The sequence below is a fragment of the Armigeres subalbatus genome, chromosome 2, assembly GCF_024139115.2.
Source record: "Armigeres subalbatus isolate Guangzhou_Male chromosome 2, GZ_Asu_2, whole genome shotgun sequence".
Classification (NCBI taxonomy): domain Eukaryota; kingdom Metazoa; phylum Arthropoda; class Insecta; order Diptera; family Culicidae; genus Armigeres; species Armigeres subalbatus.
In genome coordinates, this window is record NC_085140.1 from 447,156,860 (window position 1) to 447,228,948 (window position 72,089).

Here is a 72,089-nt window from a genome sequence, read left to right on the forward strand (position 1 = left end):
AAAAAAGTTTATTCAAAAATCTTATTAGACCAGATTTGTCGGCAGCGAATGAAAAATGAGAGAGAAAATTACACTTGCACCTGCTGCAAAAAAAATAGCCGCGCAATTGTCTGTAACCATTCAGCAGTATGAAGAGAAATCTTTTCGCAAATTCAAGCATCAATTTCAAACACGGCAAATGAAACCCTTCTCTTTGTATAGTAATGGTCCTGACAAAGGACCGATTTTTTAAATTGTGCGTCTTTGCCATTACTAACAGCATGCGAGTGACTTGAGTGATGTTTCTACTGACGACGAGTTTTCTGCAGCAACCACTTCCGATGGATGAATTTTCACTTTGCTGGACATTTTCGGTAAAACAAATTCTCTTCTGTGTATAATGGTGGTCCTAACAAAGGACCGAATGAATTTAATTGTACCACAACCGCTGTCCGATGATTCGTTGCTACGGCCGCTGGACCGAGTCGTTGTTTATAGACGGTCCACGCTCCAGCGAAGCGGTTCACTCGCCGTGAAATCTCAAACGAAAATGACGCGCGCGCGTAAGACACGACTCTTTTCATGCACAGGGAAAATGAGGCAGTGGGCTAGAAGGGACGTACGTTACAGCAATCTGATGTCCGTGTTGGGGGTGCATGAACGGAATTGGTTAGTTCTAAATTTTTTACCAGACGTGAATGAACTAAAAGTTTCAATAGTTTCACGTTGATAATCAATAGTTTTAAAACAATTGACGAGTTGGTGGAAAGTTGCCGAATCTATTGATCTATTGAAAATCTCGAAAATCCAGCGAAAGATAAAGTCGCTATTAACGTTTGAAATCTTACATGATTTGGTGGCGATCCCCAATTTGGAAATTTTCATTTGGCACCCTGTATCCGAGACTTCCACTTAAACGTAGTTTACGTCAAAATTCCTTTCAAAATTCTTCCAAGAATTCCTTCGGACCTTCTTTTTGTAATACTTTCGAAAATTCCTTCAACAAATTTTTCCAGGAATTTCATAAGAAATTTATCCAAATGTTGCTTATGAATTTCGCTCAGGAATTACCTCAAAAATTTCTTTAGAAATTTCTTCAGAAATTCTTTCGAAAATGCTTCCAGAAATTTTGGGAAATTCCAGGAATTCCAAAAAAAGTTCTTCTGGAGTTAATTAAAAAATATCATTATGAATTCCTTGGAAAATCCTCCCTAAATTCCTTTTGAATTTCTTATAGGAATTGAATCAAGAACTGTCCCAGGAATTGTTGCGGAAGGTCTGCAGGCTTCGTGGAAGGCCGCGTACACGATAGCTTTTTGCAGTTAAAGAGGACCTGGGGGCGCTCATTGTTTAGGGCAACTGGAAGCGATTGGCCCAGGATCGAGTCCAGTGGAGAAGGATACTCCATTCGACGTAGGTTCATCGAAGAGCTGTAGTCCATCAAGTATGCGGGGGAACTTCTATATAAATTTCTGGAATTTTCTTTTGAAGAAACTTTTTGAGGAACTTCCGAAAGAATTACTGCAGATATTTCTTAAGGTATATCTGGTTTAATTTCTCATGGAATTCGTGGAGGTATTTGCAAAGGAAATTGTGGAGGAATTCCTACGTCAATTCCTGTGGGAAGTTCATAGGCGACGACTGGGGCAAGACCCTTATGAACTTTTGGAGGAAGTCACGATAGTGTTTGAAAACGAAATCCTCAAAAAGCTCCAAGAGGAATTTACAAAGTATTTTTGGAGAAATTTCCAAAGCAGTTTCTGGAAGAATTTACGGAGTAACTCACTGAGGAACTTTCGAAATGATTCCTGGAGGAGTTTCTTAGGCAATTCCCGGGGAAAGTTCATAAGCAACACCTGGACGATTTTCGAAAGAATTTCTGGAGAAATTTCAGAAGGAGTTTTTGAGGCAACACCTGAAGGAAGTTCAAAAGCATCATCTGAAACAATTTTTCATGGAGATATTTTCAAAGGAATTTTTGGAGAAATATCTGAGACAATTCCTGAGGAAAGTTTGTAAGCAACCTCTGAAATGTCCATCTTTAAATGGAAATCCTGGAGAAATTTTCGAAGGAATTCCGGGAAGACTTCCCAATGGAGTTCTTGGAGGAACTTCCTATTCCGATTCCGATATTTTCAATATAATGTCTCAAAGAATTGTATAAGGAGTGCTGAGAAAAATTTCTGAAGGAACTACTTTGGGAAGTTCCCAAAGGAATTTTTGAAAGAATTTGCAAAGGAATTTTCTGAGGTGTTTCTGGATAAATATCCAAGGTAACTACCTGAGTAACTACCGAAAAGATTCATAGACAACCTGTGCGCCGATGCGCTTAGAACCGGCGGCGGCGCGAACGCATTTTTTTAACGGCGACGGCGGCTTAGCCGGCGCCACGCCGCGTTTGCTTTTAAAGGCGGCGGCAGCGGCTCGGACCGGCGTAACTGAAAATTATTATTTCATCGATCAGAAACTTGTTTGAATATTATTTGCATGCCTCGTGCATTAATGGCAATACGCATAATTTATATTGTACGCTGTGGAGTAATCCTCCAGGAATACAATTAAAAAAAACAAGATTCCTTGAAAAATTTCATCAGAAATTTCTTTACAATTTCATCCCATGATTTCTCCTGAACTTTTCTTGAAATCTTTCATGCATTTCTTTAACAGTTCGTCCGGGAGGGTTAGTAATTCCTAGTGAAAATACTATCAAAAATCCTGACTTACGCCTTTCTTAACCTGGTGACCACACAGCAAGGCCATGCAGAAGGTGACTGGATCCATTTCCTGGTAGGGTGTAAGTTTATTTTGGTACTTCCCTATGCCTATGAGCATCATCGTGTTAGTGACACAGGAATGAAAAAATAGTGAATCTACTTAGAAACCTCGCAGATAAAACTGTAGAAATGCTTGATGAACACCAAGCTGCGAGATACTTCAATTTTTAAATAGGGATATAATGTCAACAAATAAGATCAGATAAGAGAATTCCTGCAGGACATATGTGAAAATCATGCATAAATTTACAGGAACTGATGAAGGAAATTTTTCAGGAGTTTCCCATCCAGAAATTCATCCGAATTTCGGAAAGAGGGATTCCATAAAATCTGTGCGAGAGGAATTGCCCTGGAGGGGAAATTCCTCAAAATTCCTGAATGTGTATTCTGGAGAATTTCTATAGAAGGAATTCATGTATGAGAAATACTTATTTATTTTTATTTATTTGATTATAATCGTCATCTGACATCTGAAGTCTCAATGACTATAAGTATATAAATGTCCCCTAAATCTAATTATTATAAAAACATGGCTTAAATATACTCATAACACAACAATCAGAATATATAAGAAATAAATCAATGCAATAAAGCAGGGCTTAGCCATTTTCAGTTTTTATGTTAATTGGTGCCTCTGAAGTATTCTGCGAAAAGACGTTGTAGAACATTTGGCGATGGATCAAAATCGAAGAGATGGAACACTTTGTTGAAATTGGAATATCCCAGAGCATCTGAAGGAGAAAGAGATGTCAATAAATTAAAGGGGGTTTGAGGGAATTGATTTATGAATCATTTATCTTATCCTGATCTTATACTTGACAGTAAGCTTTCAGGCCATTGAAATGGAAAGTAGGCTCTGAAATTAAAATAACATAGGGTTTTTTTTCACAAATTACGTTACGCTAAATTTGATGATTTTGGACCCCTACCCTCCCCTTCGTAACACTTTTTATATGGAAGGTTTTTTTATGGATCGTTACGCTCGGCCTGACCCCTATCCTTCCCTTCAGCGTTACACAATTTGTGAAAGGTCCCATAATTAAAAAAAACAAATCGTCACTCTGAAAACGCGAGGTTTCAGGTTCCATTTTATTCGTGTGTTTGACTTATTTGTGTTGAAAGTGGCGGTGTTTAAATTGAACATCGCAAATAATAGAGTAATATCAGCAGTATAAATAACATAGGGATCGCTTCTCAAGGTGCGTATTGCACTATTTAAAGTGGTAGTCTGATCATTTGGTCTGTAATAAAATAAATATTCTGTTACAAAATTGCTGTTCGAAACTAAGGTCCTATGATTCAGGAGGTGTTGATTTAGTTTGTAAATTTATCACATGTGGGGGTTTCCATTCACCACCGTAAATCCTAAAGAAAAATTTGTCCAAAATATCAGGGAGAAATTTCCAGAGAATTTTAGAAAAAGGAATATCTGGGTTGAGGGGGGTGAGTGTGATGCAGTTTTTATTTTATTTATTTTTTGTAGAATAATTCCCCAGAACCCTCGAATAGGCAATTTCTCAGAACTTCTGAGGAAGGAAATCCTCTAGATGGAAGAACCCGGAATTTTTGGAAAATCACTTTCCCAGAATTCATAGAACAGGAATTTCCTAGAATCCTAGAGAATTTGTTCAGAATTTCAGAATTCAAGAAAAATGACCAAATTTTCCTGAAATCCTTGAACGAAGAATTCCCCATAAGTTCTGCAGGGATAATTGATTAGAATTCATGGGTAGAAATTTTCAAGAAATTTCAAAGAAAATATAATCATGTATTCTTGAAATACCTAAATACCCTTCCAGAATTCCTAAAGATGGAATTTCGCAGTATTTCTTGGAGGGAATTTTCTCAGAATTAAAGAATTCAAAATTCTTAACGGAGCCCTCAAAATTCTTAGTGTGGGAATCCTCCCGAATTCTTGGAGGAATCTTGAATCACCAGAAAAAATGTGCACCCCAGCTCATACAACAATTGCCTGGAGTATAGGCCTTGAGCTCCTTGAGAGCTGTTTGCTTTTTTATTCGTTTATGCTGATTGTGGTCCATAATTGGATGAGCGTTCAACAATTTTTCCATAACAGTTCATCAAAAAATTCCCTGGAGTTTCGGCCTGAAGGTCTGCATGCGTATCCAAGAGGCCGTATACATATTACATAAGCACTTATAGGGAAGGGAGGGATCTGTCTTTTTTTACGCACCATATAAATAAAAAATAATTTCTTTCCTAATGGGCGAACGACCGCCAAACGGCTGTTATCTCTTTTTCAAAATGGATAATGCGCTTTGTAATCCATAGAACCAAATTGGCGATGCCCTCAAAAATTATTTTGTTCCAGGTCTTCCGAGAATTTCCTTGAGTATACACCCTATAGGCTGTTAGATCTTTCCAAAAATGGATCATGCTCTATGTGACCTATATAACCAAATTGGATAAGCTTTCAACAAGAAGTCAAATGCTATTTGATCCAAGTGATCACTGAAAGCATATTCAGCATGAACACCCAAAACTACCCCCTTCTACGGCACTGGAATTGTTTAATCGGCGCGACCAAAATTCCCCGGTGGCGCGGACAAAAAATTGCAGCGGCGCGCCGGTCAAAAATAGTGGCGGCGGCGGCTCATAAAAATCGTCGGCGGCCGCGACGCGGCGCGGTGGTGCACAGCTCTATCAGCTTCTGAGGAAATTCCTGAGGAATATTCTATTGAACTTTATGAAGAATTTTCTTATGAATTTTGGGACAAATTCCTGATGAAATTCATGGAAGAGCTATTTAATTTTCGTGGCAATTCCTGATGGAAGTTTAAATGCAACATGCCGTTTTGGATGTGTAGAATAGAATGAGACAACGGCAGAGCTTCTCGTTCATCCAAGAAAACCCCGAAGTTATGCCTTAAAATATACACGCGTAACCAAAGATCAATAGAACTGTTTACAATATGGTATGTATATGTAGAATTTAGAATGGAATGTGTCAATGTCAGAATTTCTTGGTCATCCAAAATATCCCTGGAGTAAGGCCTACACGATTATTCAAAAATCAATTGGGTGGTTTTAAACATGGTATATGTACATGGGGACAGGCACTCATGTCTACACGAGCAACCATGGACTGTAATCTTAAGGACTTTTAGGACGTGTACTATATTTGAAACAATCCAATCGATCCTTGGTTCCGCATGTAGATCTAAAGGAATTTTTGAGACAACCAAAAATCTGTGTATTGAAGTCATTCTATTCTAAGCATCAAAAAGGGCATGTACTATATTTGAAAAAATTCAATCGATCTGGGGATGGGCCGTTAGGCCGAATACTGTTCGGCCGAATGCCATTTTGTCGAAGGCCACTAGGCCGAAAGTTGTTTGGCAGAATAGTACATTCGGAGGAATAGGACATTTGGCCGAATTGGACAATTGGCTGAATAGGACATTTCGTAGAATAGATCATTTCTCACTTCTCACTGTGAAAAGTTAGAAGCGCGAAGTGAGTAGTGAGACGCCTCACACCTCATTCCTCACTTCTCACTGTTAAAAGTGAGAAGCACGAAGTGAATACTGAGACGTCTGAACCGGCAATCACATGAAGAAATTCTTATAGGGTAACTACCGTTTTCACCAATGGCTCTTTCTTTTGTATTAGGTCCAATTTCCCTTATAGCTTATTGAAATTACGCTATTTATTATAATAATTATCATTTTAAATTGAAGAAAGAAAATTGGATGTATGGGGATTGGCATCAAGTTATTCTTTATCATGCCATTTATTTTCATATATGGCGCAATCTGAATAGGCTATTAGGCTCCTACGTTGTTGGAATATATTTATTATCAAGCATTTTACGAGCGCTAATGGTCACACAATTTAGCACACGGATAATAATGATTAGAGGCGAAATCAATATCCTAAGGAAAGTACTAGTTAGTTAAATAACTTTTTTTTTTGTGAATATTCTAATCTTATTTCAACCAGCTAGATCGAACTTTTGCCTATCTGTGTGCCCAGACGCGGTGGTGTTGTACGGATTATGAGCAGGGCCGTGTGGCATTTGCCGAGTAGAGAAACAGCACTCCGTGCATGAGTCAAAGATCGAAACTAGATGTACACCTTTCGAATCCATCGCACAAAGACCGGGGCCAAGGTGCGAGCGCATTTTCGCCGTATGATAAATTAACCCTCTCCGGCCCCGTCTGTCCCAGCGTCATTCATCGTTCGTCGTTCGTCATCTCGTCAGCCCCATCGCGGGTTCCCTATTGTTTATCGGCACTGAAATTGATGATGCTGTTGATGACTGCCATAATAGCGGTACCCACACTGCTGGAGGCTGGCGAAAACGCTCCGCCGGAGCCGGACCGGTCGGAGTCTCACGGTACGATGGAGTGCGAGCGCTCCGGCCAAATCTTCGTCTGCTGCTGATGACTGCCAGAGATTCATCATTAGCAAAGTGTTGTTTTCTGCAATGCCGCGACGCACGCGGTCCCAGTCTGACAACTCTATGAAAAATGGATTAGACACAACGGCATCCAGTCCGGATGAATTGCTCGGAGCTCGTACCCGACGCCGCCGTCGTCGACGTACCAACTCATATGCCAATTCCATAAACCCCTCGGAAGCAGAAGACGAAACATATGAAGTGTTGCCTCGGTCACACGCAATCAGTCCGGATCTACTCCAACTGTGTGTAGCAACTCGGAGGAACAACTCTGGGTCTGGTTGGATCGTAAGATTTGATTTGCAGGAAAAATAAATTAATCATCTGGTGGTGTGTAATTGTTCTGCTTCGGCCACCACCGTGCCACCGGTTATTCAGGTTTTAAATCTTTAAAGCTAGTTGAAAAATTCCAGATATAAATTTGTTTATTGTTTGTATATTTGAACTTTTATTTGGATCTCAATAGTAATGTATATCATATAATTGACTCGACTTAGACTGATTCCAATGACATGAAACTTATACCTTTCAAACGAGACTCATTGAGGTAAAGTACATGATTGTTAATTACAACTGCAACAGATACCCGTTTGCAACAGTTGTGCAAAACTTTTTGGTCGTTTTAATCATCCTAAAAGTTACCAGAAGCTTTGTGAAACCTTAAATCTGAAAAGCTGTTCTACCTAATACACAAAGAACAAAAATTGATAAATTTGCATGAATGTAACTAAATGCGTTGCTCCTAAAAAAAACGAATCCAAAATTCACACAGCAAGAGGATAATCTAGTGATTGAGGCGATTAAACGGACCTAACAACAGGAGCAACAGTAGCAGGGGCAAACATCCCTAAATGTTGAAAATCGAGTTCATTTTTCTTCACAACCTGCACAGAGAAAAGCTGGGAAGTCGTGTCTTATTCATCTCCGTCTCCAACGGAAAAAGCCTTCAAAAGACGATAAATCTGGAGCATCATTACTCATGCACATGAACACATCTGCTGCTGTTGCTGCTGCCTGTTCGTCGCTTCTTGGATCTGGGTGGGGTTTGCCACTCGAAGCTTGTTTTGGACCGTCTGTTTTTCGTTGATACATGTGTAAGATAGATTTCAATTTCTTTTGTCTTGAGAAACCGCCCAATCAACCGACAACCACGACGATGACGACAACGAGGAGGACCACTATAGGAGCACAGCAACAACAACGGTACGTTTGTGGCAGGCGGCCCACAAAAGCCAAAGTAACGGCACTGAAATGACGAGATAAGAGGATTACAATATGTAGAGAACGAGGTACTTGTGCGACCGTATCCATAAAACCCAAAGGGACCATATGCAGCGGCAGTCGAACGGAGCAGATCGGTATATCGATGGACTACATCTCAGCGCCAATCTTCTTACATGATTGGTTGATGTTTCCGATTGGTTGGGCACACACATATCGACCGGCTCAACTGGGCGACACGCGTAAGATGTTCCTTTCATTTGGTTACGACCATCATCCGAGAGATCCGTGGGCTATTGAAGCTGAACGCTTATCAGCAATCGGACAGTTGGGCGACATCTCAGTGAATGCATTCTCCTCGTTCGGTGAAGGTAGATTATTGATACATGAGCGAGCATGTAGATGGAAAGGTTTATGGGAGGAGATAAAATATTTTAGTAATAAAATGTTCGCATGGGTAATGTTTAAGTTAAATTTCCGGGAGTTATTTATATGGGTGATAATACAATTCTTCAAACGGCTATAAATGTTGTCCATCAATGGAGTAGTAAGGGGAGTGGGATGAGATTATTTTAAATCATCCAAAAAGCAACTTTTTTATCCAATTGATAATACGCATTTCCAACAGGTATACTATCTGTACAATATGCATAAATTTGACCATATATGGATAGACGCCGACGACTTCGTGGAAGGCTACGAACAATCTGGCTGCACGCGATGAAATCGGACCTGGGGACCCTAAACGTTCGGGAAAACTAGAGGAACATTACCCAAGGCCAACGATTATGGAGCTCTACAATATGCCAGACATAGGTGTATTGATGCTGTAGCCCACCAGGTACAAAACAGGTATATGAAGTTTCCTGATTCTTATTCAAAAATATTGTATCCAGTTTTTCGCGAGCGGTAATGGCCGCCAGTTTTCCTGTGGGTTAGTCTCTGATTTGACGTTTGTGGCGGTCAACTGCAACCACCGTTCCGAGCAATTTGATCAATATGGTCAATTAATCTCGGCCATGCGGTAAGACGCGTGGCTACATAGCAAGACCATGCTGAGGGTGGCTGGGTTCGATTCCCGGTGCTCGATTTTCCTAGGCATAAAAGTATCATCGTGTTACCCTCATAATATACGAATGCGAAAATGGTAACCTGACTTAAACACTATGCTACGAGGCGGCTCCGTCCCTGTGTGGGATGTAATGCAAATAAGAAGAAGGTCAATCAATCTTAGCTTAGCTTTAGCTTAGCTTTAGCTTAGCTTTAGCTTAGCTTTAGCTTAGCTTTAGCTTAGCTTTAGCTTAGCTTTAGCTTAGCTTTAGCTTAGCTTTAGCTTAGCTTTAGCTTAGCTTTAGCTTAGCTTTAGCTTAGCTTTAGCTAGTTTTAGCTTAAGCCAGCTTAAGCGAAGCTTAGCTTGAAGCTTAGTTTTGTTTAGCGAAGCTTTAGTTTAGCTCTGTAGCGAAGAGCTAGCCCCAGCAAGTTAGCTTTAGCTAGCGAAGTTAGCGAAGTTTAGCCCTAGCTTTTAGCCCCAGCTTAGCGTTTAGCAGCTCAGTTCCCAGCTCCCACCAGCTGTTACTCCCACCCCAGCCCCAGCTCCCACCTGTTAGCCTGTTCCTGTTGCCCCTGTTCCCAGCCTCACTCAGCCCCAGCTCAGCCCACCAGTTCCCACCTGTCAGCTCTGTTCCTGCTCCCAGCCCCTGCCCAGCTCCTGTTCCCACCCCAGCCCATCCCTGTTCCCAGCCCCTGTTCCAGCCTCACCACCCCTGTTCCCACCCCACCCCACCCCAGCTCCCAGCTCCCCAGCCCCTGTTCCAGCCCAGCCCCACCCACTGTTCCTGTTCCCCACCCCTGTTCCACCCCTGTTCCCAGCCCCACTGCCCAGCCTGTCTGTTCCCAGCTCCCAGCCCACCTCAGCCCACCCCACCCCACTCCCACCTGTTCCCCAGCCCAGCTCCTGTTCCTGTTCCCACCCACTCCCAGCCTGTCCACTCCACCAGCCCCACCCCTGTTCCCAGCTCCCCAGCCCCTGTTCACCAGCCCAGCCCAGCCCCAGCTCCACCCTGTTCCTCACCCACCCTGTTCCCCAGCCCTGCACTCCAGCTCCTGTTCCCACCCCCCCAGCCCCACCCCACCCCACCTGTTCCCAGCCCCAGCCCAGCTCCCAGCCCAGCTCCCCACTCAGCCCCCAGCCCACCCAGCCCAGCCCCAGCCTCACCCCAGCTCCCAGCTCAGCTCCCTCAGCTCCCAGCTCCCAGCCCCCACTGTTCCCACCCCAGGCTCACTCAGCCCAGCCCCACCTGTTCCCAGCCTCCCAGCCCCACTCACCCCAGGCCTCACCCCAGCCCTGTCTCCCCAGCTCCCACCTCAGCCCCTGTTCCCAGCCTCCAGCTCAGCCCCAGCCCAGCCTCACCTCAGCCTGTTCCCACTCCAGCCCCCACCCCCAGCTCCCCACCTTCAGCCTGTTCAGCCTCACCAGCCTCCCACCAGCCTCAGCTCAGCTCCCACTCAGCTCCTGTTCCCAGCTCAGTTTAGCAGCTAGCTAGCCTTTTTAGCACCCCTCTTTAGCTCAGCTCCCAGCTTAGCTTTAGCTTAGCTTTAGTTTAGCTTTAGCTTAGTTTTTAGCTTATTTAGCTAGCCAGCTTAGCTTTAGCTTTAGCCTTAGCTTAGTTTAGCTAGCTTTAGCCAGCTTTAGCTTAGCTTTAGCCTAGCTTTTAGCTTAGCTTAGCTTCAGCTTTAGCTTAGCTTTAGCTTAGCTTTAGCTTAGCTTTAGCTTAGCTTTAGCTTAGCTTTAGCTTAGCTTTAGCTTAGCTTTAGCTTAGCTTTAGCTTAGCTTTAGCTTAGCTTTAGCTTAGCTTTAGCTTAGCTTTAGCTTAGCTGGTTAACTGGTTAAAGCACCAGTCTAGCGTACTGAGCATCGTGGGTTCGAGTCAAATTGAAAGAAAGTGGTTTCAATACATTTTTCAAATCATAATCTTCCACATAATGTACACATTCACATCTGAGTTTTCAGAACATTGAAAATTAGCCAGTTATATTTAAATCTCCGTCGAATCGAAATTAATTTATTGGCTTTTTTCGGTGATAATTATACTACTCAAAGCGAAAGGGAGTCGATGAAAGTAATGAAGATACAGATTCGATTGACACCGTAAGCGAGCGGCAAGTGTGAAATTAATAGAAACTGAACTTATATATTTTTCTAAGAAACTGAAGATTAGCAGAGGGCCATATTAGAGAACAAGAATTGTTGAAATCGCTGTTATTCTGTCGAATCTATATCTTCATTACTTTCATCGACTCCCATTCGCTTTGAGTAGTATAATTATCACCGAAAAAGGCCAATAAATTAATTTCTATAAAGTCACGCGGTGATCAAAGCTTTCGTAATATTTAAATCTTGTTCTACAATCTATTTGATATTTAGTGCAATAATTCGTTACGCACTCTGTAGATGATCAAGTATCGAGGACGAACTCGTTAGCTTCATGAATGTCCCGAAACAAGTAAGGGACCTTCACAAATTACTTAACGCTGTAGGATGAGGGAGGAGGTCAGACCAAGCGTTACAATCCATACAAAATAAATAAATATATATAAAAATTAACCTTCCATACTACAAGTGTTACGTTGGGGAGGGGTCATCAAATTTAGCGTTACACAATTTGTGAAAGAACCCTAAAATGGTTTACTCGCCTCTCCCGAAGAAGACGTTTGTGGGTTGCCCGACGTGTGAGTCCCTTATGGGAATGGTTCAGGCTTACCAAAATGATAGAAAGAGAAGCAGTTGACCTAGCAGAGAGCCTAGGGGCTTCACGACGAAAGGTCATGTAAATAAAGGATCGGTATTTGGAATGCTGATTTCCGTAGTCAGCGTCACTATTGGCTTCGGGGCTGTTATTAGCACCGAATGTTTGACCCCTAAATACTTCGAACGATCTCATTCAAGTAGAAAACGTAGATAGTAGAAAAAAAACTCCCCCCTAAAAATTGGAAATTTTCCATAAAAAATATGAAATTACCGATACAGAAAGTGGGGTATGAGCAATAAATAAATATAAATTTTCCACAAACAATAAAGAATTTTCCACAAAACAAAAAATATTAGCACTTTTAAAAGCAATAATTGGAATTATAAAAGAAGAATTTTCCATAAAGAAATCAAAATATTCCACTGAAAAAATACAAAATTTTCATAAGTAAACAATACACTAGGTGAAATAAAATTGGTTCCATCATGTTTGTTTGCTAATATTTTTTTAATTACGATTTTTTAAATATTTTTTTGACGAATCGTTTACCTTTTCTATAAAAGTAGCGAGTGATTGCAACACAAAGGTTTTCTTAGGAATAAGGGTCTAGATAACACGCTAATCTCTCAAAACTCTTTATATTTTTCCCAAAAATCTGGTTGTAGTCAACTCAGAGTTGTGAGTCGCTGCAGTATCAAGCTGGAAAGTTAGTTATAGGTCCATGAATGATTCGCCGTGCTTGATTATGCTTATCTCTAGCATTCCGAAGTTATTCTCCGACTTAATCCTCGTCAATACTCATAGCCATAAAAGACTTACTCGAAATTGAAAAACTTTCAATTTCTCGGTTTTTTACGTAATTGGTCTACATTAATATTGATGTAATGCACTGAAAAATTGTGAAATGAATGTGTCATTTGTGTCGCGCACTTGTATCGTGGATGCAGACAATCATGGAACACTTGTTGGATTCGACGTGCGAAAAGATTGCACTTTTCACTTTCGATACTTGCTGCGCTTCCTTCAAGAAACATGGGACAGGGCAATCCAGATTCCTTTCGCTCCGAGTTCACAAATGACCAGAAACTTTTTGGATTCGTTCGCAGTCTTGTTTCCGTGCGTTTGACGTGGCGATTGTAGAGAAAAAGATTGTAGTTCCGATAGCGATTACTTGCAAAGCTGAATTGCCGTTTGTAGTACGGCAGTCGACAGTTGCTGTATCATCAAAAGGCAGCTGATAACAGGTGCACCGTCAACGGGAAAACCCCGCCCAGTGTAAATCAGCTTGATACAGAGTGCTGGTGAGCTCAGATAAAATCGAGCCCAGTTACTGCACATGCTCACTGATTACTGCGCTGTTATTCGAGCAGGTGGCAGGTAAACGACTCCAAGACTGAGTGTGTTGTGTGGAATTTCTACGATAACCCACAGCTGCTCAAGTAGATTGGAAACGGGTGCGGGATCCAAATAGTACGTAAAATTGGTTGATACAGCAATCAGGACTCCCCTGCCTCGTGCTTTTTGACTGTTGAGGGGGGATCGATCAGTCCTAAATACGGTATATAGCGATCCGAAAAGCAGAGTTGAGTATGAGCGATCGTCCAACCAAGTTTCTGTCACCACAATTAAGTCGTACTCAGCCTCAGACACAGCCAGAAAAAATGAATCGATGTTTGTTCTCAGTCCTCGAATGTTCTGGTAGTAAATTCGGAGACCATTCGAAAGTCATTTCCTGGAGCTAGAAACCGAAGCGATTTCATGCACTACGTGTTCTGAATTGACAATGCACTCGCCTGAGGTTGCAGGCCGTTAGACCCCTTATCCATCACCGATTACAGGACCAGGGAGATGACGATGGCGGGTGGCAGCATGGAGCGCGACTGGGTCGGGTGTTTCGGGGGCTTCCTCAGTGCCTGTAGTAGGTGGCCCCAGAACCGACAAGTAGGCAGCAGCTGAGATGACAGATACACACCGACGGCTAGAAGGTGAGGGTTGGTCAGGAGTCGGAAGTTCAGGAATACAACTATACATGCCTGGAGTTGCAGGCCGGAAGCCTCAGTTGCCATCACCAACTGCAGGACCGGGACGATGACGAAGGTGGATGTTAGTGGAGAGCGGGACTGAGTTGGGATGCGGGGAGGCTTCCTCAATACCTGTTGCATGGTGTCCCGGGTCCGAGGATGTAGAAGAGGGTAGAGCTGTCCTAGTATAATTCGTTAGTTTTTTGCCAGATCAACGAATTCTCGAAATTGTATTCCGGAGGGCCAAAAAGCAGGATCAAGCGCCAATTTTTTTTATACCAGGATCCAGACCGATCTTGAATGAAACAAACGTCATGTTGGATGTGTATTTTCCCTTTGGAACCAAACGTATGATGTCGATCAAATCTGGAGAGCACAAACATTGCAATACAATATTTTTCACATCGTCATCAGTAATGAGCGGGCTTAATCGCGACATCCCTTAACCCCTCATTTTACTGAGGAGATTCAAGTAGGCGATAAGGTCGACCCTTTAGCCCGACGAAGTGGGCTTTATCGGTCGCACCCCCGATCGTCAGATAGAATGTGGCAAGGTAGAGGAAGTGCCCATCGAAATCAAGATGGCTGGGGTACCCTTGCTAAGGTCGTTAATGCAGTTAAGACTGGCCACAAGGAGAGCGGAGGCCAGAAAACCGAGGTGATTACGGACATCCTGAACGTAGTCATGTCCTCTCTGGACAATCATGGGAAATACAGCAAAGACATGAAGAAGTTGTCCGTGCTAATCCTCTGAAACATCGTCGTAGAGGCAAAGCAGGAATGGAGGTCTATGCTGGAGGCTAATGAGGAGGCGGAAGGAAAGATCCGTCAACTTACCGAGGAAAAGGAGTTCGCAGAGAGTCCAGATGGAGAGGCCAGAAAGGAGACGGAATTGAAGATTCAATTACTTACTGAAAAAAGCAGCTGCCAGAATGTTATACTGCGAAACGCATGGTTGTCACTGGGGAGACTCCAAAGCTATGTAAGGCGGGAATGGCAACCGACTCGTAGGGAGCTAGTGCCAAGCTGGTATCACAGGTGAGGACAGTTACTGAGATCCACCGGGAGAAGGTTGAGCAGGTTGCCGACCCTACGAAACAGCAGAAACTATTACCTGCATCAGCACGAAATGCAGAAGTTCGCTGGGATGAAGGCCTGCCATAGGTGGAGGTTGTGAATCCTAAAAAGGCGAAGAAGGAGCGAAAAGCTGCAGTGCCCTTTCCAACGGTCACGGCAGGAACGACAGAGCCGAAGCAATTATCGTCAAGGCTGACGGTAAGAGCTACGCTGAAGCCCTGAAGGCCATGAAGAGCGATGAGATTTGATTTCCGTTTACCCTTGCTCACGAAAAAAAAAACAATGGTGAACATTGGAGGTATGGAAATTTATCATTGCCGACTACTGACAAATGGAAAGATCGGTAATGATCAGCAGCCGCATATGCACAATTCAGGCTAAATGAAAACAGTTCGGGTTACCGGCTCGAATATGGTTTCGGGTAATACGGTAAAGGGCACGGAAAAATGGCGTAGGCAGCTCTCTCCGGCCAGCCACGTGCATCGCTGGGATATTCGTCGAAGCTGGAGAGTGAGGTCGTATGCGGGGACTGTGGTATGAAGGGCCTCACAATACTCGCTAAAAATTAAAAAAAACGTTTTATTGCATAACAGTCGTGATGCCTGCCTAACTGATTGAGGAAAATGGAAGAAAATATAAATTAATAAAATAGAAAATCCCTTAGTTCTCTTTACAGGGTTCATACCTGTACTTCACACCACGGTGTCGTGGGGATAAACGCTTTCGCCTCTTCCATAGATCGAGGTGAAAGTGTCCAGTTCAAGGATCTCTGCTCATGGTGCGAGATTTCAGATCTCTGTCGCCGGATATTACACAGCACGGCAGTAAAATAAAAATGGCTTACGTAATAAGTGTATGTGTACCCCTATCAGGGTATGAATTTCCACAAAATAGTAGGGTTTTTCCACTAAACAAAAATAAATTAGTATGTAATCTTAATGTCCCACCGAAAAAAAAAATCCACAAGACAATTGTTTTTTTCTCAAAAAAAAATGTATTCTTCCAAAAAATAATCAATAAAAAAATATAAACAATTTCCATAAAAAAATACAAAAAGCAATAAACTTGATAAAATTTCCCATGAACTTTAAAAGCTTTTGAAGAAATGGTCTAGTCATCTATGAAAAAATGCTCAGTTATAATACTTTTTTGCAATTCCTGATCATAATACCTGGTTTACAGTTCTTCTTTGAGTGATAAAACGGCCTACTTTTCCATACCAACGAAATGGGTGCTTTAATGAACATTATGCAACTCAAATTAGTTGCATAAAGTTCATTATAGCACTCATTTGGGTGCTATAATGGAAAACCAAAATCAGAACAGTAATTACATGACTACATTTTGCTGAATTAGCTTGGGTAAGTGCTCAAATAGTGTATTTTCGGCGCTTCTTAATAAATGAAATAGTTTGATGAACATGACATCAAAATTTTTCAAAAGCAAGTTCAACTTTGCTTCTTGCCTTGTCGAACTATGCAATGTGGCACGATAACATGAAATCTGATTGCTCTCTGCAGCAACATGATTTGTTGGTAAGAATGATCATGAGGATTGAACTAAACTATACAATTTTGGTACAGATTTATCATATTAAAGCCCATTTTTCGTCATTGCAAAAAATAGCGTGTGCAACTCGTTGCAAAACTCGATTTTTTCAGCACTCGTAGTATTTATCCAACGTACAACTCGTGCTGAAAAAATCATCTTTTTGCAACTAGTTGCACAAACTACTATTTATATTTCTTTATGAGAATTTTCATATTTTTTATTGTTCTTTATTGATTTTTTCGTGGAAAGTTTTCAATATTCAGTAGAAAAAAAAATTATTGGAAAATTTTGTAATTGTTTAATGCTAATATTGATTTATTTATAGAAATTTTGTATTTTTTTTCCTTGGAACATTTTGATTTCTTTATAGAAAATTCTTCTTTTATAATTGCATTTTTTGCTTTTAAAAGTGCTAGTGTATTTTTGTTTTGTGGAAAATAAAAAAAACTGTTTGTGGAAATTTTGCATTATTTGTGGAGGTTTTATATTTACTTTTTGCTCATACCCTGATTTCTTTATTGGCAATTTAGAAAAAAAAATATGAGAAGTTTCTATTTTTATTGATTACGCGAAAATCAACGAAATTGACAATTCGTCAAAAGTCAAAGAATCTCAATCCCGAACACCGAACTTTTTATTTGTTGGAAATGGAAATTTAATTATTCGCCAACATTTGGAGCCTAACTTACACCTCGCTACGCAACCCGAACACAATTTTGAAACAACTGGGTCGATGACCGATCGCATGGCTGCTCCTAGCGAATCAATGAACTTATGAATTATGATACTCAACGTGAGCAGATGAACGATTTTAAAAATGATTGTCCACGTGAAGGTATTCATGCCTATCTGCAATGAACTTCAAAGATCGTTGTACCACCACAACTGTCCGTCAAAGGCGGCCTTTATCCCAAACACCAAGTTTGCGGTATCATACGCGCAAACGCATATTGAAGCAGAAATGCAAACAATTTTTCACATGATATCATATCATTTTCACATAATTTATATGTATGGCCGAAGATATACAGAAATGTGAGATAATTTAGCTCATATTGTATGGAACTGTGTTTATTTGATGTATGTCTGATTTTTGAAATAATATTGTTAGTTGAAACAGATTCATTTACTATTGTAAACTGAATTCGCCACGGAAGTCTGTTACTTATACCTACTATATATAATAGCCCTGTTTGTCTGTTCGGTGACAGACGCGGGGAAATTCTCACAAAAAATAAAATATTTGACACTTCAATTCTTTTTTACTACCAGATGAGGAAAACAAAACCAGTGACAACCTTAAATAACCAGACGCAACATTTAATGAAAAAAATCACATACAACCAGAGCCTAAAATATTCATCTTCATGAAACAACTTCGTTCCGAATTTTGACAAACATCGCATGAATATTCAAAACATAGAATGACATAGTCAGACGACTACTGCACCAATTCATTCATTCGACTGTCACTGATTGTGCTTACTATGTGTAGAAAAAAACATAATTAGCATTGTTTATGTTGATGTTTACCGTTGAAAGTGCCTCACGGACGAAAATCAGATTTAATTTTATGTGATAAATTACTTTACTCATTTGAAACGTGTTCAGATTTCAGATAATTTATCAATTTGTGAAATGTGCATAAATATCCAATGACTAATATGCAACCGAATATTGACAGTCCAGAGCCGACTATGAATGTGTCTGGAAGTGAGCTGACAAGTGAAGAAAGATAGACTTCACCAAAAATTTTCGATTATTTTACACTCTGCATTCAACAGGCGTTGAAAATTAAGATTTTTTTAATGCATGAGTTAATGAACCGTTTATACTAAAAAAATATAAATTAGTTATAATATTTTTATATATAATATAAAAAAACTTGCCACGGGCGCTACTGCGTCCACAAATAAACTAGTTATTAATAATTAACCAACTTCAAACAGGAAGTAAGTTATATTTTATTCATTCACATTATCAAGAACTCATCCCACGAGTCAAAGACATCGCGTGCATGTAAGTTTTTCATATGGTGCTTCTCATGCGATTAATTTTTATGTGTATCTTGCGTAATCTTTTGTACTGTATTTTCTGAAAAACTAAAAAACGTTCATAGCTATTAAGCTAAGTTAACTCACATGGCACTTAATACATGAGATTGTATTCTGTACTTTCTGTATTCATTAGATGGATATAAAAATACCGACGTAACATCTCTACCAAAATCGAGGATTTTCAGCTCCATAATGCAGGCTATTGAGATGAGTATCAATTAATATCACCGCACTTTAAAATAAGCTAGAAATTAAAAGATGTAAACAAAGAGCAAGCTCAATGTTAAAGTGCTCGAGAACGTGAATGTGTAATAAAAATCAACAACATTCTTCTAGTCTATCTTCAATTGTGTCAGCTAGAAAAACGTAACAAATTTGAATTAATCTTGTTTCATATTCCGTTTCGCTTGTAATTTATAGCATATGGCATGAATGACCAGAAAAAAATGTTTCCATACCCGAACCTACACCATCGTCACGCATGTTGTTATAAATAATAAATGAGATTTCAGTTTCCCCTTCTGTTGCCTCGAGAGCCGCATGCCAATAAGCAAAACTGTTATAAAAAGCGTTAAATCAATCCGTCAAAATTTAACCTTTCACCTTGCTTCAATTTTTATTTTTATTATCCCTAACTTTGGGAGCCGTGTAGGTAACCATCGTTCCCTGAGGTCTAGGCGCTCGTCCACGGAAAGGGGCATCTTTGGACCGGCCATCAACATCAGCACACATATATAGGTATATGCCCACACTTTAGAAGAGTGTTGTTCTTTGTCAGCAGTTCCACTTCACAGCCGTAGCATCCTTTTCCTCCCTAAGGTAAGGGCATGCGATAATCGAATGGGAATCACAATGTTCTTCAAAGCGAAAGAATTAATTCAACGATCCATTTTGTTATCGAAGCAAAGAAATCGCCACGTATCTACAATTGAATTTTTGAGCATATGCATTATCGATTCGGAAGGTGTTTAAATGAGTAACAATCTTATGGTGCGCGATTATTTGTCACTGCAAAAGTTCTTCAAATCGCCAGTGTGTTTCATTTTCATATTTCTCATCGCGTCCAGTTTCATTCTTAATGGCAGAATCCCTATATCGCATATCCTTCACCACACAGTGGTCACAAAAGGGGCCAATCTACACACCACCGGTACCGCGGGAAGAGACCTTCTGCAGCAACGATGTTCGGCCCGGCTTGGTGGTGTGGTTATAAATTTACGACAGCAGAAACACTAAAATTAAGTACATTTTTATTATTCTTACTTTGTTACTTTCCTGAGCTATTTTTCTTACGGCGCGCCGGTAGGGTTTCTGCTTCTTCATTGTTGCCCCGCGAAATCTTTCCACTTTTGGATGACGGTGGCTGGTGGGCTTCTCGCGTTGAGTCGCGCGCGCCTTTATTGCATCCTACCTACTTCAATTTACTATTCCTGACACATTGGCCAACCAGGTCCGGGTTCGGAGGAGAAACCGTAGCCGGGAGGGAATTTGCTTCTGGTACAAACGATGCTACGGCAAATCGATCCGGATGGGTGCCGTCGTCGTTGTCACCTGGTGGGCGTCGCTCGTAACTGGATGTGACGGTTGATGAACGGTTGCCTTTTAATAGGGTACTAACATATTAGCGGGAATGGCCGTAAACAGTTTTACTTGTGAATTATGTCGTAGGACTGGTTGGAAGATCCTTCTCGTGAGATGCTAATTGGCATATCATTTGCATTCATGCTTGTAAAACACATGATCAAATAAACATTATTGCGGAACTGTTCGCAATATGCTTGGTGCCAGAGATTGTACGGCTGTACCTCTTATTTCACAGCTTATTTTAATCATCAAACACCAACTATTATAGCAAATGATTTCACGGAAATATGAAAAGTCGAAACATAGAGAGTAACGGACAGTGTAATTCTGTTTAGAATAAAAAGAGTAAAAGAGTGAAAAGAGCAAGGGTAAGTCTCATTAGACAGATTAGCAAAATAGCTTGCTACTACCGGATATGACATAAGTCCAGACTACTCAAATGCCGTTTGTGCTGAGTGATAGCCCAAGAGTTAATCAAAAGCTTCATCCAACACTTGGATATTGGAATAGCTGGCTCAGGACCAATGAAGTCATGTGATGCTCCATTACGAGCTAACTCATCAGCCAATTCGTTTCCAGCTATGGAAGAATGGCCAGGTACCCATATAAGGTGTAAAGTATTAACTGAATTCAGTCCCTCAATTTGAGTTCGACATGCGATTACTAACTTCGACCTTGACCTGGCCTAAGCGAGAGCTTTAACAGTTGCTTGACTATCTGAACAGAAGTATATTACTTTGCCTATAATTCGGTGCTGCAATGCGGATTGCACTCCACACATAATGGAAAATATTTCCGCTTGAAAAACAGTGCACCATCTGCCCAGTGAGTGGGACTGTTCCAATCTCAACTCACATGAATAGACGCCTGCACCAGCTCTATCTTCGAGGAGTCCTGTGATAAAAACTACCAACGTGTGTGAGATACACACCAAAAAATTATGAATATTACAGGTGATGTATTTCAATAAAATGACACAAAACCACATGACATAAGCAGAATCGTATATTTTTCAATGACAGATGATTTAAAATTACATGTCACGGAACCTAAACACAGCACCCGTTGCAACGCACCTAACGCACAAGCAGTCAATGACTTGATGCAGTGAAATACTTGTTCAGTGCAAATCGTGGAACCAGTTTTACTTCGATCATCCCTCTTTCAAGAAACGGAGATAGCTGAGTGGTAGCGTGCTGGGCTCTCACTCAGCGGACTTATGTTCGATTCTCGTTCTGATCAATCAATTTTTTTGTCAATAAAGTTGTGATGTAAAATTAAAATACCACCTAATTTTACGTCAAAAATGACGCTCGTATATGTCGGTGTCACAGCACCTAAAATTACATGATTATTTTTAGGTGTGTAACTTTAAGCAAGAACAGTTTTGTCCCAATAAACCTTAAGAATTACAGGATTCTCTTCTATAAAACCGAATACCGATAATCGGTATGTACAAGAAAATGCAACACAAACAATTATCAAGAGTGTGCCTAATACGTTCTAAGCATCTCAGAAGAAATAAGGTCAGACTGATATGGAGATATATCTAGTAGCAAAACTGCATACTAAAAGTTTTTTCGAAACATGCTTGATATAATCAAAACCTCTCTGAAGTAGAACGGGATAAATCCCATCCTGGAGATTTTTAAGGGAGCAAAACTGTTAAGTGCCCATTGAATCGATTCAGTAGTTATGATTCTAAACATTCGAAGATGCTAAATCGACACTACAGGGGAGTGCGTATCAAACAAGTTCTTTAACGTTTTTTCATCACAAGAAGTGTATGTATTCTTCGTAAATTCTATTGGAAATTCCAGGGAGTTCCTTCGGAAATAACTTTAGTAATTCCTTTGGAAATTTCTTCGAAACATCTTACCCAAATCTTTAAGGGTTTGCTTTGAAAATTTGTTTGAGAATTTATTCCGAAATTTCTCCAGGAACTTCTTCGATAAATTCTTTTGAAAATGCTTCAGAAATTCTTTCCACTCCAGGGATTTCCTCTTTTGTAAATTCACCCGGATATTCCTTCGGAACTTCATCTTGCTTTTAGTAAAACCATACAAAATTTCTTTCTGTTGAAAGATTTTTTGGAGGTTTGTTTTCGGAAAAGTATGAAATTGAAAATCCTAGAGAAATCTTCGGAAGCGTTTCTAACGGAAATGTCAATGGAATTTCCTGATTAGATCTCCGGCGGAGTTCTGGTGAATAAAAGAAGGTCTATATGAACTTCTGATTTCCAAAAGGATTTGTAAAAGAATATTCAGAAGCCATACAGAAACTTCCAGAGAAATTTTTAATTAAATAAAAGAAGAACTCTTTAGTGAAATTATGAAGACATCCCTAACAGGAATTTTGAAGAAATTCCAAAAACTTCTTCCTAGAGTTTCTGAATGGACTTCCTCAGGAATTACTGGAAGAATTTGCTTGTGAAAATCCTGGATTATTGCTGATGAAAATCATTTAAAAATTGCAGGAGTTCTTCATTCAATTTTGACCAGAATTCCTAAAGCAATTTCCTAATTAAAAAAAATCTACTGAAGAAATTTCAAAAGGTTTTCCTGAAACAATTTTCGTAGGTACTCTGGTAAGTAGGTAGAAATTTCTGAAGAGGTTTCCGTAGGAATTCCAAACAAATTTCCAGTGGAATTTACTAATTTCAGAAAGAATTATCAAAGGAATTTCTAACAGAGTTTCTGTAGAAATTCTTGTTAGAATTTGCAAAGAAATTTTCAGTATCTACAACACCTACGGGTAAAGGTAAATGGGTAAGGTAATTGCTTTAGGAATTTCTTCGAAATAAATTTTCAGAGCTCTGCCAGTACTTTATCAAGAAATCTCTTTGGAAACTCTGGAGATTTCCATAAAGAATTTCTGAAGAACTTTCTTCATAATTTTTTTTCGAGAATTCTTTTAGGTATTCCTTCGGTTATTCCTTCAAATTTATTTAGCGATTCTTACAGAAATTTTTTTTTTCAGGATCTTCCTACAAGGGTTCATTCGTCAAATTCTCAAGGTAAAGATTCAGATTGTTTTGGAAATACATCAAGATATTCCTTCGAAAATTACTTTAGAGAAACCTTGAGGAATACTTCACACTATTATTTTAAGAATTTCTTCGGAAATTGTTTTAGAAATTCAACCGGATCTTGACAATTTTGACAGAATTCCTACGAAAAAATCTTCGAAAATATCTACGGAAATTTCTTCAGGAAAACTTTCGAAATTTCCTTAGAAAAATTCCTTTGGAAATTTTTTAAGGATTTCTTTTTAAAATGGCTTATGAACATCTAAGTCCTAAGCGGATCAGAAATTCCTTGGACCTTTTTTTTCAGAAATTGCTTTAGAAAGTATTTCAGGAATTCCTTAAATAAATTTTTCCAGTGTACCTTTTATTATTATTATTGGAGCTCTTACAAAATTTCTTCCAAACTTCATCCAGGAATTCTTTCGATTTTTATAATTCCTTTGGAAAATCCTTCGGAAATTTAATTAGAAATTCCATGTGACTTTCGGATATTCCTATAAGGATTTTTTTAGGATTTCTTTGAGATTTCTGGACTTTTTTTTTATCTCCTTTAGAAACTCTTCTAAAAATAAGTATTTCTTATTCAATTCATTAATAAGTTTCCGAAATTAAATCTTCTAATAAAATTTCCGGAAAAGTTCCTGCAGGAATTTCGGAAGAAATTGAAAATAATTTTACTAAAAGAATTTCCGAAGGATTTCCAGGATAAAGTTTCTAAGATATTTCCGAAGAAATTTTCAAAGATAATTTTACCGTCAAGTTTTTCAATTTCGTTCTTTGTTTTCATTACCGTCCAAACTTAGGATAATTTTTTTACAAATATATTAATGTAAATTGTGACTAAGTGGAGTGATTTGGTGTGTTGGTGTCATTCATGTTTTCCATTATGTTGTGGAAATAGTTCTTTCCGTAGGGCTAAAACTTCAAGTTCTTTACCAGTTTGGATAAAGTACTATTGCTGATTACTCGTTCCTTTATTGATGGCTTAGGAGCGTAAGCAAGAGACGGGAATATGGATGCATTAACAGCCAAAACTGTAAGTTCGTTCCAATTATATTTCATTTTCTGGTTTGACACTAAATTCTAGATCAACCAGTTGAAGTAGATATTATCAATTCAGTAGAAAACCGAAAGGTTGTAGAAATTTAGAAAAATGAAATGAAATACTCAATGTCCACATTGTTGATATATCAGGAGACGAAATTGATTCAACAAATTATATATGGAAAGTGAGCGACAATCATTTGAACAAAACTAGAGAATTGGAGGAGGAAAAAAATACAAATATTAAAATACTGAGTATGGAACAAATTAGAAAAAAAAATTCTGTGGTGTACAATCAGAATTAACAATTATATCCTGATTATTATCAATATACATTGGCCAAATATAAAACAGAGTACTTTTCTCAGTAAATTAAGTGAATGGATAGCTAACAGCAAAGACCGAAAGCATCTCATAGTATTTGGAGACTTTAATACTCAGTTAGGATCAAAAGATCTGAACCAGGAAGATATGAAATGGATAGGTAAACTCCTAGGTCATAATAATTGTAATGACAATGGAGAGATTTTTAAAACCTTCATTCACACTACTGCTAGACTGAAAAAATGTATCTTCAAAGAAAGGAAAAGGTGCTACAATCACATGGAGAAGTGGCAGCAGACAAAGTCAGATAGATCATGTTTTAACACCCATTATGACCGACTACAGAATCACATATATAACTGGAAATTAGACACACGTTAACTCAGATCACAAATTGTTTACTATAGGTATGAAATTTCGAAAAACAAGGAAAAGAGGAAAAGAAACAACCAAATGTACAAATAAACAAGTATATCGCTAAGATATTGATTATTTTACCTTGCGTTAGATGAATATAAAACAATCACGCTAACTTATTATCACGAACAGTTAAAAGATAAATTAACAATAGCTCTACCTGACCTGTCTGACCAATGACATAACAAAATACGTCGTAACTGATCTATACATTGTTCCCGCGTCAACATTAACATGCTAGTTACTTAGATTACATCACTTACCAAGGTGAATCCTGATCTAAGTAATGACACTTCCTCTCCCTATTCACAATACTCCTTCCCGTAACAACCGTAGAGATGCAGATGATTCGTCGGTCTCTAAAACAACGGTTGTTACACTAACATTCCTTCCCTTCCCTCGATGATCGTAAGGACGTGGCCGGCGCCGTTATTGATCCATTAAAAAATGAGCTTTCGGAACGTGCACATTGAGGATGGAGTACTAACCCCAAGTCCCATCTGTTGGTTCCCTGTGCAATTCCGCTAGTTCTGGTCAATCACGGAGTAGCAACTACGAATTGTACGGTCATCTCATGCTCATGCTATTTCCGAAGAAATTTTCAAAGGAATTTTCCAAAAAAAAAATCTAAAAGAATTTGTAAAGCAGTTTCTTTAAAATTTTCGATTTTTTTTTAATTGCTTTTTTGAATTTTCAAAAGAATGTCGTGGAGAATCTACAAAGAAATTGCATTATTTATCTCTGAAGTAAGGGTTCCTGCGCCAAAGCCACTTGGGATTTGCCAATTTACTTAAGTCACCGAAGTTCAATCGTTGCTGTTCTTTTATGCTGAAGATTGATCTGAGCTATCTCAACTGAATCCAAGGAAAATTAAGATAATACGCTCCACAACTTCACAACCAAATCGGTATCGTATCAATAACGTCAGATACGAACCACAGAGTACACTGTGAAAAACGCGTAATGCGAATACATATATCTGACATTTGTGAAAAAAAACATAATTATAATCCCACCTTTATTTAGCCTCTAGTTGAGATTGAATAAGAGCATCCGATGATCTCGGAGAAGCAAAAAGTCAAATACGCCAGTTAGCGCAGTAAGTGCTTAATACTGTGACCCTTCACCTGCCCTGGTGGTTCACAGTCTCCGTTAGCGGTTAGGTTATTTTTGGACCCCCCAACCATGCATTCGTAGGCACAGTAAGCATAAAGGCGCATCACACCGATAATTAGGGGTCTCCTGTATTGTGGACTTGAAGTCATTCGGATACAAACACAAGCTAATTTATATTCATATACATAGACTAACAAATATTAGAGGTATTGGCCATCTCCCTGAGCCAAATTCGTCTCAAAAAGAAAAAGGCACATCATTCGTTGGTACTTTTCGCTAATATACGTACTAACCACTTTACTATTCTGGATCAGGAACACATGGAACGTTATCCGAAATAATCTAATATAATGGAAGGAATTCGATAGAATGATTGAAAATCGAGTACTAACAGAGTCTTCTTCTTATACTTTTTCGAGTGAGCCATAAAATGATAGAATCAAATTGAATAAAATAGTTCGATTGAACCAAAAAGGCAAAACCGATTAGATAAGAAAACTATTTTGACTTTTTAAGGAATATTTTCAGTTGTCATAAGACGAATTACGAGAGATCAAAATCCGTTAATGTACAATTAAGTGATGGAATGAAATGGAATAGTACTGACTCGTTTTATGACTTTTATAAGTGATTAGAAATGAATAAATTAATTATATGAATTAAAATTGTCCAAAATCAAATATATTGAAATATAAAAAAAGTTAATCGAATAAATCGTATACAGCAGAAATATAACGGGCTTGGTAGTCATATGGCTACTGCTTCTGCCTCATACGCAGGATGTCGAGGATCTCATGTTCAATCCCAGGTCCTTTTCATTCTCCTACTTTGTAACTTTCTTTGTATTTCTCATGTTCTAGCAATCACTAGAACTGGTAATGGACTTCTATATCGTTTCCATTTCTATCCTATACCTGCAACTTGACTATTATATAAGTAGCTGCTAAAATATAAGTAGCTGCTATTATATAAGTAGCTGCTAAAAAGCTCGTTTCCTACATCCAATTAGATTCAGTTGCTTTCTCCTATCTATCATATTGGCAGCTCGTTAACCAAGACGAACCTCTGCCTCTCGAACCTAACCCAAAAATTCCAATAAATTCCGTATGAACTCGTGGAAAGTGCTCATACATTGCCTTGCATTTTAACGTGGCAGACGCCAGTATGACCTTACAAATTAAATCAAAAAAAATATCAAAGTAGCTTTTTTTCTTCAGGTATGTTTCTCTTAGGCGACTATCTGGCGCTTATTTTTCGTTGCGACTAAAAATAAGCGGAGGAGTATTTTTTTTTGTGCGCGGTACAATATTTATAATTTTTGGAAGAACTTCTTCGCAAAATCATACTTGAAAAAGTCAATCATAATAGGCAACGTCAACAAACGCGACGGTCAGTTCTGTACCTATTACACTTGGCTACTAGGATGCAGCGTAAATGAATGCCTTTACCCTCTGCCGAACCCCACGCTCTAGCTCAAACAGCAAGCTGGCGATTAGCAGCGAGGCGTTAAAAAATGCGCAATAAGAAATTAGATTATCTAAACATAAAACGATAAAAAATAAGCCGGTTTTCAATGAATCCGAAGCGAAGGTAGAACGGTTACCAACCTCTACCTCTGCTTCCACTGAATACGTGAAACGTACAACGAGGTCTGAACGGCGTCGACGGCCGTTGGATGAATCGGTTGTCGTCATCATACTGACCGTCTGTCGCCATTTCAAGAGTTATTTGGCTGGGTGCGGCAGGAAAGGAAGGGCATGTTACCAGGGTCTTGAAAAGATGACCATATGACCGTAATGAAAAGCGGTTTGTAAGATTTAGGGTAGTCTCCTTGATATTGATCACATACTGTAATACTACAATATCACATACTGTAATTCTTCAAAACAAGGCATGTGATCATACAAAATTTAATCATCATAACCAATTAAACCAAAATCTTTATTACATGTTAGACTTTTTTCATCCTTGTCAACGAATAATCATAAGTTATCTTGAAGTCTAAATCCCCAATAATAATTACCATATTAGCCGGCCTAGTTCTTCCCGCGTGTCGTTGGTTGCACAAATCTCTTGTCAATGTAGTAAGAATCCGAAAACAATGATTTTGCTGTTGTCTACTTCTTCTCTTTTGAAATTATGGCTCCTGAAATGTTTTAATTGGAATTCAACGCTTTCCATATTAATGTTTCATGTTTCGCTGGAAACATTTTACAAACAGGTTCTATGACGAGCACTCAACTTTGTTATCAAATTCCCATATCTCACATTCTGCCAAACACCCGTTTTGCCAAACAAGACCATCTACCCTACTTTCCCGACTCCGGTCGCGGGGCGGCGCCTTTTTGGTTCTATTTTGACATATGCAAAATCATGTTGACTCGTTAACGGAACGGTTCCTCTATCCCGATGGGCTGGCAAACGAGCGAGCGCAACGATCCGAGATGCTCACGGTCCGCTGAAGCGGTTCTTTGCGCGTGTTCCCGCCACCTCCGTAGCCGTTTACTTCTTTTTACGATTTTTGATATCTTTTCTCCTCCCGTCTGGTGCCGTCCTGCCCTGCTGCCAGGTTCGAGGGACGAAACCACAAAATAGCGAGAAATTGAATTAGTACTATTTAATTAACTTATAAATAGAAAAGACTTTCGCGATCATCATGACAACGGGCAGCTCCGAGGGGGTGTGGGGGAGTTAGTGTTTCGCCATTCGAGACACGGTCGGAATTCGGATAAGTCAGATTTTTTATTATGTTTTGTTTGGTCACGCCGTCGTCGGTCGGCGGAATGGACCACAAAAGAGCTTTGTACTCTCTATTCGGTGGATAGCGCGCGCTGTTCTTTTGTGCTCGAGATTTTGGGCGGATCGGTTTGACTAGTCCGCTGAGTGAAACACATTTGAGTCAGGTTATATACAATTGAGAAATTACACATTATCCAATTACAGATTGTGTTGTTAAAGTATTGCAATCAGTTATTAAATTCCTCAATATTTTGGAAAGGAGCAGCGTACCGTGGCAGATCAAAGCTGGATATCAACCCCGGCCTGGTCCATTTTTGGCTTAGATATCTCATTATTAATAAAAGGGGAATTAATTAAGAAGATAAAGCTATGAGGGCCCGATGAACGTCTCACTTGTCGGATACGATATCCTCGATTTTTCAAATTTAAATTACGTCACATAAGCTATCAGAAGACTAAAAGATTGTTCAAAATTCATTGCAGTAATGTAAGTGTTTTTTAACTATAGAACTGACTGGATTATATACATTGTTCATGATTAACTCGCTATCTTGTAATGAATAAAATGAAGACTTCTAATTTTAAGCTCAAATGCAGTTTGAATAACACAATCATTTTTAAATGTGATCTGAAATTCGAATGGTATTAAGGGTTCAAAGCCATTCCGTGAAATATTTTGGATGACCTCAAACATCCTGCCACAATCCATCAATATTTTGGAAGATTATCTTACAATATCCGTTAAGATTCCATACAATTCGCTTATTAGCGACACCAACACGGAAATCAAACGGCTCGAAAGTTTCTACAACAATGCCTTACGAACCATCGTGGATTATTCAGGCCGAAGCAGATATCCCAGACATCAGAATTCTTTTGAACTAAAGATTGGCGATGGTTGCAGCAAAGGTAGCCAACAATGCTCGTTAACCATCGAACAGTGATCAAACGATCAAACTCAGCAGCCACAGTTTAGGGGAACTATAGAACTAACCAGACCTTTCTACGTACCATCTACTCCACCATGGAAAAGAAAACAAATACTTGTCGATAACACAATCCTAAACTCAAGCAAGACCGGAAAGAACCATCTTTTATTTACCATTTAAGACAAATTTTTGCTCAACGAATGCGCACTGAATACAGATTCTATTCCATCCGAGTAGGAAGGCAAACAAGATTATTACACAATTTTAGCAGCTCATGATAGGAAGGGGCTCAAGAGATGACAATGTAAGCCATCCACCACGAGTTTGTATCGGTGATTACGAAATCGAGGTGGTTGAAGAATGTTCCGCAAAACACTCCGATCGAGTGTTGCAATTCGGAATGTTGCTGAAATTGTGAAACCCACAGAACTCCGTGATCTCACCGAGGCGAACATAACTGAGATCATCGACACCCATATACAGCGGTTGAGTACTGTTGCTAAACGATTGCGACGTTATGGAGAATGTTCGAAGAGGAAGGAGCAAAACCGAACATCAACGAAACGGAGTTCTACAACCACATCCGAAATGACAAAACCGACCTTGGCCAAGGCCTTCCGGAGATTGGAGAAGTCACGCAATTTTGGTCCAATCTGTGGGAGAACCCCGTCATACACAACGGCGATGCGATGTGGATGGCAGAAGAAGAGCGATATTGTGCTGGAAGTGGAGACATTTCCGTTTTCACCGTGACCGCCCAAGACATACGTGATGCTACCCGGTATACCAGGAACTGGGCTTCACCAGGTCCCGATTTTGCGCATAATTTCTGGTATAAAAAACTCGCAACGGTCCACGGGCGGTTGGCGGAATGCTTCAACACGATACTCGTTCCTCCGGGAGCTCCTCCAGGAGTTTTTCCAAAAGTTCCTCTTGCAATCCTTCCAGGAACTTCACAGGGAATTCCTGGAGGATATTTGACAGGAATTTCAAGAGAAATTGGATTTCGGAAGTTCCTCTAGAAATTCAACTCCAGGTATTCTACCGGCTCTTCCTCTGAAAATTCCTCCGGGAGTTCCACCAGTAGTTCCTCCAGGAATTTATTCGGGCTTTCTTTCAGGATTTCATTTAGACTTTATCTATAAACTCCTCCAGAAGTTCCTCGGAGAATTTCTCCGGGAGTTCGTCCGAGAGGTCTTATTAGGTCTTAGGATCTTCTTAAGGAAGTTCATTTGGGAGTTCATCCAGGAGTTCTAACGAGAGTTTTTTCCAGGATTTACTCCGGAAATTCTTCCTGTAGTTCTTCACGAAATTCATCCAGAAGTTCCACCGGTAGTTCCTCCGAAAATTCTTGTGATAATTTCTCCGGGAATCCCTCCAGAAATTCCTTTGGGAGTTCCTCCGGGAGTTCCTTCTCAGAACTGCCGGTGAAACTCCCGGAGAAATACTCATAGAAACTGCCGGTGGATCTCACGGAGGAATTCCCGTAGGAACTGCCGGAGAAGCTCCCGTAAAAACTCCCGGAGAAATTTCAGGAGAAACTCATAGAAGAACTCCTAGAGGACCTCTCGGAGGAACTCCCAGAGAAACTATCGGAAGAACTTCGGGAGGAATTTCCAGCTAAATTTTTGAAGAAAGCCTAAATGATTTCTTGAAAGAAGCCAGAATGATTTCCTGGAAGTGTTACTGGTGGAACTCCCGGAGGAATTTCCGGAGAAACTCCCGGATGAACTGCCGGTGGAATTCCCGGAGGAACTTCCGGAGGAATTTCTGAAGAAACTCCCGGGAGAATTTTCAAAAGAACCCCCGGAGGAACTGCCAGTGAAACTACCAGAAGAATTCTCGAAAAAAATACTGGAGAATTCTTCTTTCATAAACAAATCTCATCTAGCTTAAACCTTTGAAGGGATATATAGCTGGACCATCATCATCATCAGAGGACCTCCCGGAGAATACCTTGAGGAGCTCCCAGAGAAATTTTGAAAGAGCTTCTGGAGGTATTTCTGCATGAATTCCTTAAGAAGCCCAAATGATTTTTCAGAGGAACCCCCGTAAGAACTGCCGATAGAACTACCGGAATAATTCTTGGAGGATCTCCCGGAGGAATGGAGGAATTACTGGAGGAACCACCAGTGAAACTCCTGGAAGAATTTCCGGAGGAATTTCAGAAGAATTTCCGAAGAAACTCCTGGAGGATCTCCCAGTGGAAATCTTGAGGTTTCCACCGGAGTTCTTTCAGGGTTTCTTCAGGAATTAATCTAGGAATTCCTCCGAAATTCCATTGTTGATATCATTTTTGGTATAATTTCTGTATAAAATTTCTGTGAATTCCTGAAATTTTCACAAAAAAATATTCGAAACTTTCACGGAAAATTTATGGAATTTACACAAGAAATTTGAAGACTTTTCGCGAAATTCTCAGGAATGTTTACTGGCAATGCTGCGGAATTTCCACGGAATATTCTTTGGAATTCCACGGTGCAATTTTTCAGAAATTTTTATGAGAAACAGCACGAAAGAATTATCTGAAAAATTCCCTGCAGAACTTATAGAGTAATTCGTGGAGGATTTCTTGGAGTAAATATTGGTGGAATTTTCGGATCAATTCCTGGCGAAATTGATGGTGGAATTCCTGAAGACATTGCCGAAGAAGATGCTGGAGGCATTTCTATAGAATCCGGGCGTGAATGCGTCACGTTTATTGGCCTTCTATTGACTTGAAGCTGTTTGCGGAATCTGTGGAGAAGCTGCACCAATTTCTGCAGCTTGTAACGGTATTCAGTACGACAGTTTCCGCGTCAACGAACAGGAAGAGATTCGAAACATGGTTGAAGGCGAAACGTACAAGTTCCTAGGTTTCCTGCAACTGAAGGGAATTCGCCACACGATGATCAAGAAGGAGCTGCAGGAAAAGTTCTTGCATCGTGTCAACGGTATTTTGAAGAGCTTTTTATCGACCGTCAACAAGGTGAAGACGATAAACACGTTTGCCGTGCCCTTGTTGACGTCGTACAGTCTCGGAGTGGTGAAGTGGATCAAGACTGACTTGGAGGCGTTAGAACGAGCAGTATGCGAAGCTGGCCGTGCGGAGACGAGCCAGCCGCGGGCTGAAAGTCTCCTTAATAAAGATACAAAAAAAAAAGCTGGCCGTGGATTCAGTGCCCTGCATCTGGCGCAGAGCGTTAATGAATAAAGCTACCAATGAATGATTAAATTTGTTATGATTAAATCATTCAACTCTATGATTAAAGATTATGATTAATGATTTGTTCATTTTTGACAATGAATATTGATTATGATTAACGATTAAATTATTTTTTGACTATTAAGCAAATTATTTTGAGCTTTTTAGTGGAATGTCTTCACTTGTCATAAGACGAGTTTTTACAATCACATCGAATTCCAGTCGATAACAAACACTGAAGAAGTTTCCAAGTAGGATACGAAAACGGGCTGCGAAATGGTGAGTTGACATCCGGGAAGGGCGCCTAACATAGCTCTGGTCCTCACAAGTTCCAATACTCACGCTTCCACGGGTCTTCCGATGACAATTGACCGCCAGCTAAGGGTTACGTACTTAGCTGGTAGTGCAGCCTGGGCACTGTTGTCCTTCTGACATCAGCTAGAGTGAGAGGGTGCGTACTGTGGGGTCTGCCTAGGATGTGGTGGGGTTCGACAGTGGGCTCTGTTGAACTTCTATAAAAAGCTGCATGTGTCCCCAAGCAGGCCCTATCAAAGCGACCGTGTGCCGCTCAAAGCGCACTAGCCTAGTCCTGGTATTGGGTGGGACTTTAAACAAATTTGACCCGACTGATCGAGCGTCTGTCCACCAAGGAGGTGCGGCTATGAAATGCTATTCCCCGGAAGCTATACCTAAGATGGCAGCCCCATCCCGGTGGATAGGGAACCTTGGGCCAACAACCTACTGTTCCCGAAACATCAATTTGTTCGAGAATCCGATAATGAAAGAATACGGACTGATTTTACGGCGACGACTCTTAGCGCGAAACAACGGATACGAATAGGAACATGGAACGTTTTAACCCTAGCCCAGCAGGGTAAATTGGCACAACTTGCCAATGAGGCACGCCGCATGAAGCTTGAGATCCTGGGACTGAGTGAAGTCCGTTGGCCAAACTTTGGAGAACACAGAACGCCGTCGGGACAAGTTCTGCTATACTCTGGTTTACGAGGTGAACACGCTCCCCGGCATCGCGGAGTTGGCTTCCTACTAAGCGCTCAGGCACACTCTGCGCTTATGAAGTGGGAACCTATAAGTGAAAGGATAATCGTTGCCAGATTTAGAACACGGGTCCGAAACCTTACTATAATCCAATGTTATGCGCCAACCGATGCTGCTGATCTGCAAGACAAAGAGAACTTCTACAGTCAACTCAATGCCGTCGTAGATAGAATTCCGAAGGGTGATATCAAGATCTGTTTGGGCGACTTCAATGCGAAGATCGGATCCGACAACTCGAACCATGAGCGCATTATGGGACGCCATGGTCTCGGAGAAATGAGCGAAAACGGAGAGCTGTTCGCAGAATTTTGTGGTAATAACGACATGGTGATCGGGGATCGCTCTTCCCTCATCGACCGGTTCACAAGGTCACGTGGGTCTCCCGTGACGGCTTTACAGAAAATCAAATCGACCACATCTGCATCAGCCGAAAATGGAAACGGAGCCTTCTTGATGTACGGAATAAACGTAGTGCCGATATCGCGTCTGATCATCACCTCCTCATCGGCGAAATACGCCTGCGCATTGCGCGGATTCGTCGGCAGGAGGAAAGAGTTGGACGACGATTCAACACACGCCGACTGGAAGATGCCACGGTGAAACGGTCCTTCGTTGAAGAACTGGAGACGCGTGCTGCAGATATTCCGGAAGGTGGCAGCGTGGAAGACCAATGGACCGCCGTCAAGAATGCCTTCATCGCCACCAGCGAGAACAATCTGGGCGAACTACGCACCCAGAGAAAACAATGGATCACCGATGAGACCTGGAGGAAGATAGAGGAGCGAAGAGAAGCCAAAGCCGCGATAGAGCGATCGAAAACCAGAGGAGCCAAAGTCTTAGCCCGTCAACGATACACGGCTCTTGAGAAGGAAGTAAAACGCTCATGTCGACGGGACAAGCGAGCGTGGGCAGACTCTCTGGCCGACGAAGGAGAGAGAGCCGCCGCAACCGGGGACATTCGCCTCCTCTACGATATCTCACGACGCTTAAGCGGGGCGAAGATGAATGCAACGATGCCTGTGAAAGACGCGAATGATCAGTTATTGACCGACCCAACTGACCAGCTGAAACGCTGGTTCGAGCACTTCGAACAACTTTTCAAGTGCCAACCAGGCTATCACCACCTCGGCATGATCTGATCCTAGGATCCGACGTATAACACGTGTCAATACCGGAGCTGCATCACTGCTAGAGATTCAAACAGCCATCCAAAGCATGAATTCGAATAAAGCCCCAGGGGTCGATCGCATATCAGCCGAGATGCTCAAAGCTGACCCCATGACATCCGCTCAACTACTGCATCGTTTATTTCGTAATATCTGGGACACCGCAACTTTCCCGGTCGACTGGATGCAAGGTATCTTAGTGAAGGTGCCCAAAAAGGGTGACCTGACTGTATGCGATAACTGGCGAGGCATTATGTTGCTGTGTACCGTTCTCAAAGTTCTGTGCAAAATTATCCTAGCCCGGATTCAGGAGAAGATCGATGCGACTCTCCGGCGGCAGCAAGCCGGATTCCGTGCCGGAAGATCCTGTGTGGACCATATTGTCACGCTCCGCATCATTTTGGAGCAGGTCAACGAATTCCAAGAGTCCCTTTACTTGGTATTCATTGACTACGAAAAAGCTTTCGACCGTCTCAATCACGAGAATATGTGGGGCGCCCTGAGACGCAAGGGGGTTCCTGAGAAAATCATCGGCCTCATCGAAGCACAGTACGAGGCCTTTTCGTGTAGAGTGCTGCACAATGGGGTCCTGTCCGACCCTATCCGGGTCGTAGCTTGTAACGTTTTACGTTTTTGCAATCAATTTGTGATTAAGTCAAAATAAGAATTTATGACGTTTTTCTCTTTTTAAGTAAAATCATAAATTAAAGTTATTTGAAATTAATCAAATAGTGAAACATTACATTACGTAAATAATTTGCAAACCGGACGAAAAGAAATTTGAATTTTTATTTGTATGTCGATTACGAGGTTTGTGTCTTGACTAAATTATTATCCAAATAGAAATTGACCACGTACTGTTGTAGTGTTCTCATGTGCTCGTTTTTATCGACTCTCCAAAGGCGCGCACTCTTTGCGCCATTTCAAATTTGTTTTGCCGCAAATTTAAAATAATTGACGACTTTTCAAAAGGATAAGTTTCTTTATAAAATTCAGACAAGAACTCGATCATTTCGCTAAGTGAACGGCTGGTAATCAGAAGTGTTTGCGAGTAGGCTACGAAGTTTTCAGTATTTTAAGTTGAGTTTGGCTAGTTTGACTAATAGGTAAAGTGTGATTGGAGTGAATTATTCTGTGTCTATTTTAATCAAATTTCTAAAATTAACAGTTAACGTAGCAGACGTCATTAGGACGTGTTTTTGAATTCCGCGAACACCGAGTTAGTTTAGTGAAACGTACAAAAGGTAAAACGAATTTAAATGTTTAATGTAAAGTTTTGTTAATAAAACGAATTCGCGTTGGACTTTCCAGCGCATTGCGCTTTTGGTACGGGCTGGATTTCGTGTATTCGACCGGAGTCGGGTACGGGAATACGTGTGGCGTCTACAGGGCCCGCCATTTCGTCCAACGGACATCGAGAGCTCGAGCGTGCGTTAAGGCCCGCCTGTAAAGGCAGTTAAACGGAGGAGGAGTGAAGTCGCTCGTCTAAAAGCGAAAACTCGGCGGTCGCCAATCAACCGTCGAAGGTAAGATCCCCAAGCCAATTCCCGTGGATCAGTCCCGAGAGTGCGGTCCCCGTACGTCGTCATTAATCGTACGCTGGACCGAACCCGAACCGACGCGCTTGGTGAACCGGAAAGGTACGCGAAGCCGGGTCGTTAGGGAAAGGAAGCTACTAGCTTGAGGGAACGGTTATTCCGGACCACTCTCGATTCCGAAATCGGAAGCCTTCCGTCCAGCCGCCACTCCCTCCGCATCTTTAGTTTCGGCCATATCGCTCGAGCTCGACCTCCATCGCTGCGCGCCAATCTGCAGCATCTGCGGCAAAGCCAATCGGCCGCCATCGCCACAACCTGGTCGGAGGACATCGTCGCCATCTTCCCGGCGGAGTATTCGCATCAGTGCATCGTGAAGCAAAATCCTGCGCAGGTATGTGAGCTTGTATTTTCATGGCCATGATTAGCTCTCTTTTTCCATTCCGTACCGATACGTCCAACCCGAATTAAAGAATAAATGCCGTTAAGTAATTTGAGGAAGTTAGCTTGAGTTTTAGTTGTATTGCGTTTCACGGGGCTGGGAAAATTCACTCCCATTGCGTTTGCCGTGGCTACAGTCTTAAAGTTGTCTTCGAAAGTTACTTTCCGTTCTTTTTCAGTGGGTTGAGCGAGTTCGGGTAGGTGGGAAGTGGGTAAAGAATATTAAGCGTAAGTAATTTTGGAGCCAGCGACCGTTCGAGAGTCCCCAGAGGTAAAGGGTCTGTGAAAGTCGGGCAAATAGGGAACACGACCGGTGGTCTCTCTTCGAGAGTGGCGCTTAAGCCACCGTGTTTAAAATCACCTCGAAACCATTCGCGAACGGTTACAGTGGCGCCCAACGTCAAAATTACTAATTCTCTCAGTTGAATCAGAATTTTTGAATTTTTTTCTATTATTATTATTATTTTAAATTTTAATTTTATTATTATTTTTTTTGAATTTTTAGGCTAAGTTTTTGAATTGAATTGAATTTATTATAGGTTAAGATTTTTATTTTGAATTTGAATTTTAGGTTAGTTTAATATTTAATTGAATTGAATTACTTCATAAATTTTGTTTCTTTTCATAATCTCAATTGAGAAAAGAAGTCGAAAATGAGTCTTCGGTATATTTTACCGGTTGCAGATCATCTGCTAGAAGATGAAGTGAATTTTGATTTGAAGTTGCGTGGACAGTTAGTGGACCGTAGGGAGAATCTAGAGGATAAGAGAAGGTTTTTAGCAAGATTATTGCTTGAAGAGAAAGAAGGTAAAACTACTTGGGTGACAAAACATAATTTCAACGATGAAGTCTTAAGAATTGATAAGAACGTCAAATCCATAGCATTGAGTTTGAACAAGAAATTCGATCTCGCTTTGGTTTCCAGATTGCGACATTATTTCATTCGAACAAAAACCGCGGTGATTCAGGATGATTCTGAAGAACAAAATCAGGCAAAACTGTGTGCCCAAATTACAGAGATTTTGAAAAGCGTTGGGCATAAAGTCTATACAGATCCAACTGCAGATAGCGAATCAGAGGATAGCAGGAAGAACAGAGGAGAAAGTAGAGTGCAGAAGGGAGTCAAAGAAGAATCAAGTAATGAGGATAAAGTCAAGGAAAAGAAGAAAGAAGAACGAGAGAGACGGGATCGAGAAAAGAAAGAGGAAGAAGAAAGGAAGTATCTGTTGAAGAAGGAAGAAGCGAAGAGAGAGATGGAAAGAAAGGCACAAGAACAAGAAGAACAAGAAAAGCAGGAGGAATTAGAAGCAGAATGGAGAGAGTTTGTGCTTTGGAAGCAAGATAAATTGTACAAGGAAGCAACATCAAGTAAAAATAAATTACAGGGCGATGATACAGGGCCGCCGAAGAGCAGTAAGAGCCAAAAATCTCGTCTGAGTTCAAGAGAAAGAGATATTTTAAGTGATGAGGAAACAGATGATGAAAAGCCGCCGAAGAGCCATAAGCGCTTGTTATCATCCAAAGAAAATTATGGAAAGGAAACTAGAAGAGATAAACGGCCGCCGGAGAGCATTAAGAGCCGGAAATCTCATAAAGGTTGGGAAGAACATGAGGAAAATGACAGAGGTAGGAGTGAGAGGAGGCCGCCGGAGTGCTATAAGAGCCGACCATCACGGAAAAATAAAAGCCCTGACGGAAGAAGCAGAAGGAAGAGGTTCAGTTCGGAAAGTAGTGAAGAAAATTTGAAGAATAGAAGGGTTAAAGGCAGGTCAAGGCGAGTCAGCCGAAGTAATTCAGAGAGTGAGTACGATTCAGATAGGAGCTACAGGAATAAACGACAGGATTCAAGTAGAAGAAGGAGAAGATCATCAAGTTCAGAACACGGAAGAAGATTTTACAGGAAATCGCGCGTAGACAGTTGGGACCTAAATTTTTCGGGAGATAGCAGAAGTATTCAGGTGGAAGATTTTTTAAGTAGAATACAAAAGCTTGCGCGTCATGAAGGGGTATCAAAGGAAGAATTACTCATGAATATACACCGAAGACTAAAGGGGGAAGCATACGATTGGTGGTTCACCAGAGAGAGCAATTTTACTAGTTGGAACAGATTCGAAAACGAAATTCGTTTTCGGTATGGAAATCCCAATAGAGACAGAGGAATTCGTGCTCAGATTAGGGAACTGAAACAGAAAAAAGGCGAAACGTTCATAGCATTTGTGACAGAGGTTGAGAAATTAAACCAATGTCTACAACGACCTTTTTCGTCCAGAACACTATTTGAGTTGATCTGGGAGAATATGCGTCCGCATTATCGCTCCAGACTATCGGTTCTGGACATAGAGAACCTGGAAGACCTGATAGAAGTTAATCATAAGATCGACGCTAACGATCCAAGCTTCTATAGAGTTCAAGAAAACCGAAAAGAACTTCATCAGCTGAGTATTGAAGACTCGGACGATGACTATTCAGATGATGAACACATTCAATCGCTCAGAGTAAACGAGGTTAGGACGAAAAAGCCGGCCCAACGAATATTCAACAAAAACGCAAACGAAGCGACCTAACGCAAACAGTCAAGAGCAGCAAGCAAATAATGCTACAGGGCTATTGTGTTGGAATTGTAGGAACACAGGGCATATTTGGAGAGAATGTAGGCAGCCGAAAGAGATATTTTGTTATGCCTGTGGAAATCCAGGAAGGACAACTAGAAACTGCGAGAGGAATCATGCTCCGCTATATCAGAGAGGCGCACAGGAAATTTTCGTCCAACAAACTAGATGCGGGGTGTTTGAAAGGAATCCAGTCGCCTCGCTGTTGGAAGGAATTCCCAAACAACAAAATACAGTTTTAGAGATTAGGGTAAACCCAAGTGCTTGTCCTCATGTGAAGGTCAATATATTAGGAACTGAAGTTATTGCTCTGCTCGATTCGGGAGCAGGTGCCAGTGTGATGAGCGCACTAGATATTGTGCAATCACACGGGTTAAAAATACTGAAATCAAGTATAAAAGTTTGCACTGCAGATGACACAGAACACAAGTGTTTGGGCTATGTGAATATCCCGTACACGCTAGGGACGGAAACAAAGTTGTTCCCACCCTTATTGTTCCAGAAATAAGGAAACCTTTAATTTTAGGGATGGATTTTTGGAGGGCGTTTCAGATTCGTCCAATGATCGCTTCCCAGAATAAACTTCAGGATTTAGAATTGACATGGACTTCAGGTTTGGCAGGCAATGAGATAAATTGTCTAACTGTTGTGCCACAGTCACACAGTACGAACGAAGACATGATATCGCTCTCTATTCAGCTGGTTAGACCGCTGGAACCAGAAATAAAGTTCACAGCAAAGCCTGAGGGAGACGAATCTTTAGACGTCCTGACCTTGGACTTGCCTGATGAACCAGGCAATGCTATTGACACTATTGAGACTGAACATTTACTATCGGTAGAAGAAAGACAAAGACTTCAGGAAACGTTGAGGCAGTTCGCGTGCACAAGCTCAGGAAACTTAGGTAAAACAACACTGATCGAACATGAGATTGAGTTGGTTTCAGAAGGGAAGATGAGAGACTTGCCGATGTATCGTTACTCGCCAAAGATTTGGGAGAAGATACAAGAAGAGTTAGGAAGATGGGAGAGCCTTAATGTAATAGAGGAATGCACCTCGGAATTTGCCAGTCCTTTGGTGCCAGTCAAGAAAGCAAATGGCAAAATTAGAGTCTGTCTTGATTCGAGACGGATTAATTCTGTAACGAAAAAGACGCGTATCCTATGAGGAACATGACCGAGATTTTCCACAGATTACAGAAGGCGAAATACTTCAGTATTGTGGACTTGAAGGATGCATATTTCCAAATTCCACTGAAGGAATCCTCTAGGAACTACACTGCATTCAGAACCCCAAAAGGCCTGTTCAGGTTCAAAGTGGTTCCCTTTGGATTAAAGAATGCACCGTTCACAATGAACAGACTTATGAATTTAGCAATTGGGTTCGACCTAGAGCCATTTGTATTCGTTTATCTTGATGATATTATTATCGCGACGGAAACGTTAGAAGAGCATTTCCGTTTACTAGAAGAAGTTGCACTCCGTTTAAGAAAGGCAGGTTTAACCATTTCGGTTGAGAAGAGCCGCTTTTGTAGAAAACAGGTAAAATACCTGGGATACTTATTGACAGAAAATGGTCTGTCCATTGACAGCGCGAAATTAGAGCCAATCCTAAATTACCTGAGGCCAAAATCTATCCGGGATGTTAGAAGGCTAATGGGCCTGATGGGCTTCTACCAAAAATTTATTCCACGGTACAGCCATTTGACTGCACCGATAACAGATTTACTCAAAAAATCTAAAAAGTTTAAGTGGTCAGATGAGGCGGAGATGGCGTAGAGGGGCTTAAATCGGTCTTAACATCTGCACCGGTCTTGGCAAATCCCAATTACACAAGACCGTTTATAATTGAAACAGACGCTTCTCAGTTAGCAGTAGGTGCAGCACTGTTGCAGCAATTTGATGACGGAAAACGTATCATTGGGTACTACAGCAAAAAGCTTTCAAGTACCCAGAGAAAATATGCAGCCACCGAGAAAGAGTGCCTAGCAGTACTCATGGCGGTGGAAAATTTTAGGCACTACATAGAAGGGACAACTTTTACGGTAATCACAGACTGCAAAAGCATAACGTGGTTATTTTCGATCACAGCAGCAAATGCGAACTCAAGGTTGCTCCGTTGGGCACTTAAACTGCAATCTTACGATTTTGTATTGCAGTATCGTAAAGGTAAAGACAATATTCTTGCTGACTGCTTATCTCGGATTAACGCAATCCGTATTTTAGACCAAACCTATACTGAACTAATTGACAAAATCGTAAAGGCTCCACACGATTACAAAACTTTAAAGTAACTGGAAAGTGTATTTACAAGTACGTTGAGGAACCATTGAAATTCAGAGACAAGCGCTTTGAATGGAAGTATTATCCTCCAGAGTCCGAACGACTCTCTTTAATTGAATACGTACATAATCCAGCACATTTAGGGTACGAAAAACTCTTAGTGCGTTAAAAGAGAAATATTTCTGGCCGCAAATGGCATCTGAGGTCAAAACGTTTTGTAAAAACTGTTTACCTTGTAAGACATCGAAAGGAATAAATATAAACCCAACCCCGACTATGGGGTCACAGAAGAAATATTGTGACTATCCGTTTCAGTTCATAACGTTAGATTACGTTGGTCCTTTTCCTTCCTCCGGTAAGGGTAAATTTACTTGTTTATTAGTAGTAACGGATGTGTTCTCTAAGTTCATCATGGTCCAACCATTTAGGCAAGCCACGGCTTCGTCATTGGTACAATTCTTAGAGCAGGCAATATTTCTGCTCTTCGGGGTTCCAGAAATGGTATTGACAGATAACGGTAGTCAATTTACCTCTAAAGATTTTGCCGCATTACTTAAGCAATATGGGGTGAAGCATTGGCTCACACCTTCATACCACCCACAAGTTAATAACACAGAAAGGGTGAATAAAGTAGTTACTACAGCTATAAGAGCCACTCTGAAAGGCAACCATAAACATTGGACTGAGAATTTACAGCAAATAGCTTGTGCGATTCGTAACTCAGTCCACGATTCGACTAAGTACTCACCATATTTTCTCACATTTGGGAGAAACATGATCTCAAATGGAGCCGAGTACGAAAGAATGAGACATCATTCTATCGGGTCGAATTACTCTTCACTCAATGACACAGAGCGAGAAAAATTGTACCAACAAGTGAGGAAAAATCTATCTGAGGCGTATCAAAAGCAAGCGAGATACTATAATTTAAGATCAAGTAAAAACGCACCGACCTACCAAGTAGGAGAAAAAATATTAAAGAAAAATACAGTATTATCAGACAAATCGAAAGATTTTTGTGCAAAATTAGGAGCTAAATATGTTGTAGCATATGTTGAAAGAGTTTTAGGTGATAGCTACGACCTTGTGGACGAAAATGGAAATAATTTAGGAATATTTCATGCAAATTTTCTAAAAAAATATTAAGTTTAGAAAATTTTTCGACAGTTTTCTAAATTCCGCATGAGAAATCGTGAAAACTATCCGACAGTTGAAAAAAAAATTGCATTAAAAAAAAAGCGTTTGACAGTTTTATAAATTCCGCATGAGAAATCGCGATAAATTAGTATATTATAAAATACTAATCTTTAAAAAGCTATGACATTACCTATATCAAAAGCAATGTACAAAAATAATGCAAAACAATGAAAACATGATAAATCAAATAGCAAGAATGGAAAAAAATATGTAAATAGCAAATTAAAATCAATCAGTGATACAGAACTTGACGTTAGCGAAAAGGCTTACTTGACTAAGTTAGTTTGAAAACTTAAAATAGGTTAGGTTTAAAAATACGTTAGTCGATAGTAGAAAATGACTCACCCGAAAATCCAGTCGGCCGTTTGCAAGGATCGTTTCCACCTTCGATCGTGGATACTAGGCAGTGGGTACACTCCACGCCAAACCTTCTTCGTCCTTCCGATTGTAAATATTGAGATTCGGTTTTAGTTTTATGGAATTCGGTACCTAAAACACATTGGGAAAATTAGTACATGCTAGTTAGAAGTGAAAAGTGAAAATTGAAACAAAATATTCCCTGTAAATTATCATCTGATACATTTCGCGGCGAAACCCGATGACAGAAAAAATCCTTTGGTCAGATTGTGCGAAGAGTTCACTGCATGTTCGTCAATATTTGAGGGTAATCGATGATTAACGTGATGTAGTATATGACCGCCATGTCGTTTGGAAGATCGGTTAGATGAAGTCGACTGTTTATGAGGCACTGGCATCCGTCGGCGCTTGTGTCCTAGGAAGTACTCGTAGAAACACTTCCATGTTAGGTTCGGGTAAATACCGGATCAACAGTCGACAGTAATTCCAGATTTAATATGGTTTTTTTTTTCAAATGGCTCAGCATGCAGAACATTATTCGTTAGCGATGGTTAAGAACATCAAATTTGGCACGATACCGCGTGTAAAAATCTTTACATCTTTTTTGCGATTTGTTTTCTATTTAATTTTCCCGACGGAGGTCGGTTTTAGGATAATCCCACGATGAATGACCTGGAAAGATAGGAAATAATTAGATTCTAGAGATTAAGAGAAATTATACCGAATACTCCCCAGTTTTAAGACGACTAAGATGAAATTTTCGGTCCCACGACGTCCTCGATAGCAGCTTGTCCAAAACGTGAACACTTTTTCCAACAGGAACTGAGTTTCTTAGTTTTTTTTTTTCGTTGTTTTTGTTTATTTCGGTCGTGACAACTGACAGTTCGATGTTTATTTCGCAGACGTCATTCATAATGACATTGCGATGTTTTGTCAGTTGTCAGTGAGAACTTGTGCGCGATGTATTGCATGCAAGTTCAGATGCTGTCAGTTTATAATTTGAAGTGAATAGGGTTGTGCGCTATATTTTTGAAATTCTAGACTGGTCGAAAAAATGTTTCGATGATAGAATTCAACTTTTAATTTAGTTTCGTGGTTATCAGAGAAATGGGTCAGACACATTGTTCTGATGAAATCTGATAATCCAGCTTTGTTTAGCGTTGACTGTAGAAGTGTCAATCAAGGATTGATGATACAGTCAGCCAGGTTTACGTTAGTTACGATCAGCGGTAGTGATGGATAAGATCCATTGTGCTGATCGTGGTTTCAGTAGTGGTGTAGTAGGTAGTAAACACTCTATTCACGGATAAAAAGGCTGAGTAAAACTGTTTTATTTGATTCAACTGCAAGAGGGAATTTTTAGTACTGATGTTAAGGCTCACAAATCTGGGAGTTATGAAAATTTGATCAGTGAATCTGATCAAATTTTCATAAAACCTGGGTGTGTGATGTAACGTTTTACGTTTTTGCAATCAATTTGTGATTAAGTCAAAATAAGAATTTATGACGTTTTTCTCTTTTTAAGTAAAATCATAAATTAAAGTTATTTGAAATTAATCAAATAGTGAAACATTACATTACGTAAATAATTTGCAAACCGGACGAAAAGAAATTTGAATTTTTATTTGTATGTCGATTACGAGGTTTGTGTCTTGACTAAATTATTATCCAAATAGAAATTGACCATGTACTGTTGTAGTGTTCTCATGTGCTCGTTTTTATCGACTCACCAAAGGCGCGCACTCTTTGTCGCCATTTCAAATTTATTTGGCGCAAATTTAAAATAATTGACGACTTTTCAAAAGGATAAGTTTCTTTATAAAATTCAGACAAGAACTCGATCATTTCGCTAAGTGAACGGCTGGTAATCAGAAGTGTTTGCGAGTAGGCTACGAAGTTTTCAGTATTTTAAGTTGAGTTTGGCTAGTTTGACTAATAGGTAAAGTGTGATTGGAGTGAATTATTCTGTGTCTATTTTAATCAAATTTCTAAAATTAACAGTTAACGTAGCAGACGTCATTAGGACGTGTTTTTTGAATTCCGCGAACACCGAGTTAGTTTAGTGAAACGTACAAAAGGTAAAACGAATTTAAATGTTTAATGTAAAGTTTTGTTAATAAAACGAATTCGCGTTGGACTTTCCAGCGCATTGCGCTTTTGGTACGGGCTGGATTTTGAGTATTCGACCGGATTCGGGTACGGGAATACGTCTGGCCTCTACAGGGCTCGCCATTTCGTCCAAGGCCCGCCTGTAAAGGCAGTCAAACGGAGGAGGAGTGAAGTCGCTCGTCAAACGCGAAAACTCGGCGGTCGCCAATCAACCGTCGAAGGTAAGATCCCCAAGCCAATTCCCGTGGATCATTCCCGAGAGTGCGGTCTTTGTACGTCGTCAATAATCGTACGCTGGACCGAACCCGAACCGACGGTTAGTAGTCTTCCTTTTAGTCCTCGCTCGGTGAACCGGAAAGGTACGCGAAGCCGGGTCGTTAGGGAAAGGAAGCTACTAGCTTGAGGGAACGGTTATTCCGGACCACTCTCGATTCCGAAATCGGAAGCCTTCCGTCCAGCCGCCACTCCCTCCGCATCTTTAGTTTCGGCCATATCGCTCGAGCTCGACCTCCATCGCTGCGCGCCAATCTGCAGCATCTGCGGCAAAGCCAATCGGCCGCCATCGCCACAACCTGGTCGGAGGACATCGTCGCCATCTTCCCGGCGGAGTATTCGCATCAGTGCATCGTGAAGCAAAATCCTGCGCAGGTATGTGAGCTTGTATTTTCATGGCCATGATTAGCTCTTTTTCCATTCCGTACCGATACGTCCAACCCGAATTAAAGAATAAATGCCGTTAAGTAATTTGAGGAAGTTAGCTTGAGTTTTAGTTGTATTGCGTTTCACGGGGCTGGGAAAATTCACTCCCCATTGCGTTTGCCGTGGCTACAGTCTTAAAGTTGTCTTCGAAAGTTACTTTCCGTTCTTTTTCAGTGGGTTGAGCGAGTTCGGGTAGGTGGGAAGTGGGTAAAGAATATTAAGCGTAAGTAATTTTGGAGCCAGCGACCGTTCGAGAGTCCCCAGAGGTAAAGGGTCTGTGAAAGTCGGGCAAATAGGGAACACGACCGGTGGTCTCTCTTCGAGAGTGGCGCTTAAGCCACCGTGTTTAAAATCACCTCGAAACCATTCGCGAACGGTTACAAGCTGGTGTGAGGCAAGGATGTATTCTATCACCGTTACTGTTCCTCATCGTAATCGATGAGATTCTGGTAGATGCGATTGACCGTGAACCAAACCGCGGGCTGTTATGGCAGCCTATAACCATGGAGCACCTAAACGACTTCGAATTGGCGGACGACGTTGCACTACTCGCGCAACGGCGCTCTGATATGCAGAGTAAGCTCAACGACCTTGCCGATCGCTCCTCCTCGGCAGGTTTAGTCATCAACGTCAACAAAACCAAATCGTTGGATGTAAACACGGTGACTCCTTCCAGTTTCACAGTAGCCGGGCAACCAGTGGAGAATGTTGAAAGCTTCCAATATCTTGGTAGCCAAATGGCGTCAGACGGCGGTACCAAGATCGACATAGGCGCACGGATCAAGAAAGCAAGGGCTGCCTTTGCGAGTTTAAGAAATATCTGGAAAAACAGGCAGATAAGTGAACGCACCAAAATACGAATTTTCAACTATAACGTGAAATCTGTGCTGTTATACGCTAGCGAAACATGGTGTGTATCAGTGGAGAACACTCAACGGCTGCAGGTGTTCATTAACAGATGCCTGCGGTATATAATTCGGGCCTGGTGGCCTCACAACTGGATCTCAAACAACGAGCTCCATCGTCGTTGTCACCAGAGGCCGATAACAACAGAAATTCAGGATCGGAAGTGGGGCTGGGTCGGCCACACTCTACGTAGGGGCGGAAACGAAATCTGTAAGCAAGCATTAGACTGGAACCCAGCGGGACATCGCAGCAGAGGCAGACCCAGAGGCTCATGGCGGAGAAGCCTCAATAAAGAAATAAAAGAAGTCGACCGAAATCTAACCTGGCAACAGGTTAAAGCGATAGCCGGGCATCGCTCAGGATGGAGATCTTTCAAGTCGGCCCTTTGCACCACCGGAGGTGTACAGGATCCATAAGTAAGTAAGTAAACGAAATACGTATCTGCTTGTTGATACATAAAAAAGTTAATAGTGGAAGTAAATGGAAGAATAATAGTCTTTTAACCTTGTAAAAACTCGTCTTATGACAAGTATTTTTTGACAATGATTAACGATTATGATTAATGAATAAAACGTTTGAAGTATGATTAACGATAACCAATCGTGACTATATGTTGACACAATATGTGTATGATTAATGATTAGCTATCGATATGATTATTGATTAATGATTATGAATAATCAAATTAAATGATTTGCATTGTGATCAATAATCAAGTAACCTTTCTACCAAATTATGTTAGTAAAGGTATAAAAACTGTATGATTATGATTAAAGATTAATGAATAAAAGCGATGTTTGCAATGATTAAAATTGATGATTAATGAATAAACAAAAAACAATCAAGAATATGATTAGTGATTAAAGATTAAATTCAAAAATCTATGACTAACGATTAGTGATTAATGATTGAATAGAATTTTTTGTATGATTATGATTAATGAATAATGATTAATGAATAATGAATAATGATTCATTAATCATGATTAAATCTATGATTAATCACTGGCGCAGGAGGACTATCAGCTGAATTGCGACATCAAATCTGTCGACGAGATGATCGCATCGTGGAAGCAGAAGGAGTTGCATGGGACGCACCCCCATAAACTGGAGCTGGAATATATCGACAAAGTGGCGTCAAATATGTAGCTGGTGCGGGGTGAACTCTTCTCAGAAACAGAAGGATTCATGGTAGTTATCCGGGACTGGGTAATTGCGACGAAGAATTATCGGCACTATATATTGTACGAAAACGTGGAGGACCGCTGCATGAAGTGCAATTCAGTAGGAGAGACGATCGAGCATATCGTGTCCGGGTGTTCAGATTCAACCTGTCTCGGTCGCCATAACGAAGTAGCCAAGATTGTGCACCAACAGCTTGCTTTAAAGCACAACTTGGTTAACCAGTTTGTCGCCTACTACAAATATGTGCCTGTCCCGGTTCTGGAAAATAGTTTCGTGAAGCTGTACTGCGATCGCGAGGTCATAACGGCCAATCGGCCCGATATTGTGGTCTATGACAAAAGGATGAAGCGGGTAATTGCTGTACCGCTAGACCATAATGTCCAAACAACATTCTCCAACAAGATAACGAAGTACCACGACTTGATATCGTAATACTTCTGCTCAATCAAGTCGTAGTAAAATTGGTGCTATGTTGTGCTAATGTGACCTGTGATTTATGTTTTCCCTTTTTGGTGTGTGAAGGAACTTGAAATCCTTCACGCGAAGGTGTTCCGTCCGGTCTGAAGATCGGATTGTAGGTTGCGAGAGGTCTCGATCACTCCGATTCCTCTTGGTGGATCCCGAAGCTTGGCGGCTTGTAGGCGTTCGTCTCGTCGTCCGGCCAGTGAACCACATAGGCACCTACGGGCCAGGGAGGACTTCCACAACTCCCAGGAATCGTCGCTGGAAGCTAATCGCCGGCCACATTCCATTCTCGGTGGCCTCGAGTACGCTGACTATTTGGGCAACGAAACTGCTCGGATAGCGTGGGTTAGCACCGGTTAGCGAAGACTCACCCACTGACAGCATCAGCACACCATTAGAATTCCGCATATGCGAAGATTGCACCAACACCACCGTACGCAACGTCTGCACCATCAACTGCCATCCACGAAGATAAGCCTCACCAACACCATCGCCCCATCCACCGCGCCTGAGCTCGAGCCGGAGCCACACGACAGGTTAGATACCTTTTATTTTTGTAACCAATACATCTTGAAAATACGAAATTTAGAAAAAACAGTCAGGCCGTCGATTTTGTTATATTCCGACCGACTGAGGGACTGAAAGAAGCACGGCCGTGCGAATGCACAAGTCCATAGTGGAACTTGCATGCAAGTAGGATTGATAGGACTGGTAACGAAAATTAAATTCCTATTAACGAACTTGGAGATTGTTTTAGGCAAAGGAAAGATTGATTGATTGGTTTTTTTTAGAATTCATTGTCTGGGAAGGGAACTGGGAATTAAATCGTAAAGGTTGGGAGTGATTTGTTCGGTTCGTTCTACTTTTTGCCATGATTTTGACGGACTCGCCCTGAGTCTCGCCGGGTATCTTATCTTGCTGCTTCACAAGCAAGAGATTTAGGTCGTCTTGCTTGGCGCTTAAGTGAAGCTAGTTAAACGGAAATCAAATAACGGTTCCAACTCCAAAACTCCCCGTTACATCCTTAGGAAAGTTGGAACTATCTCATAACCTCCATAGCATCCAAAAACAGTGGTTCTAGGAACTTGCAGCATCGTTAGAAGATTCCTGAACCACCACAACTAATACATCCGGTGCAAACGTTTATTATAGCATTTTGAGTCAACCGGCGAATGAGATTCACAGAGCCTAATCACCTTTGGCTTACAGATTGCCCGGGGTAGGTGAAAATTCGCAGCACGCTTGCTGAGGAAGTGCCAAAACTCTATAATAACAATACGAACTCGTCTTTTGACAAGAAAAAAATGTTGATCACAAGGAAATATAAACCATCATCAAAAGAGATATAAATAACAAATGGCAATTGAAATGGGATTGATTCCCAGAAATAATAAATTAAGAGAATGCAGGAGTATAATAAACGGTGACGCACGGTAAAAGATTGGGCGCCAACTAAACATGAGAGTGGCATTGGCCGACAGCAGCCGCCAAGTAAAAAGTGCAATCTTTCTTCAAAAAATCGCGCTGATAGATGAAATACGACTAACATCTGATTAACTTACAACTACTTAACGGAAAACCTGATACAGTGAACTATCCCTAACTCGATGTTCTGTAACTCGATGAAATTCAAATTCCCTTTGAATCTAGCATACTGCGCTCCCTCCGTAAGTTGATATCTCCCTTACTCGATATTCTTTGGGTCGAAGTAATTTTCCAATGCATTTTCACCTCGCTAACTCGATGTTGTCAAAAACAGTTACTTGCTCGATATTGTTAGAAGTTAGAAGTGAAAAGAAAGTGATAAGCGATAAGTGAGAAATAAGAAGTTTGAAGTGTGAAATGAGAAATGCGATATGAAAAGCGAAATGTTAGAAGTGAGAAATTCTAAGTGAGAAGTGGGAAGAGAAAAATGAGAGAGAGAAGTGAAAAGTATGAAGAGAGAAGTGAAAAGTTGGAAGTTAGAAGTGAAATGAGATAAGTGAGAAATGAGAAGTCAGAAGTTAGGTATAAGAAGTCATAAGTGAAAAATGAAAGTGAGAAGTGCAAAGAGGGTAATTAATAGTGACAAGTAAAAAGTTAAAAATGAGAAGTAAGAAATTCTAAGTGAGAAGTAAAAAGTGAGAGGTGAGAAATAAAAGGTGAGAAGTGCGAAGTAAGAAGTGAGTAGTGGGAAGTGTGTAATGAGATGTAAGAAGTGAGAAGTTCGAAGTGAGTAGTGAGAAGTGAAAGGTAAAAAGGGAAAGTGAAAAGTGAAAAAATAATAGTTAGAAGTGAGAACTTAAAACAGCGAACTGAGAAGTGAGTAGTGGGAAAAGGGAGGTGAGAAGCTAGATGTGCGAAGAGAGAAGTATGAAGTGATAAAAGAGTATTGAGAAGTGAGTTTGAGAAGGTAGTAGTAAAAAATGAGAAGTGTGGACCAAGGAGAAATGAGAAACGAGATTATTTCTCATTCTTTATTTCCTTTTTCTTCTTCCTTCTTCTGCCTTCCTTCTCCTTTCTGTCCTACATCTCTAAACTCACTTTTCACTACGCCACATCTCGCTTCTCACATCGCAACTATCACATCTCACTTCTCACCTCTTTCTTCTCACTTTTCATTTCTCACTTTCCACTACTCGCATGTTAATGCAGACATCTCACTACTCAATACTCACTTCCATTTCTCAGTACTTACTTCGTACTACTCTGTACTCATTTCGAACATCTCATTTCTAACTACTCAGCTCTCGTTGTTCACAATTCACTTCGAACATCTCACTTATCACTTCACTCAATAAGGAAAAATATTGAAGGAATCAAATTTTAACTGTTCCGCTATATGGCATTCGACCAAATAAACAGGAACACGTTCGTCTGACTATACAAAAATAAATCGGATACACCAGTTTACAACGCCAAAGCCATCCACAGCGGAACACAGATCACAGTCCCTTTGGAAGCGAAAATTATGCTCAGTCTTGGTCCCAAGTTAGCCCTCCCCCTCACTGAAACTCGTCAAGCTCCATTCTACCACCTAATGGCTGATGTAGAACCAAACCCAGATCAACCCATATGTCACCATCCAGGACCAAACTAGTTGCGCCACCGCCAACATCATTACAAACTACATTCATCGTACTAAAAAAAGCAATAGGTAATGTTTTTAACATAACCGAGTGTAGACGTAGGACTTGTATAAACGTATCGTATTTACATTTAACTTTTAACTTTTGGATCTATGGAGTTTGATTATAGGTTATGATATTGGAAACGACGACTTCCATGCTGTGTAGAATTATTAATTTCTTTATTCAAAACTTCTGGAAATCAAACTAACAATAATTTCAATAATTTATCAGAAAATGAAAACCAAAGTATAAAATAATGCTTATTTAAATATCCTTCTGGAAATTATTTTTTGCGGACTTTTTAAAAACATTTACATGTAATACGGCGAAATTTCTAATCTAAAATGGATATTAACACTACTGCTGAGGTGCTGATTATGCATCTTTAATTGCTAATGCCTTATGCGAATGAATGAAAGTAATTATTTTAATCAAATTTTTATTTTCATCAGTGTAGTTGATTTTTTTTGCTGGGGAATCAGAACTGTTATAGTATAACCATGTTTTAATGTACGTGTCGTTTAGTACCAACCACAACTTAACATATGGTCAGTCATATGCCATGACTCGTACCCATCCCGGTATCATGTGGATTATGAAACCAATCACTTTCCGTGGATGAGCAATCCAAATCTTTCTGGGCTAATTTTATTTTTCTTCATCTACCACCGCTGCCATCGCTGCCTCAGTCATCATCGGCCTCTATCCGACCATCATAAAGTACAGAATGACAAAAAAACGCCCTCTTCTTTCATGCATATTCGCAGACCCACCGACAGCTCTCCCGCTGGCGATTGCATGCTGTGTAGGTAAACACAGCGAACGAGCGAACGAACGAAACGAAAAATGTGCGAGTGAAAAGCTCGTTAGTACGCGCTGCTGTCAAGAATTGTAATGACACGCACACGTCAGGCACTGCTTCTTTTATACGCAAAGAAAATTTTACGATGGACTCGAAGGTCCGTAGCATACTGCATTCTGAAGTCCGTGTTAGGAATGCACGGGATTGGTTATGTATGCAGTTATTATTGGCTTTGACAAGAATTTAAAATTTCAATAACTTATCGTTGATAAGAAAATTATTTTGAGCTTTTTAGTGGAATGTTTTCACCTGTCATAAGACGAGTTTAAACAATCCCATTGAATTCCACCACTTAATTGTATCCTGACAGATACGTATTTCGACCTCAACAGTAAGGCCGTCTTCAGTGTCTCGTACTTGACTCGACTTATCGTTAATAATCTTAAGCTTCAATGAAATTGACGAATTGCTGGAAAGTGTCCGAGTCGATTGATATATAAATCTTCAAAATCCATCGAAAAATAAAGGCGCTAGTAACGTTTGAAATCTTCCCTCTCAGCGTAACGCTCTCGATTTCCAAAAATCTAAATGACACCCAGTATACTAAAGAAAGACGTAAGTCCTACGTCAAAACTTAAACACGAAGTTTGATTAATTGTCGAAATTCTATACCACCGCAGAAGATATCACACGGAATTTCCTGAAAGAAAACCCAATCATCTTCTTACTGAAATCGGACAAAGGCAATGAAATGGTTTTATGGACGCAGAAGTGTACAAGCAAAAGATGCATGAGCTACTACCGATCGCTGCGCCCGAGAAAAATTATAGTTCAGTGGTAGAGTAGATTAGTAAAAGGTAGTAACTCTCCATAGAAAAGAGTAAAATAAACTATCATTGTAGCCTGGGTTAAAATATGAAACCAAATCCGTCGGATATAAAAGCAAACGTTTTTGCTGCTTTTACAGACTGCGAAGGCTGAAAGAAATTCCTAAAGCTAATTAACCCACAATCATTTAGTAGGGTTACTCTTGGGGTCTCAGTCTGATCAACTACCGTCATTATCGTTGCAAATGTAGTTTTCTGCAGCAATCCCTCCGACGAGTGTACCGCTGCAACCATTATTGACGCAAACTGGAACAAAAAAGAAGCACCCGCCATGAAGCCAGTCTAAAACCCCCAATGACTCATAATAGAAAAGTCCATCGTTGAAGCTGGGGCTGTCAACGGCGTTTCGTGGTTATCCTTCCGGGGGAAGCCAGACCACACTAAATAGAAATATTTTTCCTCAAACTAAAAATTTGAAATTTTATGATTGCCGAGAATCCAACAGCCGGGATTTCGGCAATTATTTCGACGAATCTCGGTAAAGTCATCGGTAATCGTTACCGAGATCTTGGTTAAAAGTCAACTTTGCGAATTTCGGTCAAATTATGATGAAATTTTGATAAAAGGATTACCGAATACCACGGCTGTTGGAATGTCGGCGAAAATTGTGCTGAGGTCGGCAAAATAATTTAAGTGTGTACACAGTATTCTATGCCTGCCATTGCATCGATCGCTACGTCTCCGGATTGGCAATCCTACGCCATTGCTCGCGGTTGGAGAACGGAATAAAATTGGAGCTGGGATGTTCAAAGTTTATTTTCCTACCGATCAGTAAAGTATTCAGTAAATGTCTGCTCAGATATAACTTAGAGTTAGAAAACGAAAAGCAAAACATAATGTAATTTGGAAAGTACAAATATAATTTCCTACAAAGATTTTGAAAACAAAGAGCTAATTGTTGCAATACAGCTAATGGACATTTAAAAATAACTCTGACGTGCAATCCTCTTCACAAAACCAGCGAGATCCCAGTGTAACCCCAATTCCGACACGGTTTAGTGGCAAACATTTTTGATCCTCCATAAACGAATGCTCAGTACCAAGTTCTGCATTCAGCACCAGCGTCCCAAACACAAGTTTAGACTCTGATTTAGTATGTGGCGGTAATGGGCAAATCACTCATGCGAAGAAAGCATTAGAAAATCATTTAGCGACTTCGTGGAAGGCAACGAACCCGCGGGCTGCACACATCGGAATGAGCTTTGCGAATGGCCGAGAGAAGTAGCGAGAAGATAGATGAAGATCTATTATATGGATGGGTCAAGCAAAAACTGCGATAAAACAAATCGTAGACTAAGTCACTGACGAAACCATTTCCATTTGTGGAGCAATAACTTGCATACGAATGGTTTTGATGAGTTTTGCATTTGAAATGCGTTGGTAATGAGGTAATTTTTCTAAGTGCAAACCTTCGTAACTTCCATCGATAGCATGTTGAACAAAAGTGTCTTTTGTTCTGGGTCAAAATGCCGTTTTGTTACCAATCGAGGTTTGACTTACGAGTTTGAAATTCCAGCACATACGGCAACAACACTGTTCACGAGCCATTTATAATTTTTCCATTCATAGTGCCTTGTGATACCAGTTCTTTTCGAGAGTCAAAACAAAACAATCAACCCCAAATAGTCGGGCGCAGCTAATTCAAATTACCTACCGCTCAAGGTTCACCAAATTTGGAGTCAGGTTTCGGTTTCAAAGAAAAGCGAGATGATATGATGCTTGCTTTACAAATGGGCGGCCGGCCAGTTGCAGCATCCCATGGCTGCAGTCTGCCCGAAACAAAGCACGGCATGGATAGGTCGGTCCGCCCGTACGATCCTGACCTGGACCAACGAAACGAACCGGGTTAATGCAAGACACTGTCGGCCTCACTAAGTCATGCTGTGCTCCAAAGCAAAGGTAGGTACCAACCCATTTGGCTGGCGGCGCTGATGGTGGCAGCATTGCAAAACACGACCCGACCATGGCTGAATAGCGAAGGTCTGCAAGAGATTTTAGAAAACAACAATAGAAAATCGTTAATCATTTCATAGTTCAAGAACAACGGCAACGCAAACTCCAAATGTGGTCCACCGGTATAGCCTGGCCACTCGTTTGTTCACATGTAGGTTGAAAGACTAACTGGGGCCGTACACACAAAAAAAGGATTCGTTTTCAAATGCGCGTATATTTTGACCGGTTGGAGAGCTACAGACGAAACTTATTATACCAATTGATATCAAAGCCTCGGACAATGTTGTCATCGTAGAAACAAAATGTATATTTTCTTAACTCTTCTTAGTTCAACAAATGTTGATGCTCGACGATTTTACTTTTTTTCTCACGAAGTTGGCTTTAAATTCATATTATAGCCGATAATAACTGAATGAGACTGTTGTCATCATTAGCATGACATGGTACATTATTTTCAGTTGACCTTCGAGTTAACTGGACGGTGCAAACTCTGAGCGAAGGTTCACGTATTTCATTTTTAAAAGGATTAACAATAGCAAAAAAAGTATTATAATATGTTCCAAAAATTAATAACAAAACATAATCCAGAAAACTTTTACAAAGCTAAAGCTTTTCGAATCATCGTAATCTTGAAAGCTTATAAAATTCCCTGCGAAGCCAATTCGCCCTAATCCGATTCATTCCTGCATTATAAGCTCGTTCAATCGTAATGACGAAATCCATCCTGCAAGCCACCTTCTCCCTTTGGTCTGCCAGAAACCATTTCCCAAGATTAAATTTGAAACATTTTCACCGGTGGAATTTTTCGGCACTCTGCCCGGAACATTCTTCTTGAATCGTACCTACATTTATAAATTTCTTTCAAGCAGAAGCAGCAGCAATGGAAGTGTCGCTTCCGTCTCGGTGCCATCGAACGTGCAAATCCTGCTTCGTCTCGCACGAGTGAACCATTCACAGATACTTTCGGCAAGGCGACGGTGTACCTTTCTCAATAACCTAGCGCAACATCAGCAGCGTAGCTGGGGATTATTTCCGGGGGAAAATAATAAAGATTCTGTTCGGTTCCTGTTGTGTTCTTGTTCTGTTCTAACAGTGGGATTTAAAAAATCCAAAAAGGCAATGATCAAACAGATCCGTCGAAGCTGCTACGCCAATGCTTACTCAGCGCATATAGATTGGTACTTTCATATACAAATTCTGATTCGTACCGTTTTTTTTTTCGTCCCTTTTTTTCTTCGCCATTCGAGTCGTTCACGTATTTCTGCTGACACTGCAACCGAAAGAGAGATGTCCCACCTTTATGGGCCCTATTGGCTGCTGGAAGCCGGGGCAGCTTTAGCATCTTCTCCCAGCCCCGCAATTTGCATTGATTTTTACCGGACCGGTGTATCGCAAATTGCTGCCTGCCACCACAGCGAATGAGAAATTCTCTAAGCTCTCAAACAATATACACATCGCAACTTTGGTCGAGTTCGTAGTCCGTGCCCCACTCGGCGATTCGCTGCAAGTAGGTACGTGGCCAACTGGATGCTGGATACTCTCAGGGGTCTCGCGGGGCCCATTCTCGGTCAGGCTCGGTTCTTTCCGTCGTACTTCCACCACACCGACCGGCTTAGGTCCTTCCCATTCGGTAGGTATGTGAGTGTTCGTTCAACAACGGCGAAGGAGAGTTTTTGGTATCATTATAATCGGATTAATAATGCATGAATATTTCCAACGCTCTTCGACAGTTGGCGATGGAGTGCTTTGGCTACGTGCGCAACTGATCTGTACTGCTGGTGGGTGGTATTAATGTGCCATTGGGGAGCTGGGACGAAGGGAGTATGACAAAAAATCGGGTTTGGTCATTGAATCGAATACTGGTTCCCGTCCTGCTGCCCAGGCAGGCGCCATCACGCTACGATGGAGCTTTCAATGGCCAGCAAAAGTGTCAGTCATCATCGTCACAAAAGCCGTGCGCAATAGTTCGAAGCTCTTAGGGACACACCGAGAAGGTGTAGAACGTCTGAGTCAGCATCCAGTGCTAAACCATGATACATATTGATCCCATATCTACCATGGAATAGTTGGTGGTGACCAAGCTGAAAGAAACCGTTGTGAAGAGGGCGAAAATTCGTAGCAGGAAAAAAAACTGTGGTCGTGGAAAACCTTCTACCGACATGATTTATGGACATTTTATTGATGGATATGGGTCCCAATACTGGATGCTGGTTAGCTGCTCTCCTTCGATGAGGTTTGATGAATGGAATTGGAAAAAGGACTGGACAAAGGGATGTTCATGTTTGAATATTTCAATACGACTCATTGGTAGTTATATTTCTATTATTATTAGTAAGGCAAATTTTTAAATTAAATGAGATTTCAATTACGCAGGTAAAGTTAACTCTAGAATATTTAAAAAAATAGCGACCAAAACATTTAAATATTGTGAAATGCCCTTTATCTTTGTTTAGTGCAGCGGTTCTCAACCTGGGATACATGTACCGCTGGAGGTACTTTAGCCGGTCTGAGACAAAAATGCGTAATGGCTGATATTATTTATAATTTAAAAAAAACTCGATTATACAAAGTCCTATTTTTACCCATCTTAGATAGAAACATTAGCCGCATTTGGCACAATATAACACAAAATCAAGGCAAATGCAGCCGTAACGTTTCGAATATTGCCAGATTTATATAAAATGCCACATTATTTCACCTAGTGGGTGGGGAAGGCACTATTTCTCGCTTTTCTAAGGGAATCAAAATCAACAACATTCATAAAAATGGCAAATTTATGAATTTCATTTCAAAGAACCAAGATTTTTTAATAGTGTTTGTAAGTACATTTTGAGTACGGCATTGATATTGTGACTCATGTCACCAAATGGTCCTTAGGAAAATACATTTAAAAAAAAATCGAGTCAAGTTCGAGACACTGAGGACGTCCTCACAGTTGCGGTCGAAATACGTATCTGCAAAGATTACAAAACGTGGTGGAATGAAATGGAAAGTATAGATTACCATGTCATACTCAGAATGTCGGACAATAACCCGGTGAAAATGGTGCTCGATAGCAATCCGACGGGGACAAGATTTCGAGGTGCACACAGCTAGCAAGGTGGATCGATTAGTGGAAGACAATTTGCGGAGATGAAAACATGTAAATTTCATACAATTTTCCGTTGAAATGTCGAAAAAGCTTTTCATAAAAGCTAAGAAGAACTTTCAGTGTAAATTCCGAAGAATTAAAAAAACGTAAACCGAACCGAAAGTAAAAAAAATGTCGAAATCCCGGAAATACTCTAGTTCAAATTATGCGTAAATTTCCGTAAAAATTAGGGAAAACTTTACGTGAAATTTCTGGAGAATTTAGGTGGATATTCCCGAAAATTTCCCGTCGAAACTCTCACTAATTTCCCATGAAAATTTAAAAAAAATCGGTTCGAATTTTTAACAACTTTTTGACGAAACTCTAAACCATAGTTTCCCAAAGTGGTGGGTCGCGACCCCCTGCCTGTGTAAATCTTATGGAAGGGGATCGCGACCCCCCAACTTTGGGAAGCTATGCTCTAAGCAATATCTTATGGTAATTTCAATGAATATCCTGTGGAAATTCCCAAGGATTTTCCATTGAAATCTAAATAATTTCACGTTGAAATATTTCTTTTTGTACGGAGGAGGACCGTTAGGCGTAAGGCCGTAAAGATAAAAGTTGTATGTCGTTCGACCGAAAAAAAACATTGGATCAAATATTGTCTGGCTGAAAATAATTTGGGTGCCGATAATGTCGTTCGGTCGAACAGGTTATTTAACCGAAAATGCCGTTTGGACAAAATAGTCGTTTGGCATAAAGGGCCATAAAACCGAAAATGTTGTTTGGCAGAAAAGGTGTTACCGAATGTGTCGTTTGGCCGATCTGCTCATATTGTCAAAAAGTGTCGTTTGGCCGAATAGCTCATTTGGTCGAAAATGCCACTTGGGCCATTCAGCCGAACGAGGTAACATTTTAGCCATATGACCTATGAAACAAATCACATTTTCAACCGTTCGACCAAACGACATTTTCACCCAAATAACCATTTTGGCCAAACGACCATTTCGGTCAAACGCTGTTTTCGGACAAATGATCTGTTGGGGCGAACAACTTTTTCGGCCAAATTATCAGCTCGGCTAAATTGTCAGTTCAGCCATATGACCACTTCGCTCGTAGGTCACTTTCAGCTAAATGACATTTTCGTCCAAAACGTTTTCGACCTTATTACCGTACTGCCACTAACCGCAAGTCAAGCACAGCTGAATTTCTGGCAGTTTTGAGTTATTACATATCATATTTCACTTTATTTTCACATGACTATGCCTTGTGCTGTTCTGAAAATTTGTTCTAGGAAAGTGGAAAAAAATACCAAGGCAAATTGTCCCATATGGAAAAGTAATCGCAAGTCAGTCACATCGAGTAAAAGTTGAGTATCATTCAAATTATTCATATTTCTTCAATACATGTGCGCAGAATGTCCCAAGGCCAGATTTAGCTGGAAGGGGCACCGGGGACAACAGTTTACGAGGGGCCTAAAATGTAAAAAAAAATATTGGTTTTGGTACATTAAGTTTTGTGGGAGCCCGGGGACACACCTTAAATCCGACCTTGCAAAACTTTTCAAATATAAAAACAAATTAGTTGGATGAAAAATTTCAATCGAAAACAAAAATGAGGAGGCAAATAAAATTGCGGAAACATTTGAAATTTAAGTTTTAGTTGTTCAAGTTAAGTTTAAGTTTAAGTTGTGATAGCGTGTTAAAACTTGCACGCTACATATAGCAAAAGTTTTTTGAATATGTTTAGGTAAAAATCCCTGAGGTGGTATTTACTTCTCATTTCACTTAATAAGCAAAGATCGTTGCTATTGTGGATCTTTCCTGGGTTTGAGCTCGTGCACGCATTCTAATTTCTCACCTCACCTTTTCTCTCAAATCAGTTGGATTAAACTAATTTACTTCGGGGCTTTGATATATTTACGCCTTGTTTGTTACCATTTGACCTCTGGAATAAGATGATGAGAATAAGGCGTGATCAACTTATGTCCGAATGTTATTCATATGAAGCGCGATGCTATCCTTCATATAACAAACAAGTTTGCTTGGTGAAAGAATTCTTGAAATTTGAAAATGAATGGATTCATCAGCTAATAAACTATTTTACAATGAAATAACTATTATTTGTATTCTCAGCCGGTTTCTCCTGTTTCTAATGGATGCAAAAACCAATGATAGTCATGCTTACAGACGCGTCCACGTGCCAAAACATGGGTGGGACAAAGTAACAAGTAGCGGAAATGACGAAGCGGAATTACTAAGAAGCATGAGACACATCTTGCAAAGTTTTATCATGAATTCGAATTCTTTTGGAGTTTCATTTTTTTAAAGCAATTATTACTGAAAATGTTCAATAACTTTAAGGAAAACCATTAAATTATCGAAACATTTAATTTCTTGGGACCTCGAGACGAGCCAGCCTTGGGCTAAAAGTCTCGATAATAAAGACATAAAAAAAATTCTTGGGAAGTCTCTAGACATTCTTGATCGCTTTTTGGATTCAAAATACTTTCTGGAATCCTTACGGATTGTCATTAGCATTTTAGAAAAAAAAATGAGTTTTGATATTGAAACTACATTACCCACATTACATTATGCCTAAACCGACTACCATCACAATATCACGAACATCTGCGATGTAGGCTTTCCAAGCACCCAACAGTTTTAACAGTCTTTAAATATCATACCGTGTATGTTATTAGAGCATTATATTTTTTTTGCAAATTTGAACTTTGCTCAACGGAATGTGACTGACTTGCGGCTTTTTTTTACAGATGTGCTCGACTTGCGGTTAGCGGCAGAGTAGCCATCGAGCAAGTAAGTGCAGTCCAGCGTTGAACTTAATTAAAAATTGAAAAAAAAACACCTTAATAAAGATTGAAAAAAATAATAGGTGCGGTGCGTGTTTTGGTCGTCGCGAAAATAATTAAATATCTATTTGGTATTCGGTTTCTGTGGTTCATGCGCATGTGTTGCGTTTTGCTCCGGACGAGACAAGCGCGATCTCCAATGGTTTGCAGTAGCCATCAAGCAAGCGTTGTGCAGTGCGCGTTTTAGTCTTCGCGAAGTAATTAGGATATCGAATCAGTCTTCGGGAAAATACGTAAGACACACGTTGCTTTTCCGTTTTTGTATCATAATGAACATGGTGTCGTTCAAAAGAAATATATTTCCATTGCTCCGGTCTCTTGGAGCAATGAGTGTCGAACTAATTTGCCTCCCATTATCCTGATTGACTGCTTTCTAGTCCAGAGAAAACTGTCCAATTGGTGAGCTGTGCATTATTTGTTGTTTCTTGCTCAATCACGACTAACATCTACGATGTGTACAGTCAATCAAGCTAAGCTATGCTAAGCAAAACGTTTTCGACCTTATTACTATTTCGCCCAAATGGGGATCGGCTAGATCAGCGGTTCTTAACCTGGGGTACATGTACCCCTGGGGGTACCTTCGGTGGGCCCAGGGAGTACCTCGGACAAAAATGTGTAATGGCGGATGAATTACAATTTTTATCAAAACTTATTGATAAAGTTTTTAAAATTTTGTATTTTTTCATTTCAAAACTTTGTCCTGAACATAATATGCATGGCGATCAGAAATCATGGTCTATTGAATCCTGCCCTCCACGTCCACTACAATGACAAATGATCAAAAGGGAAAAACCTCGAATGATCAAATTTTAAAAATCTGCTATGCAATCTACCAGATCAAAACAGAGTGTTGAATACTATGTTAAGAATATGATTCTTAATTAAAATCTAGAGTCTACAGATTCGGAAGCCTCCATTCGAGAGACATGAAAACTTTTTCCCGAAAAGCTCAGTTGCTTCGTTGCAAAGGAATTGAAAGCATCCTTCTCAGCTTTTCGGAAGCCTCCTTCCAAGCAGCTCGGAGGACACCTTTCAAGTGGTTCGGAAGCCGTTTTTTCAAAGGTTCGGAGCCCTTCTTTCAAGAAACCCGGAAGCCTCATTTTAAGATGTTCGGAAGCTTTCTTTTAACCTTTTTTCTAAAAACTTTTTTTTCTGCTTCTTGAAAGCCTCGGAAGGATCTTTTCAAAGTACTCGGAAGGCATTTTTCAACAGGCTCTAAAGCCTCCTTTAAAAGGGTCGGAAGTCTACTTTCAAGAGACTTGGAAGCCTCCGCATGGCATGTAAGAAAAAAAAAATACTTCATAACCGACCTGAAAGCTTTTTTTATCTGACTCGATAAGCTCCTTCTTATTATTTTTTTAATAAATAGGGTAAGGGAGGTATTTTGAACCACCAGTTCGGCGGCTCATATTTTGGACCACTGAGTGCAAATTCCTCTTGGTGGTCCAAAATAAGAGCCCCTGTAAGGGTGGTCCAAAATATATTCTTTACCCTACTGCAGTTTATTAAAAAATAAAATCTGGGTACGCATGGAGTCGAATAATGCAACACAGGCCAGTTTTGATGTTAATGAGATTTTGGCAATACGGATGAAGCATTTCCAGGACGGAGAGCTTGCTAGGGAATGCATATCGACTGTTGGCGATATCGTGTGTCCAAAGAAAAAGCATCCTTCAGTAATATTAGTTTCTCGTAAAGCACGGTGAAGATTAAAAGTTCTTACATAAGACTTGAAATCTACGAAACGGGAAAAGGCTCCTGCTCGCAATCGATGAAAATACTTAATGTGAAAAACAAGCCACATGTACCTAACCTTCATAAGGGGAATGATCATAAACATCTTCAAATCACAAAGGAATTATCAGCTGTGATCCCAATGAAGGAAACGACTACCGGTATCGACCTGGGGAAATCTGTTAAGACCTGTATGAAGAAGCTTGCCCTCTTCTTTGAAAACTTAAGGCCTAACAACTTATCAGCCACAAAAGTTAATTTGTGATGTTTCTCTGCACATTGCATTTTTCACCAAAAAAAGATCTATGTGCAAAAACGATCAATATTCGTGATGACGAACGACGCGTTATTAAGAAAATCAACTTTACATTCGCTAGGAAGCTCAACCACCATTAATTCCAAATTATGTGGACGGAAATGGAAGCAGAATAAGGAGATTTGTTGTGTTAGTTCGTTGTTTAACCCATAGTAGGATACATATTTTGGACCACTAAGTGCAATTCCTTTTAGTGGTCCAAAATAAGAGTCCCTGTAAGAGTGGTCCAAAATACATCCTTTACCCTACCTTGCTTGAGAGCGAAAGAAAATCACACTATTTTTACAAGATAAAGCAAAACCAATGCCCAAGCTGCATGATCCTGAATGGGTGAGTGGCTTGGCCTTTAAAGTACATGTCACCAAACATCTCGATGGCATTAAGCTACAACTTAGGAATCAACACGTCGAACTTGTATTATCCAACACACAAACTATTGAAACAATTTGACACAATTGTTTGTAGAAAACTGATACATTTCTATAATCCGGTACAAAATAGTTGCTGGAGTGAAGTGATTATGCGGTAAGCTCGAAGCCTTTCGACAATAATTGACAAGCCTATCCGCATTTTTTTTAAAACACAGATTCTCAACACCGTTTTCTGATGTAAATAATGCACCTGGAATGTTTCACAAATAGAGACAATTGACCTTCAATGAAACATCAAGCTCAAATCTAAATTTCAGAAAGACATTTTCTCTCTTCAGAAGTACATATCTGTGTGTACAACTCTTATCAAGAATGAAAGCAGTAAAAAGTAATATTGTTGATCTTCATTATCTGCTTGCGAAATTCGATCACCTTTTGTAAAACCAATATGTGACGAATATTGGGAAAAGTCAACAATTTTATGTCCTGTTAGTGATATTCCCTGTTAGCAAAACATTTAAAATGATTATAGTACACTATCGTAAATTTTCACTGAATTTATTGACATTACACTCACATAAATTTGTTATTTAAATCAATTACCAAAAAAACCCTGATTGGTTAGGTCAGGTCAGGTCCCATAGTCAGATTTGGCCAATTTTCAATAGGAAACAATGGGACAAGATTCCCTGTTGAATGCAACTTGTTGCAAATAAATCGGATCAAGATAAGTGCCTAAAAGATGAGTGAGCTTTATTTTGCGCACATACATTCACACACGCACACACATACACACAGACAGACATCATCTCAATTCGTCGAACTGAGTCGATTGGTATATAACACTATGGGTCTCCGGACCTTCTATCACAAAATCGTCTTGGAAGTGAATCCAGTATTTTGCGCGCGGTAATGGCGGCGTGAGTTCCTCCCAGTTTGACATTCAAGAGGTAGAAAACAAAGGCACTCATCAGGTTATCCTTGATGTGCATGAAAAACTATTCGTAAATAAACTGATGTCAAAGAACACCCAAGGATTGAAATATTTTTCAAATCAAACTACTTAAATTGTAATGATTACCTATTTCAGTTTATTTTAGGTAACATGTGATCTCATCAAAAATATCTAAAGAATTGCGTATTATGGGAAGAATCATCTGGAACATCAGTTTCATTGTGAGATCTGGAAGGAATACTTATCACATTTTGTGTTTGAAATTTGAACCCACGCATTTATAAAAAGTTTTCAATAACAGAATGAGAAAGTTTTCCAGACGTTGTTCATTTTAACTGAAAGTGTAACTCATACGCCATTGGACTATTCAGTTTAAGCTACCGAAATAGGAATTGTTAAATCCTTGATTAGGAATAGCAATTGGCAATGTAACGAGAAATTGAAACCACGTCCCATGCTAAGATATTCTAGCTACAGTAACGAAAAATTTAATATCGCGCATTATAATTCAAATGATTACTCTTGTACTTCTAACATCATTTAGTAGTGTTTCTTTACTTCTCTGGCAAAAGCATGTGGTGAATGTTAATAAACACACCGATAGCAACAAAAATGGTCAAAGGTGTTATAAAACAAACACAGATAATTGTATTCAACGCTGTAGTCTCCTAAATTGATCCCATCATCTGTAGAATAGATTTTTTATTACAAGTGAAAGCTCGGTTCTTGAGAGGAATTGTGGGAGGGTATACCTACACTCGCTGCTCAGGTGTAAAAATTGCTCAAGAAACTAGAAGTGCATAATTTAGATCCCAAAATTGTTAACATTTTCAAATAAAATTGATAGGCCACAGTCAGAGCAGAGCCTTTAGTTTGAGTTGCGACGAATGTATGTTCACGAATCCATTGCGACTGTTAACATAACCAACTTGATGCACACTCAATAAGTGTTATCAATTTATCCATAGCTTGATTCATGTCCTGGATTTGTCAATGTTTTGTGGTTCTTACATTCCTGGAAAATAAAATTTTCAATAGGAAACCATGAAACCATGAAAATTAGAAAATTTGTGAGTAAAATATTTGACGTTTGTTTGTTTTTCATAATTCCGCTGAGTGCCAATATTTTTCGATAAATCAAAGCCTACTTTGATTAAAGTATGTAAATATTTTCTACCTCTTGAATGTCAAAAAGGAACTCACGAGGCCGCCATTATCGAGCGCAAAATACTGGATATAGGGCAAAAGATCCAATAGTGGAGGAACTAAGCACGTTCCAGCACTAATTTCTCTATAACACATAATCCATACTTCATTTCCCTTACCTTGAGAGTGCATCCGAAAGCTCATTCTCTCTACTTTATCCGAAGCGTGTCATAATTTCATCAAAATCCTTTATTGTTACCTAAAAATAATCCTCCAATTATTGGTACAGTGTTCCAATAGTTGAGGTATTTTGTTATTCGTGTTCCTATAGTTACGAATCCCATAGGATTTATACGGGATTCGCAACTATTGGAACACTACCCTACCGTAATCTGAAAAAGTGACGTATACGCCATTTTCCAAAAATGGTGTTAACGAGTACTACTCATCGAGCTCTTTAACAGAAAAATGGAAAACATGCATGTTGTAAAATGGCTGTTACGTCACTTTTCCAGATTACGGCAGTACCGCAACTATTGGTGCAAGGGAAAGAAAAAAAAAAAGTAATTTAAAGATACTTTACCAGTTTAAATGAAATTTGAATGTTATTCTTGTTTCCATCGTGTTATGACAGGTCGACTTATTGATCGGTGATGTGGGTTACTGCGTTTAATTTCTAAATTCCCTGCAAACCGTACTACCGCAACTATAGGAACACCCACGACTATCGGAACTGTTACCCTATAGCCTTTTCGTTACACCTTGGTTTACGAGAAAGGGAAAACGTGTCTTTCGTGGAGAAAACACCGTCTAACCATGAAATTCAGTGATAAATTTCCTTGACTTGAAGATAGTTCTTCATTTCCAATATAACCATCATAGATTTCGATCACAAGAAGATTGCTCTTATTTAGCACCGTTCTGAACCTTTTGCAATTTAAATATTCTTATTGGGGTTATTCATTTGACCACATTACGACCAAAAATTATGACTTTGATCCAGCTTGGAAAATAGGAATAATTACGTTCTTCATTACAATTGTAGACCTGCTCACAAGATCAATCGGCTTTTCACGTTTGAAGCTTTTCCAGCATATTTATTAGAGGTTTATCAATATCAATAAGATCGCCAATAAATCTGAGAAACCAACCATGGTACCTGCTGTCATAAATCCGCTATAAGAATTAAATAAATCCAACAGACATGGAAATTGTTACTTGGGGTCTTAGGCACAGCTTTCGGGAAAAGCATTTCTTTTTCAGTCCCTGAGTGTCAGGACATTCGCTGTTTGAGTACTACCCCATTGGTGCTTTAGGAAGCAAAATATCGCTTCGATTAAGCCTGCAGCATTTTACAGAAGTTTAACAGAGCCCACTGTTATAACCCTATATACCATAAGCATTCCTAACAGGTCGTCCGCCCACACTCCAGCTGATGTCAGGAGGATAATAGTGCCTACGCGTGTGCGCCAAGGCTCTTAAGGTAGTAAGTAGGGTAAAAAAAACAAATGTTAAAAAGAATTCGTGTATTTGATACGAATTATTATTATTATCTCTACTTTCTGGCATTTAAAAAAATATTAAAGGAGGACATGTTTCTATATATTTGAACATCCCTACTGTCAGCGGGTTCTTATGAATGCAACCTACAACAAATAGACAAATGGCTGAAGGCTGAGAGAGCCAGAATTGTCGCCTGAAATCGATTGAATCTTCTTCATGGCCTTCTATTCGCCTATTCGTCTCAAACAAAAAAAAAGCTCAATTCTTAAAAACACAGCATTCAAAAAAAATCAAACATAACCCAATCAACCCCATCAACCTGAATTCCCCAAGAGGAAGGACTCACGATCTACGACGACGACGCGTTCCTAACGATTGGAGCTTTTCCTCATTCTTACTACTTACTCAGGGATTCAATTGTGTGCTGAACCCATGCACCCGTGAGTGGGTTATGTACAATAGGGTGGTTCAAAAAATCGATTTTGCTCCATAGTGCTTATCTGATTCTTTATCATGTTCTGAGCGTCCTCTGAAAATTTGAGCTCATTTGGATTAAAACTGATTTAGCACAAGCCGTTTCAAGTTTGCATGCAAATTAGTATGGAGAAATTTATTTTTTTATAATACTGTTAATGACGTTTCCCCATTAAGCGCAGGTTAAAAGAAAACCTACATAGCTAAAAGGGATACTCAGCAGCTTTCACCCAACGAAAACCGCATGTTGATTAATCGTCCCAATAATTAGTAATCGATTTTAAGACAGGTTGCGAATCTTTAGTCATGATCGTTACACTTCTTTGAGGGCATCACTGAAATGTGCAGTGCAACATAGTAGCCTGAATTTGTGTGTGCTATCTTTCGCGCCACGAGCAACAATGTTGCCTGTTGAGGAGTTATGCAATTAGCTCCAGAAAACCACGGTATAGATTAAATTCGATTACTAATTATTGGAAAGATTAATTAAAATGCGGTTTTCACTGGGTGAAAGCTGTTGAGTATTCCTTTTAGCTATGTAGGCTTTCTTTTAACCTGCGCCTAATGGGGAAGCGTCGTTAAGAGTACAATGAAAAAATAAATTTTCCCATACTAATTTGCATGCAAACTTGAAACGGCTTGTGCTAAATCAGTTTTTATCCAAATGAGCTCAAATTTTCAGTGGACGCTCAGAACATGATAAAGAATCAGATAAGCACTGTGGAGCAAAATCGATTTTTTGAACCACCCTAGTACATCCTACTGGTGCGCGTTGATATTCGCTTTCAATTACCTCAATATTTACCATTCCTTGCGTTCGAGAAAACAACTGCCATGTGCCCTTCCACTTCGATTGCCATCATCGTTGGAGGTGGTCACACGGATTTGTTCAATTTGTGACACGATTTCGATCTGATAGGTACCAAAACCACCATCTCCGAAGTTCGATGGGTGACTGCTGGTTCCTATGGCAGTCAAGGGGTGCTTCGTAATTTCGTATTCGACTTTTATTTTTAAAAAATGGAACATATTTTTATTCAAAATAAATCCATGTCGGTTTACAAAATACACCGCCACAATGGTCAATAATAATACTTGTCGTAAAATTTCAGAAAATCGACCTGGGCTTACTATTAACGGAAGATGTTGCTTGGTGTACCACTTATGGAGCATGAAAAAACATATACGTAATGGTGTGTCCTAAGAAACACACCATCCAACTATTATGCCCATTTGGCGGTTCAACAACAAAGAAAAACCTAAAGGATAATAAGGTTGATGCAACTGGAAGGTTCTGGAAAGAGAATTTGATAACCCAGAAAAATCTCTCACGTAGTTTGATAACAGATCGTCTCGTAGTAATCATTGGTAAATCCAATATATAATAAAATATTTGTAATTTTTTTACTCCAATATTCTTCACTTTTGGCATCCCTGTCGGTAGTCGTTCGTCACCTACACGACTGACCATACCATAGGTTTTGTCCACCTCGTTAGATGGACCCCCAGTGTCAGAACAAAACTCAACATAAGTGCAAGCCCCACACACAGGCGAGCGATGATGGAGAAAAGCTTCGGAGCGCACGGTTACCCGTTGTTGAATATTGAAATAATATTTATTTTTCATATTATTCCAGTTATTTGTTAGTTCACAAGCGATTATGTGTGTCTCGCTCCATCCGATGGGGCCGCCGGTTGGGGGTAAAGTGGATCCAGGACGGTATGAATAATTGAAACGAAAAATATCCGAAGGACCAGTAATTTGGTTGATGGTGAGTTGTCCGCTGGCTGGCCGCACGTGGTCGCAAACAGTTTTGTGTTCTCTGCTCCACCGACCAGTCCAGTGGCTAGGCCTGGGATGGGGACGGAAATTTGTCGCACTGGAAGAGTTGGACGGTAGGGTCGTTGAATCGAGGTGGTCGGGCACTGATTTGGGCCCGAATGGGACAAGCCACGGCGTAATTGTTCTATTATTACCCCGCCCTGTCCCTTTCAGCAGTTCAGCGCAACGACTTATTCCAAATGGGGCGAGCCGCTGCGCTGTTGGTTGAATTGGGCTATCAATATTGAATGAACTACATAATTGCAGATGATGTCCAATTTGTGACAGAGACTTTCTCGGTAAAGTTGGAGAATTTTCCATGCTGAAAAACGGTTATTAAATAAGTCAGTCTACACAAGTTGTTAGTAGGAAAAGTAGCGTAAAATGGTAACAAATTGCTACTTATTCTGGCCAAATGGGACAATTTTATCGTTTGTTGAATTTATGAACTCTATGTATAGCAAAAGTATCTACAATTTAACTAATGATAAACCAACACATTATGGTAGTTAAGGGCTTATTTATGGTTTGAGACTATAACGGCTTCTTGAAATGATAATATTTGATAATTGAAGTCTTATTATCGAACTGTGTGGCACAATCATGGCTTATGAATTGAAACATTATTCATGCAGTGCATTTTCTTAGAATAGTGCATGCAGATAATAATCTCAAGTCTTGAATGCAATGCTTATCCGCACAGCAATACATCACACTGGTACAAACCTGGTAACAAGCTACTTTTTAATGGCTTGATTCTTTTTGTCGAGGCAATTCACATTTTTTTCCATTGTCAACTCATTGAAGTCACTTTCTTTAAATGAAGGCAATGTTTTCAATTATGTATTTTGAAAGAAATTTAGGTTTTATTGTTTGTATCGTGAAATCAGGGCAGCAGGGACTATGTGATGATTCCTCCCCAGGCCGTCTGCGAGTGGTGGTGCCTGCCTAGGATGTGGTGGGGTTTGACAGTGGGCTCTGTTAAACTTCTATAAAAAGCTGCATGTATCCGCGAGTAGTGCTGGGCAAGATGCGCCAACGCGTGATTGGGTGGCAGCCAATCAACGCAAGGATGTGCAAGCTGGGGATAAAAGGCCGTTTCTTCAGTTATAACGTCATCAACGTGCACTGCCCACACGAAGGGAGATCTGACGACAAGAAAGAAGCGTTCTACGCACAGCTAGAGCAGACATCCCAAGTAACAATTGAGGTTGTATCAGAGTTTTATAGCGTTCTTCAAAACCTAATCTCAATTGTGTGAAAGTTCTAAATTGGAATGCCCGCTCTGTAAAGGGTAAGGAAGATGAATTATTCAACTTCCTAACAGTTCATAATGTGCATATTGCCATTATAACAGAAACTTATTTAAAACCAGGACTCTCCATTAAAAGAGATCCAAATTATTTTATCTACAGAAATGATCGTCTTGACAGCGCCTGTGGTGGGGTCGCCATTGTCATTAATAGACGTATCAAACATAAATTATTTTCTTCGTTCGAAACCAAAGTTTTTGAAACCTTGGGAGTTTCTGTTGAAACAAATTTTGGACAATTTTCCTTCATTGCAGCCTACTTGCCTTTTCAATGCAATGGACAGCAAAAGAATTTGTTGAAAGCTGATCTTCAAATTCTGACTCGCAACAAATCAAAATTCTTCGTAATTGGTGACTTCAATGCCAAACACCGTTCATGGAATAATGCTCAAAGCAATTCCAACGGCAAAATTTTATTTGAAGATTGTTCTGCGGGATATTATGCTATTCAATATCCCAATGGTCCAACTTGTTTTTCATCCACTCGAAATCCTTCGACAATTGATTTGGTTTTAACGGATTCAAGTCAGCTGTGT

At 40.2% G+C, this 72,089-nt stretch overlaps 1 protein-coding gene and 1 long non-coding RNA gene across 2 annotated transcripts; one reads left to right on the forward strand and one right to left on the reverse strand.

Annotated features, from left to right (window-relative positions):
* The first annotated feature begins 9,563 nt into the window (after window positions 1-9,563).
* Window positions 9,564-10,936, forward strand: LOC134210428 (uncharacterized). Its single transcript, XM_062686475.1, has 2 exons — window positions 9,564-9,596; window positions 10,031-10,936. The coding sequence occupies exons 1-2, from the start codon at window positions 9,564-9,566 to the stop codon at window positions 10,934-10,936; spliced, it is 939 nt and encodes a 312-aa protein (XP_062542459.1).
* A 9,019-nt stretch (window positions 10,937-19,955) lies between these two features.
* On the reverse strand, window positions 19,956-45,689 carry LOC134218156 (uncharacterized). The gene is made up of 3 exons (XR_009981267.1): window positions 43,852-45,689; window positions 20,146-20,451; window positions 19,956-20,084 (listed from the first exon to the last, which is right to left on the reverse strand). It is a non-coding gene; the product is annotated as an uncharacterized LOC134218156 (long non-coding RNA).
* Window positions 45,690-72,089: the final 26,400 nt, after the last annotated feature.

Bases quoted from the DNA above. Each gene is read 5' to 3' on its own strand.
- LOC134210428 (XM_062686475.1), top strand. From the start codon at position 9,564: ATGCTACGAGGCGGCTCCGTCCCTGTGTGGGAT. The intron at 9,597-10,030 runs GTAATGCAAATA...CCCTGTTCCCAG, and splicing joins GCTCCGTCCCTGTGTGGGAT to CCTCACTCAGCCCCAGCTCA.